The 56,307-nt window shown below is 31.5% G+C and overlaps 1 protein-coding gene and 1 long non-coding RNA gene across 2 annotated transcripts; both read right to left on the reverse strand.

Moving 5' to 3' along the window:
• Positions 1–13,078: 13,078 nt before the first annotated feature.
• LOC127716652 (uncharacterized) lies at positions 13,079–39,645 on the reverse strand. Its single transcript, XM_052222898.1, has 13 exons — positions 39,549–39,645; positions 38,770–38,953; positions 36,912–37,104; positions 36,269–36,426; positions 35,440–35,604; positions 30,049–30,120; positions 28,591–28,773; positions 24,012–24,191; positions 22,311–22,504; positions 20,771–20,996; positions 18,316–18,420; positions 13,948–14,043; positions 13,079–13,469 (listed from the first exon to the last, which is right to left on the reverse strand). Exons 1-13 carry the CDS (start codon positions 39,629–39,631, stop codon positions 13,185–13,187), a joined length of 2,124 nt encoding a protein of 707 aa, XP_052078858.1. The 5' UTR covers positions 39,632–39,645; the 3' UTR covers positions 13,079–13,184.
• Positions 39,646–42,626: 2,981 nt separating this feature from the next.
• On the reverse strand, positions 42,627–43,986 carry LOC127716670 (uncharacterized). The gene is made up of 2 exons (XR_007989063.1): positions 43,437–43,986; positions 42,627–42,763 (listed from the first exon to the last, which is right to left on the reverse strand). It is a non-coding gene; the product is annotated as an uncharacterized LOC127716670 (long non-coding RNA).
• Positions 43,987–56,307: the final 12,321 nt, after the last annotated feature.

A 56,307-nucleotide genomic window follows, 5' to 3' on the forward strand; every position in this document is an offset into this window, starting at 1 on the left:
ACCAAACTGTATTTGTTACAAAATCAGATATATTGTACTCATTCTTCATTTATTTGTACAAAAAAAAAACACAAACAAGAACTAGAGAACGAAGTCGACCAATACACAAATAACACTCATTTTTAAATAAACTTTTTTATTATACATGCTTGTTCAGGTGTTTATTTTATCTTGAATTTAATCAAAATACACAAAAACAAAGTTTTTATGTCCTAATGTTACGTATTTTCTCACGTATTTGACAAATATATTTGGACATTTTACTTGAAAATCGTCGTTTTTAGCGTCGTAAGTATGCAGCAACGGATGCAGACATAATAATGCCTTTTGTGTGTATGAACAATATTCTTTAATTGTTATAAATTTCAATGATTTCTACTGGCGATCTAACGAAATATTAACAAAAACTTTTGCCTGGTATTTTTAAAGACATCGAATAGAATTCCGGTCATTACGGAATATGATCTTCAAAGATACAATTTACCAAAAAGAAGTAACAAATACATTATTTTTACATATATATATCAAAGTGATTTTCGATCATCAATGAAGGTTTTCTATGTGAAACTTGCTATATTTTCCAGGAATGCAGTAGAGTTTATTTGATTTTAAAACACGTACAAATCGATCTATACTATTTAAAATTGCAAAACGCAAGCTGAAATCGTACCAAGTGATTCTTATTTTTGCACACGACATCTAGGCTGTCGTCCCTCCTCTAATAGTAGACGGTTCTCTTGGATAGGGACATTGTGCATTCAACCGTGGATATTATAAAATATCTGTAATAAACAAAATTTTAATGTTTTGATCGTGTAATGTCTTAATTTTTAAGGTTACGCGGGTTCGGTATTAAGCGAACACAATTGGTATGAACACTCTTCCGTATACGTGTAGAATATATTAAAGAAACTTTCAATTACAAAGTTTTTTTCGAGGATTTTTAAAGTTACAAATAAAAATCCTTTTTATGTTTTTGAAATAGGCTTTTAATGTCCATTCTCAATTTTATTTTAATGTAGAAAATATGTCATTTATATATAAAGTGCATGTAATTCTTTATGCTAGTAATCCACAAATGAAATTGCATAAATCACAAAGGTCTCTAAACGAAGATTGCCAAATCAAATCTATACTATATATACTTATAAAATGTTAACAAGTCTAGAAAATGTTTATACTGTACATTAAATAAAGTTGAAGATGAGATACACTTTGTGACTGAATGTCCACTATATGTTGATAACAGAAATGAGTTTTTTACTGAAATTTCTCTAACTTGTAATAATTTTCAATCTTTGGACAATTTTTCAAAGTCTTCATGGCTATTTACACAAGAAAATTTAAATATGTATAAATGTTTGGGAAAGTATTTATCTAAAAATCTTGAGAGAAGGAGAAGTTCAAAGATAATAAATGCAAATTAGCCACAAATACACATATTTTGAGTGGTATATGATTTTGAATGGTATATTTCAAAGATGTGAATTGTATTATCTGGTTCTGTCCTGGCCTTTTATAGCATTTTTAATAGTATTAAACGGTGTTGTTTTCTTATATGTCTCTAATTTATGTCTAATCTTATGTACTTGTATGTAATGTGATGAAAGCTCTTTATAGGGCCCTTTAATTGGAAATGAAATATTCTTATTCTTATTCTTATTCTTATTCTTATACGCAATTCAATTTTTCATCATTTAATTTACAAGTCACTGCACTTGGAATGTTTAGGTTTTATGTGGTGTGCAATGTAAGGGTGGAATACCATAGTACGTGTCAAAAGAGAGAATATTTTTCGATTAAAAGACACCCGGGAACAGCAAGAAAGTTGACCAAAGAAGTTGCGGGAACTTTACTGATTTTATCATATATATTTCTGATAGTTTTCCCGACCTATTCACATATTTTCAAACTTGAAAGGTGACCTATTTCAGCGGCACGCGCCTTGAACATGTACACGTGACAGTTGTAAGTAACAGGTCATCTCAAAGATACCATAATTAGAATAAAAGGTTAAAGTACTTACAAAATATGTCATCTTGTAGAATGTGAATTGAAAAATATATTATTTTCAAATTCGCAGTCCAAGTCAACGGAAAATCTCTGTCACAAACAATTTTCATGCTATAAATCCATTCCAACAATATCATTTTAAACACACACTAGCTGGCCTTTTCATTAATTTAGATAATACAAATTTAGCTAAATTTTGTGTATTCACATCAACAGACAAATCCAACACTTATCCTAGACGTTATTAATACTCACTTCAAATTTTGATTTACAATTTATTGATACGGATGACAACACTTATGTAATAAAATAAATATTTAAATTTTAATTGGATGCCCATGCAGTGGTGTTGCAATGCCATAAAACTGGTAATAGAAAGCTATCTGTTAGTGGCGGATCCAGAGGGGGGCGTAGAGGGCGTTTGGGATAAAAATTGCTTTTTTGTCTTTCTTCGTGTCGTTCGTATTGTCGCATATCTTGTTTACAACAAGAAATCTGTGAGGTTATTCTAACTAACCATACAACAAACGATAATTTTTCCATGTCAGTTTCAGAATTTATCTAAATTCCGTCAAGGCTTGTAATACTGGACCCGTATGCATCAAGCTACTTAAGTTAAGATTTGTTCCAAATGGACGGATGCATGCAATCATTTTGGCTAGTAGTCCATACATGAAATTGCATTAAACATAAAGGTCTCAAAAAGAAGATTTTTAAATCAAATCTAGTCCTCAATTCATCTTTTTATCCTTTGCAAGTGATTCGGACACTTTAAAACAACGTAATGGTACAAATGTAACATGTCATCTGACAGATGCTAATTCCTTACAAAATACGGCATCTTAGAGAACAGGAATTAACAAATACACTATTTTTAAATTTGCAAATCCAATTCACACGGAAGATCACTGTCACAATCCCTGACCACTGATTCATCACCAGATTTAACACAGATCACATTCATACGATTTTCAAAATAGAAATATATTCCAACAATATCATACAACTTAGGCACGCATATGCTTATGAAGCCTTTTCGTTATTTTAGAAATACGTATACAAAATTGTGTGCAATATTAATATTGTATATTTAATACTACTGTTCTGGCATAGATACATCATTCACTTATCCGAGACGTTTCTGAATCTCACTTCCAATTTGCAATTTGGATAAATTCTGTATTGATACGGATGACAACACAAGACTAAAGTAAAGACCATAAATTTCCGTGGGAATTTCAAGTGGAAGCCCAGTGGTGTTATTAAAAACAGAAAACTTTTCGTTTGTTACAAAACAATCTTGATACATTGGTAAGATAATACTGATTGATTGATTGTTGGTGTTTAACGCTACTTTCAGCACTATTGTGCCATATCGTGACGGTCAAAAAAGGGAGTTCCCCCCTCCCCCTTTATTTGTAACCTTACCTTTTTTTTTGATCAATTGTTTTCGTCCAGAAATGTATGAAATATTTGCTACTGGACATTTCGCAAACATCAATCATGAATCTCCTAACACATATCTAAGGGAAGCCTTCTATGCATGCATTAACGTGTTTAAAGATTGAATAATCAATTAATTACAAAATATATTGTGTTGCCAAAAAAAAACAAAAAAACTTTATAACATTTATAAATACATTTAAACCATTCGTTGATTTATCAAAATGTTTGGAAATATATATAAGTAGCAGTAAACATAAAAGAAGAACTTAGAAGAAAAGAAATATATATATATATATAAGCGTGCATTGTGGATGCAACATTGCAGATAATACTTTTTAAAAATTCATATTATAAAACGTAGAGCTTTTTTTGTATTTTTATAGAAAATACTAAAAGACAAAAGAAAACCCTCTTAGATAAACAAAACGTCTTAAATGGCCATTTCATTTTATATTATTTCAGAATTTGAACATCTGTGTCCCTGGATCTGAACAAGAATTTGTTCAATCTAAATTGTATCATGTCATGGCATTGTGAATTATTACTTATTAAATATGATATCATGCTACATAATGTCATTTCCGTACTTGATATAAAAAATCAAATAACTATTTAATTAGTTGGCACGCGCCGATGTTGTCGACACGGTAAGTATGTTTATCAACGAATACGCGTTATCTCTGTGGTCAAGCGTAACCGGGAGTTTAAAACATGCGTTTTTAATTGGAAAGATAAAACCCAACCCGACGGTCCCTAGATAATTGCATATAACTAAATTGGAACTACATGTATTTAAAACAATGACAAATTCAATATAAAGAAATCTCTTCGGACGAATTTTCGAGAATCGAAATTTAAAGTGTAAAATAATTAATCGTTTTATTTCTATTACATGGAGTCTTTTTTTAAATAATAAACATTTAAGTGGTTGTCATTCTCTTTCGCTCTCTCTCTATGATGTTTTTGCAGACAAAAACAATTCGCTGAATTAATCTTAATAGTCAGACATTAAACTCTCTCTCAGAACTTTTTGCATTAAAATTTAATTGGATGAAATTCAATAAGTATGTTATTATTCTCATCACTTCTAAGGATAACCTTAATAATGTTTGATTTTTGACAGAATTTTATATATTGTAGAATTCGTTCTTTTTGTAGACACTTATACTGTATGAAGATGATTCGTTCCAACTTTTATGAAGAAATCACCGACGTTTTTCTTATTTAAACTACATAAATATACAAAAAAAAAATGCCTTTTTTTTTCTAAAATCAATTTCTTTTCATAAAAATGAATTATTAACAAAGAATTGTAACACAAATGTAGAGGCTTATTTTGTAACGAAGATATTTCAAATCTCTTTACCGAAATCTGCATATGTTTATCTTTTGAAACAAAAAAGTTAAGGATGTCTGTTCAAAGGACAGAAATGTCCAAGAAACCGAAATTTTAAGTAAATGTTGAAAATTTCGAACCCATTTATCTTTTAAATCTAGCACACGAAGATATGCTTTTTATTTCATATTCAAATTGATTGGGTAAGAAATCGCTTGAATGCAAACTTTCGTAAAAAAATCACCGTGGGATCAAAACTGTATCGTATGCCCATAATTGCCCTAAAGCTTAATGTCATCGGCAGATTATGAGGGTCTGGAGAGGGGTTCATTATTTCTGTATTCTATTATTTACATGAAAATATACTTTTTATTTCATATTCAAATTGATTTGGTTAGAAATAGCTTGAATGCAAACTTTCGTAAAAAAAAAATATCGTGAGATCAAAACTGTATCGTATGCCCATAATTGCCCTAAAGCTTAATGTCAGACTATGAGGGTCTGGAGAGGGATTCATTATTTCTGTTTTCTATTATTTTTATGCCATTTTTCTCTATTCTGTATACTTTTGCCCATTATTCTTTATTCCTTATATTTTAGTACCTCTTCATTCTCCATTTTTTATTTGTTTGATCATTTTCTCTATTCTTTATATTTTTGTCAACTATTCTCTATTCTGTAAACCCCCATCCACACCCTCGTGTATAAGGGAAGACGATAAACATTTTAGTATACATACCACCCGTTGTCACTTCTCACCTGACACAGGATTTATATATTTATTACGTAATACTAACGAACGTTATATTATCGATATAGAAAATTCAGTAGAATATAATCTGTATCAATGCACTGGCATGTTAAAGGTATTTTGATCTGACAAGAATACATTTGTTTATTTTATTTTTAGTTTATTTAGTTATATTTGTTCATGTTTTAGGTTAGAACAATGCACAAAACCATCGTATTTTCAAAAAATCTCTAAAACGTGCTGATTTTGGAACCTATATCAAAAGATTGGTATTACCTAGCTTTTGGGGTTTTAAAAAATATCCATTTAGTAATCAATTTTTGGCTTTTTTATATTTATATCAAAATTGAAATTCAAGGCCATATTTGCCAAAGAGAACAAGGTTAACAATTATCCAAAGTGCGACATGCGGAAAGATGGTTCGTTTTCCCTAAAAAAATTAAAATATTGAAGTAACGAATCTTTAAAGGTTACGTCACGTTAATATATTTTGAATGAAAAGGTGCAACTGGATGCACCCCTAAACAAAAAATGAAAAACTAAAATGGCGGGTATGCGTCAATCAGACAGCAATCCAACACAAACACAAGTAAGTTATCTGACATCTAGAATTAAGAGGTTTAAGCATAACCTGTGCTGGTATCAACTTTCATAGTTCTGAGTAAAATTCTATATACGCATGTAGGACTTTGAACCGTGAAATAAACGCATTCCCTAAACACATACGGGTCCACAGACTCTTCTTATTATAATATAACGGTAAACGAGGATCTCAATGAGAGGAACAAGTTAAAGAAAAATGTTAACGCAGAATTATTTCCACATCCAGAAAATCAAAGTGGACGATCTCTCATTTACTACGCAACTGTAACTAATAGATACATAGACAATAACACTAGTGAATGCAAATGTATGTACTGAATTTGAAACAAATGTACTGCACATCTGTAGATTTTAATCTAGCTTTCACGCGTCATATCTGAGACTGCTATATGTGTTATAGTAGTCTCAGGTCATACAGACCATCGCACACCATCGGACGGCCCACTGCACTTCGGCGCAGACCATCTAACTTCAGCGTGACAATCAGACTTCAGGGTCCCCATTGCACCTCCGACTGATACATATATATATATACACTTCTTTTTACTTGATTTCAATAATTGCAAACACTTTTCATACCGATTTCCTGATAATGGTTTTTATTGTACTAAAGTATTAATTGTTATTACCGCGGATATTGCCCGAGGAAAATATGAGTTTATCTAAAGGTATAAAAATCTTCATAGCTGATATATTTTGATGCTTATGTTACAAACAAAAATATATAACAAACATTTCGTAAATTGTCAGTATATAAATTCAGAAAAAACTATTAAGAAATGAAGGTTTTAGCTCCCTCAGACTAAGTTGGCCTTTGATGAATTTAGCTCTTATGTAAAAATAAGGAGATGTGGTATAATTGCCAATGAGACAACTATTCAAGTAAGTTCAATCAAGAGGATGTTTAAGCAGTTGCATGTATATAAAGGCAATCGTGCTTAAAGTGTTGTTTTGTAAGGGGATCAAGACGTAGGGATGTGAATGAGTGGTTTATGTGTGCAATAATTTCGGCCTCCTAATTATAGTGTAAATCTGCAGTTGTTTCATGTAGTTGATATACAAATTATCACAAACCTAAATGGATAAGATGAATGAATTAATAGTTGGTTGTTTAACGTCCATTGGCAACTGTTAGATGGATTATTAGGGGAGAACATTAATCATGATATAATTATGAACATTGGCAATCATACCACATCTTCTTTTTTATAAGAACATACATGCATGTGTAGATTTTCGTCTTAACTGTAAACGAGTGTCCCCGGGCGTCAAAACCGAATTTAGACTTGTGTAAATTTCTGAAACATACATTTCATTATTTAACCAATGTAAAGTGTTCCGAATTCACTCCAGATTTCTGAATTTATTCTCATTATGAAATCAAGAAGAAAGAATCTTCAAATGCTCAGGCAAAACAAATAATACCGTTTTGAGCTGTAACTTTTAGCTATCCTAAGGTTAGGATACACACAAGACCTAACGTACTACATTTTATTTTATATGCCACAAAACGTATCTATCTTAGTTTAAATTAAAATAAAGAACAGAGAATAAAAAAAGTTGCTAAAGAGAAAATACATATCCGTGTTAATTTTGCCTCAGTTTGTTTATTCAAGTTTGACATCCAACTTCTTAATCCGCAATCCACATTCACCCGACAACCTTGTATATTGTATATTCTTGATGAAATACCCTCATGTACATGCATGTGACCACCAGGAACTAGGACAAATCTGATATCTTTCATGGTATTTATCAAAACCTAAATGATTGAAAATATCTAAGTAGAATATGAATTTGCCAAATAAGCGTTCAGAATTTTAATCTAGCATAGTTCAACATTGGAGAAATGACTCAAGTTGAACGTTATTAATAAGATGTCCAAAATATATATATACATGCATATTGCGATTGGTGCTGCAGTGTATCAAAGGTGTGAGTTCAAATCCCGTTGAGAGACAAACATTTTTCAGCTTAAAGATCTAATTCTTACACTAATGGGTTTAATTTTCAGACTCAATTATAGACGTCAGTAAAGTTTTAACCCAAAATCGAGAACAAGAGATTTGATATTTGCTGTTTCAAATATTTTGCAATTGAATTAAGATAGAATTACATAATAGTAAACCCATTTCTGTAACATCATGATACACATGTAAAAGTAGATGAAAAAATGAGTATCTCGCAATTAAAAAAAAAGTTTTCCGATCAGTTATGGTTAAACAAGACTGTAAATTCATCTTACAAAATGCACTAAAGACTGAATGAATATCATCCGATTTAGAATTAACACACGTTGAGTGCAAATTACACGATTAAGAATGAATGAACGTTGAGCGCACTAAACACAATTGAGAATAAATAAACGTTGAATGCACTTAACACGATTAAGAATGAATGAACGTTGAGCGCACGTTGAATGGAAAACACACAGAATGATGAACGATGAGCGCACGCACGTTGAATGCACGATGAATGAACGATGCACGCACGCAGAACGGACGATGCACGATGAATGCACGGAAAATAGGTCAGTTTGAATTTTAGAAGGTCTGTATATATACATGTTTTATTCCACGAGTTTTCCGATGCAAGAATATTTTATTAAATTTCATATTGGTTTTTTTTCCGTTTAGCCTGAATGGAGAATTTAGAAATAAAGTAGGAAAATAGATTATAGCCTAGCGTGCTGTCGAAATATACCTTGTGCGCTAAATTGTAGAAAAGGGAAACTGGTGCTATAAAAATTACAAATACGAAAATGAAGAATTTTTATAGTGGCGGGAATTTGTTTTCGATCTCTGTAAAAATACAAGGCACTTATTTTTGCTAATATTTCTTTAGTTTACATGTAAAAATCATTGCAATTTATACTAGTAAAAGAATATATTGTTCATACAACCTTGACCATAACAGGTCTCATTAAATCATTCTCGTTGCTGCATAGTAAGCCGATAAAACGTTTTTTGGTGTTTTTTTTTGTACTGATAAATGAAACAACTCCAAAATTGATAATTTCGTATCAAATAAAATGTTGTCCCGAATAAAAACTGAAACTCAATTTAATGAATAAAAAAAAACGAGTATTTGATTTATGTACATGTCGTACGAAATAAGTCCACCGGATTTAGCAGTTAAATAACTGGAAAAATTAATTGAACAGTAAAAGCTACAATTTAATCCATCACTTGGTGTCTGTCGTCTGTTTGTATTGTAAACATACTGAATTCGTTTTTTTCCAGAAATATATCTCTTAAATGAGTTCAAGTATATATATATATAAATAAATCCATAGGGTATCTTGTGGTAGTTGAAATTATTCAGTGCAATCATTTAGAGTCCGTCGTCGACTGTCATACATTTCAAATTGTTTGCTGTTGGTCGTCTGTTGTTAATGGCAGTCGGCCCTCTGTCTCCAAATTTTAGCCCCCACTTAGGTCAATGACCAATATTTTTTGGAAAGGGGGGGAGGGTATTTTTTTCGAGACAAACATTTTCTTTACTTAAAAAAAAACTAAACAATTTTCTATGTTTTATCATTAAATTAGCAGATGTATACTCAAGTTAGATTGCAACTATAGATGTTGAATAAAAAAAATCATTTAATCTGTATTGTTCGGGTGACCCTACTTCTGTTTTAACACATGACGCCATCAATCTACACGACCGTTTGGAAAATATGCGGACGATATAATCCATGGCTAATTCTCTTGTGGGTTAAAGAAAAGGAAATTTATGCCTTGAAGTAGTAAAATATTGTTACCTTTCAAATTAATATTTTTATTTTTATATTCAGATCTTTAATTGTTTTGGTTTTATGTATTCACAATTTTATAGAAACTCGTGACAATTTAGAACTTGATATATTGTGTAAACACCTGTTTCTTGTTGAAGACTATACATGTATATGTTACCCTCTCGATGTTCTTATGTTGTTTTTGTCGTTCGATTGCTGTCATATTGACGTGTAACCCACATCTCAAACAGTTTGAGTTCCGTTTGATTACTTTTTAACTCAACTTTTCAATCAGTTTATAACAAACTGAAACGGTTATCGAGTTAATTAATTGCTTTCTTTCCCTCAAGCCATGAATATACTCAGTGGAAGATATATATGTATATAGGTATAAGCGTTGTCTATTTTTATATGACAAGACCACAGTAGCAACAATATCCTTTTAATGTAGAATTCTTTATAAAAAAACTATGCCGACAATGTTCAAGCATCATCGCATACAGGTTTGTTTTATAAGACAGCTGATTGGATAAAAGTGATACATTCCCACGCCTACATTAATCTGATGTCCAATCAAATGCCTCCAGAAACCTGTCAATAAAACAATTACTGCAAAAATTGATAAGTTAGAGATTTGATTGTGTATTCGATATTTGAAAAAAGTAAGAAAGCTTCTATTCGTTCAACATTAAATTGCGAAGAACGTGTCGTGTAACAACCCTCCCCCTTTCATGTTTACACCTTCTTATTTTAACACTTTCTTTTTCAATGGAGAAAATATAAAATATAACCGTACTGCAAGTTTCTGAATTTTGCAAGAATTCTATGTAGCAACGTGTGATTCACGGAATTGTCATATTTTCAAGGTTTAACAGACCTCCGAAAGAAGTTAGATCATACAATTTTCATCAACCATGTGCAAAAAAAAAAAAAACCCACCGAATTATATTTGCAAATTGGAAAAGATTAAGAATTGTTTTATATCCGTACTAAAAATCTTCCGTAATTATTTGAAATAAAACAAAAAAAAAATATGTTTCTCTCTGCCTGAGTGCAATCGAAAACAAATTTTCATTTTATTCATTATCTATAATTTGCAAAAGAGGAAAAATTATCAAATTATTAAAAGAAAGACTAACGATAATATTACCATTCAGGTAAATGAGTTTTCCATAAAGTAACTAATCCTTAATTCACAACCGTCAATGTACTTGAAAAACTCTGGATTCATTTTTGATATTTACCTGATAGATAGATAAAAAAAAACATATCTATCAGGAATTTCGATGGCAAAAAAGAAATAATAAATGTGTTTTTTTTTGTAGACGAGTAGCAAATTTTTCTATAGATTGCATTCCGAAGTGCACATGCTTGGCTAAGATAGTTGAATGTTCAGCGAACAATATTACATGATATGCAAATGATATCAATCGAAAGCAACAGAGGAAGATTTAAGTTTTGAAATCAGAGCATTCCTTAAATTAAACATTTGAAACAGATTTTTTTAAGCACCAGCATGCATATTTTGATTATTATAAATTTAAAATTGAGAATGACTGATGTACTTATTATTCTATCTAACAATTAGCATTGGTAGTCTCGGCAGTTTTCTCTCCCTGAGTGCGGGAGGTCCTTTTTAACGGACAGCGGAAAGAAAGTCACAGGACAGAAAGTTACAAATTTGATAGGACAAAAAGTCACATATAATTTGTTGACAATTGATTGATTATATAAGAGACAAATCTTGAAATAATTACTTTTTATTACATATTTTCTTTTTACAGTTTGGGAAATTGTTCATTAGCCTTGATACTTGAAGATTTATTAAATTTTAATCATTAGAAGGATATGTTTTTTGAAGCACCATGAAGCTGTTTAAGCACCAAGCCACTTTGACATTTTGTTTATGAAATGAGAAGTAACACGGGTGCTATATAAAACAAATCTGCTACGAAACAGAAATATAAACCGTAAACTAGATGTATAATTATGTACATTTTCTTTTTAATAATTGTTTCATAACTTATTCTAAGTTATATTTTTCTATAATATAGTTTATTCTTTTTTTTTAGTTCTTGTTAAAAAAGACTTGATGCTTAAAACGGTCAGAGAAGTATCAAAATCGGGTTTTATAGGTACCTATACTAAATATAAACTGTTACCTAGATTTTTGAAATATGCTGCATTCTTGTTGCATTTATTTTGAAATAATGTTGTATAATTTGTAAATGTAATAATTTTATCCGGTGTATCCTTATATATGATAAAACATGGCAACATATTTCACATAACTTCCATGGATAAAACATTCACAGCGTTGCACGGGTATTTATGATTATTAAGATAGTGTTTGACAGTCCGTTTCGGTTGAATGCTCAGATAATCCGTATATTAAAATGTAAATAACTTTCACCAAACATCTGTCATCTGTCAAAAATTAGAAAAATATAAAGTAAATAAGATACTCAGAATATATTTTCCTTGACTAATTTTATATGGGTAAGAACAATTATTTTAAATCACAGACGAAAATGTGTTTAAGAACATTTTTGATATTTATTACTAATCATTATATATTTACAGACGGAACGAATACATACTAAATTACTTAATGCAAGAAAGCACGACTGCAAAGTTTTTATGACTTGCACACTTTTCCGGTTACACCAATTATTCTTTTCTTATATAACCAATTAAATGTTTACGTGAAATAACATCGGAAAAAAATGAATTGCAACTTTGCAAACGTTATTTAATTAATAGACATACAACATAACATTAAAAGACCACAAAAGAATACCCTCCATTCTTTTCCGATTTTATTCACGAAAGGGAAACAACCCCTAATAAACACAGAGAAAGTGTCGCCCGTTTTGCATCCGAATATTTAAAATCTTAACACGACTGAACACGATCTTACAAAGTCTAAACAGCATTTTTACCTTTAGTCTGATTTGATCTGAACATGGTCTGATCAAGTCTTAATCGGATGCAAGAACAATCTGTCTTGTTTATCTTAACATGACTGAACGGACTTAACACGGTATATCGTGACAGCGTCTGAAAGTCTGAAAAAGTCTTGACGTTTTTCTCTAGCAGTAAATCCAGTCGATTAAGACTTGATCAGACCAAAATGACCGTTTCAGACTCAAATATTGCTACTAGTGTCTAACATAGTCTTAAAAATATAATATAAACTATACAAATGTTTTATTATCCCTTGAAATTATAATAATAAAATACATATATAATCACAACAATTGTATCTTAACGACTGAATTCATTTTATTGTTCTTTATTTATTCTGGAACTGCATAACCTGGTGCAGCTAAAGCTCCCTCTTTATGATATAAAACTGCAGGCCAAACTGTAAGCCTAAACTTTGTTCCTTTCTTTCCTGAGAAGCGGAACATTTCCTTATTGAACTTTTCACCCGGTTTTCCCCAGACGATTTCCATTGGTGGTTGTTGCATACACATGTACCAAATTAGATTTACACAGTTATCAACATACTCCGTTAGTTCTTTGCCTATAGATATGTCTGCAGGTAGTACCTTACCTTGCAACTCTTGTGTAAGAACATTCTAAAACAAACAAGATTAAAACATAAAAATAGGTATTTGATTATTAAAAATATTAAATATTCAAGTATATACTAGAAACAACAACAAAAATTAGCTGATTTTCTTAATCGCACATTCTAGCTTTTAAATTTTCTAGAGGGTAAATCTACATGTATGTGGATTCTTTACACTTTGTCCCAACAGAAACACCAATGTCTTTGTTTATATACTCAAAAGTTAATGTAGATATCATGAAATAACTTATAACATATCTAAATATATATTATGTTTTAAATAAAATAAATACACTATAATAACAGTTTCTAAAGAATATAATAAGAATTCTGAATATAAACTTTAAAAAGTACAAGATAAAAATCTAAGGAACCCGCATGATCTCACCTCCTTTCTACAGGTAACAGTTAAGTCTGGTTTGTTGTTTCATACAAAATAAAGAGTCTCAAGTTCTGAACTTTCTCTTTTGAATGTATAGAATTACCTGTTTGAGGATAGGAAGGGTAGCTGGGGCAACAGCTTTTCTGTAGTCTTGAGCCATTTTTTCTGTTTTTGCGATTGTTTCTTTATCTTCTGTTTTCTGCAATGTACAAAATCAGTGGTTCAACATTCAATCGCTTGCAATATAATTCCGAAGTTGTATGATAAATTTACATTTTTGAGTTTCATGACAAAATAAAATGCTCCGCAGGGCGCAGCTTGATACGACCGCAGAGGTCGAACCCTGAACAGTTGGGGCAAGTATGGACACAACATTCAAGCTTGATACAGCTTTGCATTTGGATTGTGATTAAATATTTGACACAGCATAGGTTTCTGACACAGAATGAATGTGGTCTAAGAACTTAAAAATTTTAAATTGGACATTCACCTATTATGGTCCAATATCCAAAATCTAAATACATGGTTAGATTCAGCATATCAAAGAACCCCAAGAATTCAATTTTTGATGAAATCAAACAAAGTTTAATTTTGGACCCTTTTGACCTCAATGTGGACAAAGTTGATAACAGGGCCACAAAAACAAAAATCTAAATACATGGTTAGATTCAGCATATCAAAGAACCCCATATATTCAATTTTTGTTGAAATCAAACAAAGTTTAATTTTGGACCCTGATTTGGACCAACTTGAAAACTGGGCCCATAATCAAAAATCTAAATACATGTTTAGATTCAGCATATCAAAGAACCCTAAGAATTCAATTTTTGTTAAAATCAAACTAAGTTTAATTTTGGACCCTTTGGACCTTAATGTAGACCAATTTGAAAACGGAACCAAAAATTAAGAATCTAAATACACGGTTAGATTCGGCATATCAAAGAACCCCAATAATTTAATTTTTGATGAAATCAAACAAAGTTTAATTTTGGACCCTTTGGACCTCAATGTGGACCAATTTAAAAACGGGGCCCAAAATCCAAAAACTAAATACACGGTTAGATTCAGCATATTAAAGAACCCCAAGAATTCAAGAATAAAACCCCATTGAAATTGGTCAAGAAATAAGCAATTTATACGAAGTATCTTCTTTTGCACAATACTGTGCAATTAAATATTTCTTGCTATTGCGCAATACTGTACAATTGACAATTTCTTGCTATTGTGCAATATTGTGCTATTGGATATTTCTTGCTATTGCACAATACTGTGCAATTGAAGATTTCTTGCTATTGCGCAATACTGTGCAATTGAAGATTTCTTGCTATTGTGCAATACTGTGCAATTGAAAATTTCTTGCTATTGCACAATACTTATTATATAATAATTTACACATCCTGTTTGGTGTGTATCTCCTTCCATATCATTATTATTTGCTTTTAAATATAAATCAGAAATAACCAACTTAAAATGGAAAATTTTAAAAGAAAAAAAAAAGGAAAAAAAGAAAAAAAAGGAAAGAAAAAAAATCCCGCCCCCCAAATTTTTTGAACCCCCTTATGATTCATCACCCCCAAACTCAATCCCAGCCTTCCCTTTGTGGTATGGTACCTTGCAGTACAATTTCAGAGAGATCCATACACTTGAACACAAGTTATTGTCTGGAAACTAGAAAAATGTGTTTTTTGGCCCCTTTTTGGCCCCAAATTCCTAAACATTTAGGGCAATTACCCCCAAACTCAAACCCAGCTTTCCCTTTGTGATATGGAACCTTGTAGTACAATTTCAGAAAGATCCATACACTTACACACAAGTTATTGTCCTGAAACTAGAAAAATGCTTGTTTTTTGCCCCTTTTTGGCCCCTAATTCCTAAAATTTTGAGGCAATTACCCCCATCATCAATCCCAGCCTTCCCTTTGTGGTATGGTACCTTGCAGTACAATTTCAGAGAGATCCATACACTTGAACACAAGTTATTGTCTGGAAACTAGAAAAATGCTTATTTTTGGCCCCTTTTTGGCCCCCAATTCCTAAACGTTTCAGCAATTACCCCCAAACTCAATTCCAGCTTTCTCTTTGTGATATGGAACCTTGTAGTACAATTTCAGAAAGATCCATACACTTACACACAAGTTATTGTCATGAAACTAGAAAAATACTTGCTTTTTGCCCCTTTTTTGGCCCCTAATTCCTAAAATTTTGAGGCAATTACCCCCAAAATCAATCCCAGCATTCCTTTTGTGATATGGAACCTTGTGGTACAATATCAGAGAGATCCATACACTAACACAGAAGTTATGTCTGGAAGTTACAAAAATGCTTATTTTTGGCCCCTTTTTGGCCCCTAATTCCTTTACTGTTGGTACCATAACCCCCAAAATCAATCCCAACCTTCCTTTTGTGGTATTGAACCTTGTGGTAAAATTTCATAGAGATCCATTTACTTAAACTAAAGTTAGAGTGCGAAAACCAATGTGTCTTCGGAAAACGCCAGACAACGACGACGACGACGATGACGACGACGACGCCAACGTCATACCAATATACGACCACAAAAATTTTTTTGCGGTCGTATAAAAACTAGAGGCTCTTATTTATATATAAAGAGCAGCTGTGTAGCTCACCTATATATGTCTATGAGCATATTTAACAATGCACTCTCTCCAACATTGTAGACTAGAATAAAATTCTTGACAAAAAAAAAATGGTTTATCTTGTATTGCTTATAATTATTTCTTTTCTTTAGTTTTTGCCTGAAACACACCAAAAAAAGGATAAAAAAAAAATAAATTAAGGCAATCACTCCTATAAAGAGTAACCAAAACATTTCGGCAGAATTTGACTTATTTGTAGATCAAGTCTTCCTGATCATTGTTTGCTTATTTTAGTTTCTATCTATCTATTATAGTTTATCAGATATTACGGAAAAACGTAAAAAATATGGTAAAAATCATCATCAAAGGGCAATAACTCCAATAACGGGGTTGTCAGATGATTTCTAGATTGGAAACTAATCTGTAGATCGTCTCTTGTTGATCACTTTTGCTTCTTTAATTTTATATATATTTATAATGGTTTTTCAGATATAAGGCAAAAGCACCAAAAATTTGATAAAAATCTTCAATAAAGGGCAATAACTCCAATAAGGAATCATCTGACAATTTCGACCATGAGACTTATTTATAGATATTGTCTTGTTGATCAATTATGGTACATTAAACATGTTAAAGTTTCTCTCTATCTATTATAGTAGGCAAACTTGATAAAAAATAGGTAAAATTTGTCATTTAAGGGCGAGAACTCCCATAAGAAGTCGTCTGATATTTTTGAAGGAAATAGACAATATGTAGATCTCATCATTCTGAACATTTTCCCTCATGATAGATTTTCTCCATTCATATAGTGATTGTCAAGATTATAGACCAACTTGAATTTTACCCCTATGTTCTATTTTTAGCCATGTGGGCCAATGTTGGTTGGCAGGAAAAGGCCATCAAACACACATTTCAAACAAGATACACTAATGATGATTGTGGCCAAGTTTGGTTATATTTGGCCCAGTAGTTTAAGAGAAAAAGATTTTTGTAAACGTTAACGACGAGGGACGACAAATGCCAAGTGATGAGAAATGCTCACTTGAACTTTTAGGTCAGGTGAGCCAATTAATAAATGTGTAGTACATAAATTTCATGACATCAGGAAAATGAATTGCTTAACAGATAGGATTGTTATATCAGTGAATTTTTTTTAGTGATATATTTGGCTAGTTCATTCAGGACTCCTGAAAATGAATATAAAACCAGAGGTCATTGGGTTGCTAGACAAGAGCAATACCGTGTCTGGACCTGGATCACTTCATGCAATTGATTGTGGTAACATGAGGGGCAGAATGACCTTTTTTGGGACATCAGAATTGGGCCTTTATTTCTGCAGAATTGAGGATTTTCACTTTTCAGGGTCTGGGAAAGAATTTTTTCAGGAATTAGGGATGACATGTGTTCCTACCGCCCATCTAACATGTTTATTACAGCATAACTGATCATTCTCAGTGTCACTGAAGCAAAGAAAACTTTGAAGAAAATTTTCCTTGTAATACAGTAAAATTTCCAAATTTGGTGAACAGGAAGTGGCTGCATGTTGGAAGGATAATTTGCTAAATAGCTACAACTGAACATTATCAAGTTGCAGATCAAATATTAAACCATTTTCCTTCATGACATGACATGATAGAAGCCAGGAAAACGTTTTTTTTTCTTTGTACAATGAGTGTTGTAAAATTTCTTACTATCTGCAAACAGTAAGTGGCTAAACAAATGGCTGATGTAAAACTTTTTACTCGCTGCAACCCAGCACTGTCAAGATCAAATATAAAATCATTCCCTTGAATAGGAGCCATGAAAAATTTTATATATATAAGCAACACCAACGTAAACATTAGGATGTTATATTCCATTTTTATAACTACTTACTTGCTCTTTCTTTGTATTCATTGGATCAAATATGGGTGGAGTCATTCCAATCATGAGTTTATTAACCTGATTATCAGCAACCTTCTTGCAGAATTCATAAATGGCCTGCAAAAAAAAACACCTTTGTTTAAATCTAATAAATGTTTCTCTAGATTACAGCTACAATGAATATAAACCAACTACATTTTAACTATCTAAAAGATCACAGAACAATAATTCATAGGAATATGAACAAAGAATGAAAGATTATAACATACTTCGCCAAAATTTAGTTTAATTGTCATTTTAATTTTGTTTTTAAAAATTATATATCAGTGATTTTAATGTTTTCAAGTCCCATATTGTGCAAAATTCTTATAGTTTTGAGTTATTTTTAAGCATTGAAATATCCTTAAGCCAAACACTCAGGATTCATTGCTAGATTTAGTAACATAAAAAATTGATAATTTATTAAGATTTCTATCAGAAAACTAAATTTATCTGAGTCATCTTGAGCTCCCTTTTATAATAAAAAAACTAAATCTATCTGAGTTATCTCCCTTTTATAATAAAAAACTTACTACTGTGGATTCATTCATTTTCATGGGTACCAATTTTCGTGGATTGAGGAGAACTTGCATATTCGTAGATATTTAATCTCGTGGTTTTGGAAAAGTCTGCAGACATTCCATTTAGAAAATTTGTAATTCGTTGAACATTTAAATTCGTGGTTTCCCTGTACCAACGAAATCCACGAAAAATTAGTATCCAACGAATATTAATGAATCCACAGTATATCTGAGTTATCTCCCTTTTATAATCAAAGTTTAAAAATTATAATGTCTGATTAGCATACCTATTTCACTATTCAAGACTAAAACTGACATTTAAACTCAATATCAATTGCATAGTCACATGGTGTGACTAAATTTGGAAGAATGCCATGTAAAACATGTGGAACACTAATGCAATAGTAACCAAAAATTAATGATCTAAAAAAATTAAAACAAAATGTTATAAATTTTCTACATCCTTAACCTTCATCAGGAACACTCAAAGCCAACTATTTGAAAGCCATGGATGCGTAAGAACCGAAACAGTTTAAGATCTATATGACCAAAAAGTAAAAAAATTATACACACAGCTTATCGAAAACTTAACTCTTGTGAATAAAATGAAAATTCAAGTCATTACAAATGACAAAAATACCGAACTCCAAGATAAATTCAAAAAGTAGAATTTGACTAAATCACGTAAAATCAATGTAAGACTACCTATTGGAAGTAGTTAAAAGGTACATGGACAAATAGACAGACTATAATGGTTTACTTTTACAAATTGTGACTTGGATGGAGAGTTGTCTCATTGGCACTCATACCACATCTTCTTATCTATAGACAGATGGACATGATACTTTTTGTATACAACCCCCTAACAGACAGACAGGTGACTAGACGGACAGACAGATGGCCAGAATAATCCCTATATATCTGCCAAAATTTTTTTGCACGAGTATAAAAAAAATAAAAATAATAGAGAGATATGTCTCGCCTATCGGCATAAAACTCAGATAAATACAATCTGATGGACAGCAACATTGCTAATTAATTCAACGTCATGCTGGACCAACTAGTGGGTAGGGCCACAAAAATGGTTGACAAACTGAGATGAACAAACAGCAATGTAACATTATAAAAAATATTGTCTATTGTAAGAATTTCCTATCAAACGAACTAAATCAGAAAACTTAACATTGAAAATTTTTCATTAATTAAAAGTCAATGAACCATGGCCTAGGGGGCAGCGCTTCAAAATAGTCGTCAAACTGATATGTACTGATAGTAATGTAATTTCATACAAAATACCATTGATCTATCACCAGTAGTTCATATCAATCTGACTTAAGCAGAAAACTTAACATTTAAAATTGCTAATTAATTCAAATTCACTGGACCATGGCCTAGGGGGCAGGGCTTCAAAAAAGTTGTCAAACTGATATGAACTGATAGCAATGTAACTTCATACAAAATATCATTGATCTATATCAAGTGGTTTCTTTCAAACGTATTAACTTAAGCAGAAAATATAACATTAAAAATGGCTAATTAATTCAAAGTCACTCTACCGTGGCCTAGGGGGCAGGGCTTCAAAATTGTCGTCAAACTTATATCTACTGATAGTAATGCATCTTCATACAAATTATCAATGATCTAACCCAAGTAATTCCTAGCAAACTAACTTAAGCAGAAAACAACTGTTGACCCTGTCGCTGCAGCCATTGCCAAAGCCACAGCCTTCCCTGGAAAAGCAATCCCTATGTCTTGCTTTCCATGACTTTCGTTGTAGGTGAGACAACCAGATGTTTATCAGAGGAATGAGCTAGCCACTCTTACACATTACACTTTAAAATAAATATATGTGATTTTAAATCAATAGCAATGTACAATATCTAAAGCTATTATTAGCACCTACATACCTTTACAACATTTTGTAAGATATCAACTGTTTTCTCATCCATTTCTTCCTTCTCGTCCTCTTTCTTACTTTCAGGTTTTTTTGGTTTCAGTACTTCATAAGCATTTGACCATGTATCCTCAAACACCTCAGAGAATCTCTGACCAAGCTGTCTTGGTTTATTTTGGTCTCCAATTTCCGTAAATATTTCTCCATCTGCTATTTGCTGGCTTGTGATTCCACTCAACCTTGAAGATACAAAATCACCTATTTTAATATAATGGCTATTGCCTATTAAAGGATGTATATATACCCAATAAAAAGTTATTCATATATTTAGATCAAGCTAAAGATAACTAAACTGACCACAACAACTTGTAAATCACAACGGCAGGTTACCATAGATACTGTATGTGGGATTAGGATCCTGGAAGGGGAATTAACTCATATAAAAGATTATAAAGTGTCAGGGTAAAAAAAAGTGTTCAGGGTTTAAGAAAAAAGCCTGATGTAAATGATTAACCAGGATGGAACTCAGATGACAAAAATATATGTACTACAAAGTCTTTTATTAATATTTAAATCATCCGTACCATCGAATAAAGACCAACTTAGTGTCCTATTTTTCCTATCTCATGTTTATTAATTAAGTGTTGATATTTAGAACATACAATCAAAAAATCTAAAGTGTTGTCTTAAACAAGAGTGTACATGCTGAAATGTCTCGCCTTCTTTACTAACCATTGATATTATGTTGATAGTCCTAAATGTAAAGTTTTACTACAACTATCACATAAACTTAACATGATCCAAGAAAATGAGGTCAAGGTCATATAAACCAAACAAGAAATACATGTACACCTTACAATCATTCAATACACTAAATATAGTTGACCTATTGCTTATAGTTTCTAAGAAACAGATTTAACCAAGAAAACTAAACATTGACCAATGACAATGAGGTCAAGGTCAGATAAACCATGCCAGGCAGACATGTACAGCTTACAATCCTTCCATACAACAAATATAGTTGACCTATTGCTTATATTTTAAGAAAAACAGACCAAAACATAAAAACTTAACACTGGGCAATGAACCGTGAAAATGAGGTCAAGGTCAAATAAAACCTGAGAGACTGACATGTACATCATAAAATATTTCCATACACCAAATATAGTTGACCTATTGCATATAGTATTAGAAAAAAAGACCAAAACTCCAAAACCTGACTTTGACCACTGAACCATGAAAATGAGGTCAAGGTCAGATGACACCTGCCAGTTGGACATGTACACCTTACAATCATTCCATACACCAAATATAGACAAAAAGGTCTCTGTAACTTCAGGACTACCAAAATTTAATAATCATGATGATCATCTTTTAATATATTTTAATTTATATTAAACAAAAGGAAGCATTAATGTCCGATGTTTCAGTATTAAAATGAAATTAAATACCCACATGAGATAGTACAGATATCAAGCAGCTATTGCTGTTAGACAAAACACTTTTAACATTTTAAAACATTGTTGTGAAGCTTGTAAAATACATGTAACTACCTGCTGCTTAATTCTGAATTCTGGTTTCTTTGATGTTCTATTGTTCCTCTCAGTTGTTTGTATTCTTCCAAAGGAACCATTTTAAATTCTGCTGCCTGTCTGAAGGAACGACTGCTAGGCATTCTGTATCTTTCAGCCATCTTTTTAAGTGAAGAATTCTCATCTCTATCATCTAAATCAATATCTTTCGGAGTCTAGAATGAAATGATATTGATTAAATAATTTTTTTGATCGAGCACTTGCACTTGAGTTCCCCTTTAACTGACCTAATCACAAACTAATACATGAAAACTAAGCAAAAGTTTCAAAGTCAATAGGCCATGACTGAGGGGCCGGCCAAATAATCCCCATGGAAATAAGATATGCCAATGCTCATTTAACTGCATACAAAATATCATTGACCTACCACTAGTGGTTCTCCATAAACTGACCTAATCACAAACTAATACATGAAAACTAAGCAAAAGTTTCAAAGTCAATAGACCATGACTGAGGGGGTGGGGCCAAGTAATCTCTATGGTAATGAGATGTGCAAATGCTGATACAACTGCCTACCAAATATCATTGACCTACCACTACAGTGTTCCCGCCTGCCCTAAATAGAAGGGCAGCCCGCCCTTGGTGCCCTTACCCCCGCCCTTCTGCCCTCCAAAGTAAAAGAATGCACCCCTCTGCCTTTTCAAAAAAATAAAATTTCCAAATTTCATGCCTACCGGCGTTTCCGGTAAAATTGTTACCTGATTGTGTAACACTAATTAACTGACAATGGGATTAAGTTAAATACCTAGTGCTTTGGCAGTTTATCACATTTGTTAATGATTGTTTACTGCTAATTAGTGGATTTAAGATAATTGAACAAATACTAGATATTTAATACAGAATGAAATGTCCACATGTTATCCATTTGTAATGTTTGTAGTGACTAGTGGTTCACCATAGACTAGACCTATTCACATGCAAACTATTACATTGTTGGCCAATGACGCCGGAAACAGCATACCTATGTGTCACTTTTTGACTCAGTCAAGGCGAGACAAAAAGTATATATTGGTTAAAACATACAGAAATTACATTATTTTTTTTTTATGCCTTGGTCAGTTTAAATAAAATGGTTATCAAACACTGATGAAACAAGAATTTGCCAACCTTTGAAGCTTCAAACAAACAAAAATGGGACGGATGGAAGGACCAAAAGACTGAAGAACGGAAAGACAGAAAGAGGGAAGGACAGACAGTCAAGTGTACGGTACTTAGTGCCCCTGTTGCCTATGGTGGGGGCATAACAATATTTTAAATGTTAGAAGAAAATGATTTTGAAGGTAAATTAATGGAAGCCACAATTATCTGCAGTCTTTATGCTAAGGAACTTTTTAGGGTTATACTGTGGATTCATTATTATTCGTTGGATACCAATTTTCGTGGGTTTCGTGGGTACAGGTGAACCACGAATTTAAATGTTCAAAGAATAGCAAATGTTCTATAGGCTTTATATGCAGAGATTGGCAAAACCACGAAATCAAATATCCACGTAAATACAAGTTTTCCACAATCCATGAAAATTGATACCCACGAAAATAAATGAATCCACAGTAATGATTAAAAGGAATGAAGGATTGTACCTCAACTCAACAAAACAGCATCACAACAAAACAGCATCACAACAAAACAGCATCACAACAAAACAAAAACCAAAACGTCTACCTGCTTTTGTGCCATTTTATGTTCTATGTTCCTAAGTTTAACATATTCCCCTGCTGCAGCCTTTGCATGTTCAGTTTTCCTTGCCTGATCCAGTATTGTAGTAATAACTGCATAAATAGGTCTGGTTTTCGGCAATTCTTTAAACTGGGCTACGGTTCCATCCGGTACTTCTCCTTTTTTCTTAAAATAAAAAGCATCATTTTAACATTTGAATTAGACTGATACTGCAGCTGGATCACTTCCTCTTATTATAAAATACTACAATAATAGCTATATAGCCATTAGAGTGTTTACACATAAATACAACTTATTTTCCATTCCTTAATAGTTCCTTATATTATTGTGAAGGAAAGTGATTAGCGTGAAATTGATATTGCACAAATATAGCATTCCAATGACCATTTCTTTATTTTTTTTGTAACACCATAAAATATTAAATAAACAAAGTTTTAACTAAATAATAAAACAATCCCTTCATGAACAATTGTCTCCAGGATTGACTGTTTTAAATAGACCCCAGGTGATTCTGTCAAAGAATAGCCTCTGTGGTGAATATAGTGAATAAAAGTGAAATAGGGTGATTGTTGTTGATTTTGCATGAGAAACACTTATTTAGAAACATATACCAGTACATAGATTTATCCTGCAATCAGACAACTATTGTACAAATAACAGACACACAAATAAATTTTTGCTGTATTTGTACTTGTATAAATAAAGTCTCCTGTTACCCCGCTTCCATGTTGAGCAGGCTGTAATGTAGATATTTCTTTTATGTGTAACAATTCATTTTGGGGTCCTCTTCGCGGTCCACGTTTAAACTCGATTTCTTTGAAAAATAAAAGACAATGATTTAGATTTTAACAACTGAAGTTTCAAGTTTTGGGTGTAAATTTCAGGATAAGAATAATAAATGTACATTGTCTGAAAATATAAAATTCATTTGTACTCGCTACGAAACATGAGAAAAGCTCGGTGAGCCTTGCTTTTCATCCTGTTTCTAAAGCGCATACAAATAAATATTATATTTTCCGCTAATGTACATATATTGTATATATATGTATTAATGTTAATCACCAGAATATAATTATATACAGAGAGGTATTTGTGTTATCTGCTAGAATATATACAGAGAGGTATTTGTGTTAACCACCAGAATATATACAGAGAGGTATTTGTGTTAACCGCCAGAATATATACAAAGAGGTATTTGTGTTAACCACCAGATTATTAACAGAGAGGTATTTGTTTCAGCCACCAGAATATATACAGAGAGGTATTTGTGTTAACTGCTAGAATATATAGAGAGAAGTTTTTGAGTTAATCACCAGAATATATAGAGAGAGGTTTGTGTGTAAATCACGAGAATATATACTGAGAGGTATTTGTGTTAACCGCCAGAATATTAACAGAGAGGTATTTGTTTCAGCCACCAGAATATATACAGAGAGGTATTTGTGTTAACTGCCAGAATATACACAGAGAGGTTTTTGAGTTAATCACCAGAATATATAGAGAAAGGTTTGTGTGTAAATCACGAGAATATATACAGAGAGGTATTTGTGTTAACCGCCAGAATATTAACAGAGAGGTATTTGTTTCAGCCACCAGAATATATACAGAGAGGTATTTGTGTTAAATGCCAGAATATATAGAGAGAAGTTTTTGAGTTAATCACCAGAATATATAGAGAGAGGTTTGTGTGTAAATCACGAGAATATATACAGAGAGGTATTTGTGTTAACCGCCAGAATATTAACAGAGAGGTATTTTTTTCAGCCACCAGAATATATACAGAGAGGTATTTGTGTTAACCGCCAGAATATATACAGAGAGGTATTTGTGTTAACCGCCAGAATATTAACAGAGAGGTATTTGTGTTAACTGCCAGAATATATAGAGAGAAGGTTTTGAGTTAATCACCAGAATATATAGAGAGTGGTTTGTGTGTAAATCTAAAGAATATATACAGAGAGGTTTTTGTGTTAACCACCAGAATATTTAATAACAGAGAGGTATTTGTTTCAGCCATCAGAATATATACAGAGAGGTATTTGTGTTAAATGCCAGAATATATAGAGAGAAATTTTTGAGTTAATCACCAGAATATATAGAGAGGTTTGTGTGTAAATCACGAGAATATATACAGAGAGGTATTTGTGTTAACCGCCAGAATATTAACAGAGACGTATTTGTTTCGGCCACCAGAATATTAACAGAGAGGTATTTGTGTTAATTGCCAGAATATATACAGAGAGGTATTTGTGTTAACCACCAGATTATTAACAGAGAGGTATTTGTTTCAGCCACCAGAATATATACAGAGAGGTATTTGTGTTAACCACCAGAATATATAGAGAAAAGTTTTTGAGTTAATCACCAGAATATATAGAGAGAGGTTTGTGTGTAAATCACGAGAATATATACAGAGAGGTATTTGTGTTATCTGCTAGAATATATACAGAGAGGTATTTGTGTTAACCGCCAGAATATATACAGAGAGATATTTGTGATAACCGCCAGAATATATACAGAGAGGTATTTGTGTTAACCGCCAGAATATTATAATACATAGAGGTATTTGTGTTAACCGCCAGAATATTATAATACAGAGAGGTATTTGTGTTAACCGCCAGAATATATACAGAGAGGATTTGTGTTAACCGCCAGAATATTATAATACAGAGAGGTTTGTGTTAACTGCCAGAATATATACAGAGAGGTATTTGTGTTAACCGCCAGAATATATACAGAGAGGTTTGTGTTAACCGCCAGAATATATACAGAGAGGTTTGTGTTAACTGCCAGAATATATACAGAGAGGTATTTGTTTCAGCCACCAGAATATATACAGAGAGGTTGGTGTTAACCACCAGAATATATACAGAGAGGTTTGTGTTAACCGCCAGAATATATAGAGAGAGGTTTGTGTGTAAATCACCAGAATATAAACAGAGGTATTTGAGTAAAGCACCAACAGAAACCAGCATTCAGTGTGAAAATCATCATCAAGAGTAAATTTTCAACTGAATCACCTTTATCAATGGAAAATCTTTGAAATGAAGTAAAGGTATAATCTTTTAAATACCACCATGAGAACAAAAATCACAAAACATGTTTTTGTGTAAATATTAAATGCATTCAATTTTAAACTTTCTTGACAGGCATTTCAAATTGCTGACATTCCTATCTGAAACCAGTGCTTTGAAAAAAGATTGACAGAGCTAGTCCAAAGAAATTATCATTTGAGCTGCATTGGATAGAAATCAACCTTATGCAAGTGCACGTGTAGATGTACATGTATAAGACTTTGATTGATTTTGGAACATTCAACTACAAAATAAAAGATGGATGTTGGTCTGTGTTGTGGGGTTCGTATAACAACTCAATTTTCAAACAGTTACAGACTTTCTGTTTAGATTTTATTAACCGAAATAGGTTATCAGATGTATTGATATTCATTTGCATAAGATCTATTTCTAATACCGATGCAGCTCAATTTATTAATTCTTTGACAACACGCATGACATAATTATAAGAAATAATACTGTTAGTTATCTTGGTATAATCAGGTGTGTATGAAATTTTACACAGGTGTTAAAATTTATTACACCCCTGATTACACCAAAAAATGATGATAACAAATCTATTATTTATGAAACCATCATTTGGCTTTATTCAATTTTATGTAGGGGTGTGTAAACATGAAAAATTCTGATGAAAAACTTCTGACACACATTTTTACACTGATGTTGCTGTTCATAGCTAAATATTACTAAAGGGAGCAACCTTTTAACTTCAAGGGGGGTTATGGTTTTTTGTCAGAGTCAGAATTTTTTTTCGTGCAAAGCGCAAACATTTTTATTAAGTTTTTTTACACTATCAATCAAATTATTTTTTTTCGTAATTTAACACTTTACGGTATGGGGAAAATCTGGATTCAGAATATATGTTTTTGGTCATCTGTTTGACTACAATATTTTTTTTCATCACATTGGGGATCCGAATATTTTTTAAGGGAAAAAACATAACACTCCCCTCCCCCTTTGAAGTTTAATGGTCGTTCCCTAATTATTATTTTTTTTATTTTGCCAGTTTTAGGGCAAAATTTCATACCCAAGATAGTGTACTATTTACACTTGGGTAATTAACCATTCAGATTGCAAGATTCTTTCTTCAAGAGGAATAATGTTTTTTCATTCAATGAATGTTGATACAATGATGGAATTTGAAAGGGTAAGGTTGGTTAAAAAAAAAAGTAAAATCCTGTAACTTATGCATATGCTTGTCTCAAGAGGGGTTGTCATATCATCATGTTTTTTGCTATTTGGAGAATTTGGATTTGATGGCATATCTGATAGATAATCTTTTCATTTATTCACAACTTTTATAGACTCAAGATGATTTGGAGCTTGAAATATTATATATAAAGACACATTGAAGACTGCATATGTTGCCCTCCAAGTATTGTTTAGTTATTTTTGTGGTTGAGTTGCTGTCTCATTTGCCTTTGCCCCACATCTCCTTGTATTAATAAATGTATGATGCAAAACATACACTAGCTACATTATAATTTTACCTGTTGCTTCCATTGCCTTTCCAAAGTCTTGTAATATTTGTATTCGCCTTGTGCCTTTGACAAAATCTTTGAGTCAAAATAATCATGATTCATCCAAATTAAACTTAAGGTGACTGACTTCCTAAAATCTTCCATCTCTTCTTCAAACCCATGCTCATACATCTCATCAAAATGATCAGTATCCTAAATATTAAGATAAGTGTTTGTTGTATCTTAAGGCCACACAAAAATAACTTGAAACCAGTTTTTTTCTGTAACATTTTACAAATAATTTACCTGTTTTTTTTTGTAACATTTTACAAATAATTTACCAGCAGCCCAAAATTTACAGAGTTCTTTTTTTAGTGAATCGATTTTAAGTGTATTTTTAGGAAAAAAATACATGTTTTATAAAAACAGAGCGAAAAATTGATAAAGAGATAATAACAAAAGTTTTATTTCTTGTTCTATATTGTAATCTAAAAAATTTAAGACTGAATGAGTCCAAAGAATAAACTTATAAATGTATGTGTTGCCTAATATTGCCATAAAAAAGTAATAATATAACATTTGTTTTTGATGTTAGAGGTCAGGCCCATAACTGAAAATTTGTTTGACATTTACATGGCGAGTCTTTTTCACTACATCAAAATTTTTTTTAAAGTTTTTCCTTTTATGTCTAATTCTATGAAAAGTAAGAACAATTTTAAAACTTTTTAAATACCGGTATACTTAACAATAGAAGAAATGCACCAATTCCATTAATTTCTTTGGATTAAAATTCTGGCAAGAATTGTACACATGAGAGCGCTAACAACGCAATTTTCCATATAATTAATGTTTCCAAGGGGCATAAATCTTTAAAAATAATTGATCGGCACTGATTTTCCAACTGGTCTAAGACATTGATGATATAAACCTATGATATAAGTTTCATAAAATTCTGGCAAGAACTGTACACTGAGAGCCCTAACAAGACCGGACAGATGGACGCACAGACAGACAGACGGATGGACTCCCAGTATTTCTATATCCCCCGTGGGCTTAATGTCTAATTGGCAGGAAAGCATGTTTTTATTTCATTTATTACAGCTGTCATTGTTTATGCAATAGAGGGCCATAACTCCTGCATGGCACAAGTGAAAATTAACAATATTAAACTTGATTTCAATTTTGTAATAACAAATTAACATTTAAAAGCATTGGTTGAACAGTTCATAATGCATTGCATAGGAATGATATAAAGTGCCTGTCCTTAAAAAAAAAAACTGCTCGCACACCTTGTACAACCACAAAACATTAAACTAGGTTCATTATATGGTAGAACTAATTTTTCTACATTCTTCTTGAGTCACATCAGATTTTTTCCCTCTGTTTAATTGCCATAACAGCATGAACATTGGCAAGCTGAACAGACAGATTTATAACATTTTTTGTGGAATAACTTATGAAATACATGCACAAATAAATTATTACTACCATGCTCAAGTCTTCCTCTTGTGGTTCTCCACTAGTTGCTCCTTGTCCAGTCAGAGGTTTACCATTGGGACCCTTTGTAAAAATAATCAAATTAGTTTTTAAGTTTAAAGTTAACCATGGCACCACTTATAGGATACTTATAATGGTCAATATAGCTGGAAAGTTATAGCTTAATTAAAGTGTCTGGGGTTCTGGTTTAAAAATAATAATGAAGCTAAGAATGGTAAAGTATTTTTCATTTAAAATGTAAAAAAAACAAACTTTTGAGCATATAGTAAAGCTAGAGTTATATGGTTATGCAGCTTACAAATTATGTGCATAAGAAATGCAGTTACTAATCATGCTAATAGATACTTATTGCTATTTCCTTAAATTTTACTTTAATAATTTCTATGTGCCAAAAGCAAAATTAGACTTATTTATGTCTTAATTAGCTCTGACTATTAATCTTTCCATATGATAATTTTCCTTTTAAAATCTTGTTTTCAGAACCCTTTATATATATAATATGTAAATATTTATCTGAATTAAAGTTACAGAAAACAACCTGAAAGCACTTAACCTATTAATAAGCATCATCGGTGGTGTAATCCAGCCAATCTGACTTGAACATCTGCAATACAAACTAAACATTAAATAAATTCCTTACAAATGTCTTATTCAAAGTAGCAGTTGTTTTAAGGTGGTACCTAACACTACAGGGAGATAACTCTGTAAAAATCAGCTAAACGTTTTAATCACGTTCTATTGTTAAGGGAATATTAAGCTTCTCAATGATCAAAATTAGTGTTTGTCAAACTGCTATATAACCAATGAAATTTTTCTGATAAAGTGGTTGGTTCAAATTTTTTGAAATTTTTATTTTTTTATCAAAGGGTCAAAGTAAACATTTTGTCAAAATTTTATGAAAATTAAACGAGCCAAATTAATATTAGTCAAGGTGTTAGGTACCACCTTAAAACCTCTTTGAAGTACTGAAAGGGCAAATACATTGTACATGGACGTGGTTAAAATGTCTCTTATACTAATAGATTGTTTTTCTAGCAGAATTTTGTTATTTAAGTGAGCATTATCAACAGTTAGGCCAATTAAAATTAATTAGAAGATTTTCATCCAAATTTTTGAAAAAAATGGGGCGGGTGGGAGGATTTTATTTTTTAATTTTTATTTCCTCCGAAACCCTTTTGTGACGTGTTCTTCATACATGTCATATGCCATTCTGATTAAAACCAGCCCCCACTATCCATTTGCCTTTGTAGATAGTGGGGGCTGGTTTCAATCAGACTGTTCATATGCAAGGGTAATATTAAGCTTATATCATGTATATATAAGGAATTCTACATAATTTTTCAAATTCTTAATAAAGATTTTGGATTGACAACCACTGTTCTACATGTGATTGCGGCTTTAGAAACCAATTTTTATGTGGACCCTTTGGATAAAATGGTTACATTTTCACCTCAAAATTTACTCGGAGTACAGATAACCCTGTGTATCTGGAAAAGTTTTGAGACATAGCATTACGTTGGCCGACTTTTTTGTACTCAATTTATGGTCTTAGATCGCACAAGTTCGTGCTTGTGTCAATTTCCTTATCCCAGTCATTTTTGTTTTATTGCAGCAATGTGTTCCACGATTTTTGTGCTTTGGATATCATTCACAGTACAAATTTCCTGACACAAAGTCATTGTATAAAAAAAAATCCACAGGTTTCTAATCACTGACCGCGATTTGCGTTCTTGGACACCGCCTGTTACTCGTATATTTTATGCCCTTCTCGTAAGCAATCCCTTTTCTCGGAAGATAATGCTGTCATCATAGAGCAGCAGAATATTTCGGCTTAATCATTTTGGTTAAATTACTCGAAGAAATACGAAAACTGAAATTTGCTACAGGAAGTTATGAATGAAACGAAATTATCGATGGTTTTCGGTAACGGAAATGAACAAAATCCGAAAATCGTAAATTTTTTTAAATAAAAAAAATCGGGGCGGGACGATTTCAGAGGGGCGGGCGGGGATGAAAATCAATCAATTAATTTTAATTGGCCTTAGGTAAACTTTTGTAGACATTTGTCTCACTTACAATCAAGCCACACCACCTACATTTATTTCTAACTAAGAAATGTCAACTCAACTGTTTTTCCTTGTTTGATAACTGAGATTAAATTGTCACTTTTAAAGGGGCATCAGCTGTCAAATTGTGATCTACGAAGACTGCCGACAGTCAAATAACCTGATATAAACATAAATATAGATATAAATAGATAGCTAGCACGTGCAATTGGATTGTTCTAGGTCTGTTTGATTTCATATTATAGGTTCAACAATTATGTTAATCATCGTTTTTACCTGTACAAGAATGAGTTTTTGTGGATCGAGGCAGTCAATCAAATGGTTTACCCTTGTTTTACTTTCAATGTTGACATTCTTTTCCTTTTAATAACTGAACACGCCAAATTCATGCGTAACCCATCTCTAGCTAGCTAAGGGGTAAAATAGAAGGTTACATGAATACAGTTTCAATGAGGTCAAATTATTCACTTGCAAATGAATAATTCATCAGCCATGTTTCTTAGCTTATTTGACAAAATTGAACCAAACTGGCAGCTAAAAGCAAATTATTATTCCACTATATCACTTTCATCTATAATTGAACAAAAAAAATAATTTTTGTTTTTTCTTTATCTCGTAGCTGATGCACCATTAAGGGGATCCCCAATATTTGTTTTTACCTCATCTTTTTTCTGATCTCATTTTGAAACTATTTCAATCATTTTTTATCATTATACAAACTATCTTGGGGTAAGTGATTTTGGCCCTAAATTTAAACTTGTGTTCAGACAAAATTTTTATCAAAATAAAAAAGAAAGAGAGAAATTTATATACCAAGGGGGCAATCTAAAATCCTAAGTCCAATAAAAAAGGCAACACAAGGATTAAAATGTAGAATGTCAATAGTATTAACTATTCCTTGATCTCCTATATATCTGAAAGCATGACGGTAAAAAAACTTTTCTTAGGATAAAAAAAATATAATAGGAACATTCAGAACAGATTTTGTATAACATTATATCAATTTGGTGTGGCCTAACTTATTATGATTAATTATCAAAATTGGTGTTTATTCTCATTGGAAAAAATACCACTACCCCAAAAAATCCTTGTGGCAAATGTTTGCAACGTACAACCGAGCAGCAAACATTGCCGCAAGTTTGCAAGTAACACTTGGTGCAATCTTGCTGCAACCATTTTACCATGCAAATGAAGATTGTAGTAAGCTTGTGGCAAATCTTTTTATGCAAATTGTCAAATGCGCATCTGGTGCAGAAGATTGGTACCGTTTAGGTTATTAGTCTGTTTACTTTCTCTCTATCTTCTTTAATTTTTGCTCAAAACACAAAAGAGGGTTAAAAAAAATCCTCATTTAAGGGCAATCACTCCTATAAAGAGTGACAGTCTACTAACTATATCAGCAAAATTTAATTGTTAGTAGGTCTTGACTGACTTGCTTATCATTTTCGTGATTTAAAGTGTATATTTATCTATTATAATTTTTATAATATAAGGCAAAATGCAAAAATAAAATGCTTCGCCAAGCACAGCCTGATATGACCGTAGAGGTTGAACACTTAACAGTTGGGGCAAGTTTGGACACAATATTCAAGCTTGATACTGTCTGAATTTGGATTGTGATCAAATTTTTGACATAATATAGGTTTCTGACACAAAATAAATGTGGTCAAAGATCTTAAAATTTGAAATGGGACATTTAATTTACCTAGTATGGTCTGATATCCAAATCTAACAACATGATTAGATTCAGCATATAAAAAAACACCAAAAATTTAATTTTAGTTGAAATCAAACAAAGTTTAATTTTGGACCCTTCAAACCTTAATATGGACTAAATTGAAAACAGGGTCCAAAATAAAAAAAATCTAAATGCACAATAAGATTCAGCATATCATAGAGCTGCAATAATTCAGTTTAAATTTGAACCCTTTGGATCTCAATGTAGACAATTTAAAAATGGGGCCCAATATCCAAAATATTAATACAAGGTTAGAACCCCCAAAAATTGTCTGGAAACTAGAAAAAAGCATGTTTCTGGCCCCTTTTTTGCCCCTAACTCCTGAACATTTGGGGCAATTACCCCCAAACTCAATCCCAGCCTTCCCTTTGTGATATGAAACCTTTGTGGTACAATTTCAGAGAGATTCATAAACTTACACACAAGTTATTGTCCGGAAACTACAAAAATGCTTGTTTTTGGCCCCTAATTCCTAAACTGTCGGTACCAAAACCCCCAAAATCAATCCCAACCTTTCTTTTGTGGTATTGAACCTTCTGGTAGAATTTCATAGAGATCCATTCACTTAAACTCAAGTTATTGCCCGGAAACCAAATGTTTCTTCGGACGATGCCGACGCCTCCCACGACGACGACATGATAGCATTATACAAATGCAAATTTTTTGCGGTCGTATAAAAAGGGTGAAAATTGTCATTAATGGGCAATAACTCCAATGAGGAGTTTCGAATGATTTCCTCTATATTGTCTTAATTGTAGTTCATGAGTTGCTGATCATTTTTGCTTATTTAAGTTTTTATCTATCTATTATAATTTTTAAGATATAAGGTAAAAACGCAAAAAATTGGTAAAAATCGTCATCAAAGAGCAATAACTCTAATAAGGCATCGACTGATGATTTCTACAATGCAGACATATTTGTTGAAATTGTCTTGCTGATCATTTTTGTAATTTAAAGTTTTTCTCTATCTTGTATAGTTTTCAAGATAATAGGCAAAAATATAATAAAAAAAAATAAAAATTTGTCATTTAAGGCCAATAACTCCTATAAGAAATCGTCTGACAGTTTTGAAGTATATGGACAATTGGTAGAGCTCAACAATCTGAACATTTCTGCCCTGTAAGATTTTCTCCATTCACAATGGTTTTCAAAATAGTAGACAAAACTTGCATTTTACCCTGATGTTCTATTTTTAGCCATGGCGGCCATGTTGGTTGGCAGGCGGGGTCATCAGACACATTTTTTAAACTAGATACCCTAGTAATGATTGTGGCCAAGCTTGGTTAACTTTGGCCCAGTAGTATCAGAGAAGAAAATTTTTGTTAAAGTTAACGGACAACGACGACGACGACGGACGACAGATGCCAAGTGATGAGAAAAGCTCACTTGGCCCATTGGGCCAGTAGAGCTAAAAAATGAGCACCTATGTAAAGAATGTTAGTATACTATATTAACTCAATTTCCACATTATTTATTTTGCCGATTATCAAAGAATATTCAAGAAAGAAATGAAATAGCATGAAATATACAGTAGAAGTGCTTTCACATATTTTCTATACAGTCAAAAGAAAGACTTACTTCTTTCCAAGTTCTTGTACTATTAGCTTTCCTGGCTCCATCAACTGCAGCTTGGTTTTCTTTAAGGTGGACTAGGGTAATAGCCAGTTTGTCATAGTTAGATACATTATTGTATAGAAGCTTAGCAGACTCAAACATCTTGTCATCAAAACATCTGTCTGCTACCTGTCTTTACAGAAAGTCTAAATGTTATAAAAACTACAATTCATAAATACGTCAATCAATCAGCAAGACATTAGAACTTTTTTCAGTGCGAATTCTATTTAAACTAGAATACCCTATAAACATGGACAAGTAACAAGTTAAATTTCGTTCATTCTTGCTGTAATATGAGTGACTCCAAATATACTTTAAAGTTGACACTGAGTGTATAGCAATTAAAGGAAGGACAACTAAGGAAACTACTTAGCAGAGAACGTAAAAAGAATCACAGAAATAAAACCTGCTTAAAGGTGCACAAGTATAATGTTCAATGGTTTATTCTATTAAAATGATCTTAATATGGCTATGGATTCAGTTTTATCTTTAATCACATCTTTTTAAATTTTAAAACAGCTAGTGATTATTCAATCTGTAAAGAGTTCATGCATATTTCTAATGATTTTTAATTTTTCATTGTTAAGTTTCATCAAATAGAATAATTCTACAAAAAAAAGTAAAATCACAAAAATACTGAACTCCAAGGAAAATTCAAAAGGGAGAGTCCCTTATCAAATGGCAAAATCAAAAGCTCAAACACATCAAACGAATAGATAACAACTGTCATATTCCTGACTTGGTACAGGCATTTTCTTAGGTAGAAATTTGAAAATGATATGTTCTACTTCACCTGTGTGATATTGGCTTGGTTAGGACCAGATATGAATTCCTCTAACTCTGCCAATCGGTTTGTCTTTGCATAGGCATATATCAATTCTGTTTCTATGAATTTTTCTCTCGCTTTTTTACGAGCCATCTGTAAGAACTTGACTAAATCTTCCCAGCTATCTGTAAACAAATAAAAAGATCTATCATTTTTAAGTATTTGACTAAAAAAACAACATTTCTGCATTTATAAGCAATCATTTCAATTGTATTCAAATGTATACCTTTTAAATTATCTTCAAAACATTTCTTACGTGAAAATTATTTTTTTGCATGTGTTAAAAGAAATTCATCAATAAGTGATACAGAATTCAAAACATTAGTCAGTTAAAACAATGTGAAGTACATGAAAAGCTGTTTTCTCAATACATGCATTATTTCAGAAAATTGCTTTTATTGAAACTTTATGCCTTACATTTGATAATAGTATTTCTTTATGTATATTTCAAACTGTCATGTCTTTAGGTTCTATTTCAAGTTTAAATATTTTCAATTGTATATTATGTACATAAAATCCCACTGTTTTGTGTCAACAAAATTTCTGAAGTTTCTCATCAAAACTCTTTACATAATGTCAACTCTATGAAGCAAGTGACACTAAAACATACTATTTTTACTGGCTACTTTAACTACGTTCATGTAATTAGTTGGGTCATCAGCTTTGATAAAGGAATCTATAGCATCCTTCACCATGTTAGCATCTAACTGTGCATGTCCCAGAAGACTCCATACTGCTGGATCGTTACATCTCTCTGCAAACTCATAGGCTCTGTCCAAGTTCTTTACATGGTCAATCAACACCTAAATACAAATACATCATTTGGAACATGCTGTTTATCATCGGATAACAGTATTAGAATTCTTTTTGGTTGATAACATATTACAATCAATGTTTTTATCAAGAAATGAAGAAAATAAAACAAGAATGTGTCCATAGTAAATTAAACGGATGCCAAACTCGCACTATCAATTTCTATGTTCAGTGGACTGTGAAATTGGGGTCAAAACTCTAATTTGGCATTAAAATTAGAAACATCTTATCATAGGGAACATGTGTACTAAGTTTCAAGTTGGTTGGACTTCAACTTCATCAAAAACTACATTGACCAAAGACATTAACCTGAAGCGGGACAGACAGATGAACAGACGGAAGAACGGATGGACGAATAAACAGAAGCCAGACCAGAAAACATAATGCCCCTATGTGGGGCATAAAAACTGAATTACAGATATAGAATAAAACATATTTTTTCCCATGTTAGAATGGAAACTTATCTGATCAATCAGGCCAAAATACTACAAATTTCATATAAATAGTTGTGCTAGTAGTATAAATACAAAAAAATAACTTCATTTCAGTGCTTTACAAGGGCAAATTTTGCAAAAATTGAACTTCTTCCTTTTAGAAAGCTCTGATATGTAGTTACTGACAAAATGGGAACAAAATTTTATACTATTTTATGGTCACTACATGTAAGAATGTATTCAGTTAACAGTAAGACTGGATGAGTGATGCATCTGCAAAATGCATCACACAGTATAGCATGCTTCAGTGTATGTTCCCTTGTTTGTGTTGATATGTCTTTTGATTGAGTTAAGCCATTTCAATTGATATTTTATAGTGTGTCTTTCTATGTTGTGATGTTACATTATTGTTTCAGGTAAGGGTGAAGGTTGGTACCTATTAAAACTTTTAAACCTGCTGCATTTGTTTGCACCTGTACTAAGTCAGGAACCTGATGTTCAGTGGTTGTCGTTTGTTGATGTGGTTCATAAGTGTTTCTTGTTTTTTTATATAGATTAGACCGTTGGTTTTTCTATTTGAATGGTTTTACACTAGTCATTTTTGGGGCCCTTTATAGCTTTCTGTTCGGTGTGAGCCAAGGCTCCCTGTTGAAGACCGTACTTTGACCTATAATGGTTTACTTTTACAAATTGTGACTTGGATGGAGAGTTGTCTCATTGGCACTCATACCACATCTTCTTATATCTATTATATGCAATTTAATACTAAATTTCAGGAGGCTTTGACTTGTATTACCAGAAATAAGTGCAATCAAAATATAATGGGATGGTTCAAATGACACACAGAGGGGCAGAAAGGAAGGACTGACTAACGTAAACCAGTATACCCCTCCTTTCAAAGGGAGTATAAACAAATTTAAAAATGGACAAATTATTCATTAAAGGGCAATAACTCCCTTAAGAAGTTAATTGACATTTCAGTCATATTTACCAATTTATAGATCTTGTTTTGCTTAGGGAGCTACCATTTGATTTTTAGGGGGGGGGGGGGAGTTTTTAGTAACAAAAACGACATGATGAGCAACTTGGCCAACTTTTACCCCTAAGTTCTATTTTAAGTCATGTTAGCCATGATTTTGCATATCCCAAGGAAGATTGCAATAGCTAGGTCACAGGACCATAAATTGTCAAGTGAGCTAAAAACAACTTTATAGAACAAACCTGCACAGCATATGTATTGACATCAAATTTTTTAAAGATGGCGAAAGCTTCCTCAAACAGTTCATTATTTATAGCTATATTAGCTATATCAGGAGCATCATACTTATCTAGTCTGTTGATGTATTCCATAACACGGGTACGGTCAGCTTTAATGGCCGTCAGGATCAACAAGTTTTGTAGATTTCTGAAAAACAATAACACTTTATAATCATTAACATGCAGTTAAAACCGCTATTTGTGGAAAAACTGTTTCTTACAATTCTTAATAACCCACAAGGTTAAAAGCATTTCAAAAAGGGAACACTGTAAACCATCTAATTTTCGCGAGAGATTAATTGTCACGTTTTTTGCAAGTAGAAAAATAACGGGAATATATAAATCGTTGCAAATACGTAAAACTTGGATCTTGCCTTATTCAACTATACATCAAACCAATTTAAAATCATGAAATTTAATCGCCGCGAAAATGAGCTAGTAAGGGATAAACGCAAAATAAAGTATTCGCGAAAAATATGTTGGTTTACAGTATACTAATTACATACTTCAGCAATTATTCAGTATTGTTAAGAGCTCATGATCAACAAGAATGGTAAAGCAAGATAATAGATAAATAAAAATAAATAAATATAAGTATATAATACCTACAATAACTGTAACTTCTTTAAGGAGATATCCAGGACAATTACTTTGTACAAAAATATGCTACAAAAATATATACCTATGATAAGTGAAAACAGACATACTGATACAGGACATAAATATGCAATAAAAGTATATACCTATGATCACTGAAGACTGAGTTATCATCCAGGATTATTTTCTCTAACAATTTTATCAATTCATTTGGTAAGTCTGCTATCATGAAGGCTTTGACAGCCACTGGGGTGGGGGAGGGCAATAGGGGGTCTGTTAACATGTTAACAACACCTCGATTTTGGCCAATTTAAAATGCTGATAACAGTTAACACCAACTTTAATTGTGACTTAGGGAATTTTTTTATGACCACCACAGGTTTCATTAGTGAAGCAAACACTGCTTACTCTTCCAGAGCACCTGAGTCCACCTTGGTTTGGGTCGGTTGTCAATATTTAAGTTTTTTTTTTCTTTTTTTGCAGATTAGCAATTTTTTTGGATTAGCACTTTTAGTCCCAGATGGCGGGAAGCCTACCCTGGCAATGTGTCTGGTTTCACTCCTTCTGAAGATCCTGCTATTCCTTCATTTTATTCCCTTCGGCATTGGTACCTTTTAAATGGATTTTATATTTTTTTATTTGAACATAGGAAAACTAGTGTTGCTTCCATTTTGGCCATGGTGTTGTCTATATTTCATTTGAACAACAGTTTTTGATTGCTCCCTCGGTAGGTTTCTTCTTTACAATTGTATTTGCATTGGTGATAGTTAAAGGTCTTGGTGGGAGGTCTCCATTTCTGTTTTTTTTTTTAAATTTATTTATAAAGACATTTTTCTCAATTCTTTATATTTTTTATTACTATTTGTTAGGATCTTTATTTTATTTGCCCCTTAATCGGTAAACACCATCGAGACCATAGATTGCTTCTAGATATGACATTAGTATCTTATGACGAGTAAATAAGACAACAGATACCGATCCTCTCTATACTCATCTTATAATCTCACTTTGTGCAGATATTACGCGAATTCGTCTGTTTTCCTCTAATGTATGTCGGTTAATACCTTAAACTTCATGTTATCAGCCAACTTACGAAGTGGTGAAAATATTGTGATTAAGCAAATTTAAAATGATAACGATATTGTTTTTTTTTATGAGCCTTTATTCAGTATAGTCCAATTGTCTGTATACATCTTTGGCACTCTGATCTGTCCAAAGACAGTTACATATATGCTGTCTATTATCTGTTCTGATCAAATTAACCCCACCCCCCTTGTAAATTTATCATCATATTCTTTATGCATTTAGAATTAGTTCTGATGGAAAACAATTAAATTTGGTCATCTATTGAATTTAGTGACAACTTGTCTATACTAGGGGAGATTTTATTCTTGAAATATAGTGTTGGCCTGTTCTTAAGTTACGGTGACAATAAGATTAAATTTAGATTGACTAATGTCATTGGATAACTGTCTGTGGCATATCTCTTTGTTTATTCTATACTCTACATGTTCTTCTCATTCCTACTTAAGGATGTTCGCTACTCTGTTCAAAATAACAAGCTTTTTAAAAGACTGTTATAAATTGATAGTATATATATAAATAAAGGAACTAAAAAAGCAGAAAAAAAATGAAGGGTCCGTGTGCTTGTTTTTGAGATATAAGCCATTGAAAATTTGGCGGGAAATGATTCTCTCTAGATTTTTCATACAGTTAACATTGGCACCTTTTTTCTTTCAAAAACTATGAAAAAATAATAAGGATTTTATAAGATTTTCAAAGATGGCATTTTAAACTATATGTAATCAAATTATGGGAAACTAAGTAGGGGTTAGTGGGCAAAAAAATTCAATGGCACTACATGGATAAAACTAGATTAGAGGATTCCAAATATTAGGCAAAATTTCAAAAACAAGAGGAGCGAACATCCTAAATGTAGCTTATTTTCAAAACTAGGAGCAAATCATCTTTTCAACAATTTACTTTGAAATTATGAATTTCTATTTAGAGTCAGCTTATATTACATTTTACCTGATCTATCAACTGTCTTCTGAACTCATTATCCTCTACTAAAGCTTGTGCCCACAACTTCATATCTCTGCTCTTTACCAAGTATCGTGCTTGGCTCTTGAACAGTGAATTCTCATCACATACCTTCAAAATGCAATGTTAAAAAATCCCAGGTGATAATGTTACGGTTTAATTGTAAACACAAAAATTCTTTCAAAAAATTCATGCAACAAAATTTAGATAACAGAAAATCAGAAATTACTGTGTATATTATTGCCAATTTTGATCAATTAAAAAACTAGATGCGCTAAAGAGCCTGAGCCGCTCACCTTGTGCATATTCAACAAAGGACAGCTCTCCAACATTGTAGACAAAATAGAATTCATAACAAATATCTCTGTTTTGCTGATCATTTATTCTGTTTAGTTTCTCTCTAACTTCTTTAGATTTTGCTCAAAACACAAAAGAGGGTAAAAAATCACTATTTCAGGGGCTGGGCAATCACTCCTATATATAAAGAGTGACAGCCTACCTATATCAGCGAAATGTTACTTGTTAGTAGATCTTGCGTTGCTGATCATTTGTGTGATTTAAAGTGTCTATTCATATATTATAATTTTTATCATGTAAGGCAAAACCCCCAAAAAAAGATTAAAATCGTCATTAAAGGGCAATAATTCCAAGGAGACATCGGACGATTTCCTCTACATTGTCTTAATTGTAGATCTTGTCTTGTTGATCATTTTTGCTTATTTAAGTTTCTATCTATCTATTTTAAATTTTGAGAAAAAATTCGTAAAAAATCATCATCAAAGGGCAATAAGTCTTATTAGGAGACGGCTGACAATTTTAACAATGCAGACTTATTTGTAGAACAAATATTTATGGAAAAATAAGGCTTCTTGCAAATATTTGCGGCAATGTTGCTGCAAATATTTGCGGCAATATTGCTGCAAATATTCATTTTTCGTATGCAAATTAGTTTTCTTGCAAACAGTTGCTGCAATATTGCTGCAACAATTTGCGGCAATATTGCAGCAAATGTTTGCGGGAAAATCAGTAGCTATGATTGTTGCAGCAATATTGCGGCAAATTCATTAGCTGCAATGTTGCAGCAATATTGCAGGAAAATTAATTTCTTGCAATATTGCAGCAATATTGCAGCAAATCTTTCAACAATTTCAGTTGAAAAATTAGGAATTAAAAACTAAGCATTTAAAAAAGTATGATTTAATAATAAAACAAAATTTTCTCTGTCCTCTATAGGTTGTTGTGTTACATATCTGTGTATCCTTTAGTTCTGTTTCTCTGTACTCACTGTCCTTAAAGTTGAATTTTCTGATTTCAAATACTGCAAAATAAAAGTTGAAGAATTTAGCATACATTAAAAGAATAACTAAACATTATAAAGATATAAAGATATAAGTTACTACTATATATTGTAAATTCTGGACTTGTAAAATGAAAATAACTCTTTATAAAGAGATGATTACAGACCAATTTTTCCAGCATTTGTTTCACTTAAAGGGTCAATGTCTAAAAGTTATCAAGTCCTTCTAGAAATTGCATATTACTAAACATTTAACCTTATGCCAGTACTAGGTTGTTATTGCTTTTTTGAATATTTGTTTTTCATTGAACTATAACATAATTGGTCTTGTCTATTCTTTAAAATTTTTGTGATTAGTTGTGTATATATAAAAGCTAAATATTGTTGCCATTTGTTGAAAGACCTCTTATTGGCAGTCAAATCACAGATCTCTAATTTAATACCAAACTGCTTTTACTAGAAGATTTCTTGTTTCAATTTAAGTAATGTACTTTCTAAAACATATAGTCTTAAATAGATTTAAAAAAATATCTCCTGTCTTACACAATTTTAATAATATTCATGTGCATAAATCTATTGTCTTATACTTTTGTCAACTCTATTAAGTTAAGAAAACTCTTTGAATATCACTATTTTGAACTGTAAGAGCAAGCACTTATTCAAAATGGTGGACATTCAACTCCATTGTACTTACCAAAAGATGTTATCCAAATTATGTGTAAACACCAATCTTCCTAAATCCAAGAGTCATGTCAACTGAAGGCTATCATATGCACTATCCAGTGTCAATAGAATTAATTGGAACTTTTGGATCTAAATCCTTTGTAAAATTCATATTACTTTGTTCATGATAGAAGACATCTTTGTTTGTTGTATGCATGTTCATGTCCAGTTCAAATTTTGAATATGTTGATCAAGGTTGCTTAGGGTATTGTGACAGTGTGATCCCTTTGAAATTTGCCCCTAATTATAAATATCAATTGCCTAAATCTTGAATATTTGTTATATATTATAATAAAAAAATAATTATATATATATATTTTTTTTTATCTTTGATGTTATAAGTTATAATGGAAATATATACAAAGAAGAAATGCTCTACCCTTAATTTGGCCTCAAACTCTGTGTACATTAATTTATGGTACTTCCTGTCTTTACCACTACACAGAGATAAATTGAAACCAGATGGCACATTACATTTCTATCACCAGCTCATATTACTAATTGAGATGAGAAAGATAATTTGTGTACCCAAGTCAAAGTGAACTGCCTATTTAAGCAGTTCATTGGCAGTTTTATAGCAGTATCTTGAATTTTTAGCTGTTTTGGGGCAGTACAAAGCAGTTTTGATTTAGGCAGTTTAAAATAACTGCCTACAAGTAAAAGAAAGCAGTTAATTTAAGCAGTTTAAATATTTCAAAGCAGTTTGATAAAGGTTATAATTGTCTTCCAGCTAAGGTTGGCAGTTATTTTTATAAAATTAGCAGTTTGATTTGTAAATTATTTCTTGGCAGTTGCATCAAACAGAGTTAATGTGATTTAGATAAATAGGTCTTGTAGAAATATGCCATCTGTTTACAATTGACCTCTCTGTGGTGGACACAGGAAGTCACTATCTTCACTGAAATTTAGGGCACATAAAGGAGAACACTTATCTTAATATATTGTTTGGCAATTACTACCACTTTTAATAAAAATAACTTATTTAAACAAAAATGGATATTTTTTTCTTAATATTATTTATCACATTTTAATGATTTAGGCACTTAATTGCTAGTAATCTTTAAGGGAACACTTACACAGAATCAAACAACTCCTTAAACATCCCCATGCATTGCAATATCATAAAATTTGAATTTGGAATACAGGAAGACAACAAGAAAGATGTGTCTTCTTACATGAACAAAATGAAATTTTACTTGGGATATAATATATACTTGGAAATAGTTCTTTTCACATTGAATATTAAAGATGGGCCTTGTCTCAATGGCAATTTTTGAAGATTATAATCATATTAATTGTGTGAATTTTGGATTACATCTTAATTAATTCTGGTAAGTGCAAAAAATTGGATTCTGTAATTATTTTGATTTTTTGAAATTGTACTTTCAATGTTTTATTCAAAATACATTTTTATCATAACAAAACAATAATGACATTGGTATGATATATTTATCTATAATAGCTTAATTCTTATTTTCGCTCCTGACATAATTGTGACAGTCCAGCTGGTTTACGTGTCATGTATTTATAAAGATTATATCAGAATAAAATTGATTTGGTTTACAAATATACTTTATCATATTAATATTTAAGAGTCTTCTTACTAATCAGGTAATATAATAAGTAATTAATTTCAAGTATATCATATTGTATATAAGATTGCATGAATCTTGATTTCCATTTTATCAGATGACTTAATTGAAACTTTAATTACATGTTGCACCTCTGACATCAATATTTAATTGTAATACATAAAAGCTAAACATATTAATCATGAATTTGGATAACATAGAGAAGATATATTTTTGTTTTTGATAATTATTACATGTTATTGTTACTTTTTTAACAGCTACTAGTACAAATAATGCATAAGATCATGACCATATTTGCATTTTCCTTAGCAGTTATTTCCCAGTTTTATATGAATATTAATTAACTAGAAGCAGTTTAATATGAATATTCATGAACTGAAAGCAGTTTTTAGTACCTAATTTAAATATTTCGTGAAAATAACTGCTAAGAAACTGCCTAAAGCAGCTAAGGAACTGCTTTGAACTGCCAGAATAACTGTGAAGGTTTAGGAAAACTGCTTATTTTTGTATATGAAGTAACTGGTTAATTTTTGAAGGTTAAGAACTGCCAAGCATCAGAAACTGCTAAATATGTGAACTTGGAAGGCTAAGAAACTGCCAAGAAACTGCCTTCCACTTTGACTTGGGTATACATAGTTTTAAAATAATGATACTAGAAATTAAACAAAATGCAACCTGCAGGTGAGGCTAAATTCATTTGATGGAAAATATTAGAATTAAAAATATTGTTCATAGAAAAATGTCACAAAAAAGTGACAAAAGGCATAATAATACATGTAGAACAAAAATTATTATGACTCAATTATTTAGATTAAACTTGTTGAAATAAATACCAAGGTATTCTTGAAATTCTTTCCTTACATAATATCATATTAATGTGATGTACAGTTTAGGAATTCTAAAAATATAAGCATTGTTATTTGAAGATTTATTTAAAATAAATTATTCAAATATCCAGATATTTCTGAGTAAAATAAAGTATGACGACAACAAATTTAGATAGTTAGAAGTATCCATAACCAAATGTTCAAAGAAACAATATGTTGTGTATTATTTGAACCTTAAATCTTAAAACAAATAATCATATGTAATATTTTAAAATGCTTGAAATATTGGTGCAAACTATCTGATTGTCTGACATTATTAAAGAAACTTTTCTTGCAAAGTTGTTGCAAAAAGTCATTCCTTAAATAATAAAAGAAAAGGTTCTTGCAACTTTCTAGCAAACAAATTCTTTCTTGCAACATTGCAGCAAACTTGCTGCAATTTTCTTGCAAACAAATTTTGTTGCAGTAACATTGCGAGAATGTTGCAGATAGCTGCGACAACCTGCAACTTTCTTGCAAACACTTCTTGCAAACAAATTTGTTTGCTGCAATATTGCCGCTATATTGTTGCAATATTGCAGCAAACTTTTCATTTCTGTAAGGGATGTCTTGCTGATCATTTTTGCAATTTAAAGTTTCGCTGTATCTATTATAGTGTTTTAGATAATAAGCAAAAATTAAAAAATAATGGTAAAATTTGTCATTTCAGGGCAATAACTCCTATGAGAAGTCATCTGACAATTTTGACAAATATGGACAATAGGTAGAGCTCAACATTTTGAACATTTTGGCCCTTGTCAGATTTTCTCTATTCATTACGGTTTTCAAAATAATAGACAAAACTTGCATTTTAACCCTATGTTCTATTTTTAGCAATGGTAGCCACGTTGGTTGGCAAGTGAAGTCATCGGACAAATTTTTTAAACTAGATACCCCAATATGGATTGTAGCCAATTTTGGTTAAATTTGGCCCAGTAGTTTCAGGCGAGAGTATTTGTAAAAGTTAACAGACGATGACGGCGGATGCCAAGTGATGAGAAAAGCTCACTTGGCGCATTGGGCCAGGTGAGCTTAAAAAGGATATATCTCAAATGTGTCATGTGTGTATTGAGCATTAAGCTAGGTAATGATTTCCTTACAGAATTTAAATGAACTGTATCAAAACAGTATATATTTAATCAGTTACGAAATCCAAACTTATACATATCCCTTACCAAATGGTGCTTAAATTAACATGTTGCACATGAGATGCTCACGTTAGAAACTAACATGATTGCACATGAGGTTTTTAACATGCAAATTAGGTGAGCATTTTGTGAGCAAAAAAATAGCACATATGAAACTAACCTAATTTGCATGTTAAAAAACTCACTTGCAAATGCTCATATGAGCTTTTGTTTCACATGTGCATTTTATCAGATTGCTCATACGAGCAGCTGTCAGTCAGGGGTAATACTTGTACAAGTAATCTTTATTTACTTGAAGAAGTAAATAAAATAAACTTATATATATATAAGTTAATTATAATGTTTGAATAATCTCCCCTTAATTTTCTCAAAAATTTACTTGTATAAGTAATTTTTTTTTACAATCCCACAAAAATTCTCAAGTATTGAGATGTAAAAACATGCCTTTAACAATTTTTCTCAGGTTAGCTCATAATTTTTTGATAAGAGTTCAATGTTTCATCTCATTAATTCAACAAAGAAACTGATTGCGCAAAGATCTTAAGTATTTGCGCAAGGCCTTCAAAAATTGCCCCTTGGGGGCTTGTAAATGAGCAGTGTTCTGAAGATAACAGACAAATGAGATTTTCATTATCCATGAAATTACACTTAAATGATTTGTAAAGACATCTGCAAAGGACAGACAATCAAAAATTCTATTAGAGCAAAGAAGTCATAAGAATTCAAGAAAAGAAGATAGGATGACTTTTTTACTTGTATAAGCTGGGAACAGTATATCTAACGGGAAATGAATCTGATACGCTTTTCAGTATAAAATTGATAAAATCTCGGACTCCCCGAGACTTCCCGAGATTTACGGATTTTGGTAGCGTCTGACTGAAAAACTATCAGAACTGCTCAACAAATAAACCACATAACTCTAATTGTAAATAAATACAAGTTTTATCATTTAGAAGATATATTTTGTCATATAAAATTACCAAAATAAGTTTGATTTATTTGATGTGAAGTGTTTTGTAATAGTTTGGGAATTTGTAAATCATCGCCGCAATGGCCGCCATTTTTTTATTACCTTGTTTGCATTCTGCACAATGCTGTGATGAAATGCTTGCGATTTTAACAAATTTGAAGTGACAGAATACAAATTTGATACACTAGCATCACTATAAAACTAGTTTGAATGACATTTTATTGATAATATCAGAAATTATTAGGATAATAGCGAGTCCGTTTTTAACACATGTCCGTTTCTGTATCGTATCTTTATTAAGTATGGCACGACGATAAAATCGACTACAATCAAGTAGTGTCAAGTCCCGTCAATATATATGTTCCTGGTATAAGTAAAAAAATCTGAATGTCTAAGGGACATAACTCAGCCCAATTTTTTTATACCTATACAAGTTAATAAAATACACTTGTATAAGTATCCTACAAATTTACTTATATAAGTATATTAATATTTACTTCTTCAAGTAAATAAAAATTACTTGTACAAGTAGTACCCCTGACTGGCTGTTCACATGTTGCACACGTGAATATATATATATATTAGTTGACCCATTTGATTTTGTTATCTAATTATTTCCAGATGATGGTGATTAAATTGTATCTAATGATAAAAAAAAAATGGCTGCTTCAAAATAGTATAATTTTTCAATAATTTAAATGAAAATCTTAAATAATTGAAAATAAAATAAATGACACATCATGTTAAGTGTTATTCTTTATTACTGTCAGTTATGATTTTCATATTATTTTGTCTTTTTTGTTATTTAAACAATATAATGACTAAAAACATTACATTACATTATAAAACTAGTGAAGGGACTTTTATAGCTTGCAAGTTTAGTTCATAATGAATGTCTTTGATTAAGTACTGTATTTCAGAAAGTTTAAAACAGGAATTATTTATGTACATGTTACGTACTTATTTGAAGCAACATGCATACTCCCATAAAGGACTTAAAATTGTAATATATTTCAGAATCTGAAACAAAAATGAACATGAGCTGCAAATGTTTGCACCTGTCCTAAGTCAGGAATCTGATTACAGTAGTTGTCGTCTGTTTATGTAGTTCATACGTGTTTTTCGTTTCTCGTTTTTATATAGATTAGACCGTTGGTTTTTTCATTTGAATGGTTCTACACTAGTAATTTTTTGGGGCCCTTTATAGCTTGCTGTTCGGTGTGAGCCATTGCTCCGTGTTGAAGGACGTACCTTGACCTATAATGGTTTACTTTTATAAATTGTAACTTGGATGGAGAGTTGTCTCATTGGCACTCATACCACATCTTCCTATATCTATGATGAAAAAGAAATGATAACTTACAAATAATTAACCAAAGCCACACTGGTTTTATCAGATTCCAACAATGCCATTAAGTTCAAATAGCACAAAATATGGCTTAAAATTTTTCATCTCCATCTCCCTCCAAATTGATGCTTTTAATTTTAATTTACAGGAAGTACATGACTGGGCATGTCATTTTGAAAAAGCTCATATGAGCAATGATCTATGTTAGTTTTAAATGGTAAGAAGAATGGACAAACTTTTCAAAGTACAAAACTAACATAAAACTAACATGGATGATAAAAGCTCACCTGAGATTTGAATTGCACATATGAGCATTATGTTACGATTTTTTTGGGCACATTATGAACTACCAAACTGCACATGTGAGCAATCTGATTTGCATACAATTCTTACTTGCATCTCATGTGCTTCACATGTGAAACTTGTGTGCTTTTGTTAGCAATTTTGTAATAGAGTATTTCAAACGTAGTTGTTAACTTAATTATGTATGATGGTGACATTAACTATTTTATCAAATCTACAGTTCTCATAATGAACAATTTGAACTTACAAAATTACATACTGAATATATACTATATTATTATACCAAAATGCCTTCTAGATCTCTTGCAATTTACATGTAACATTTCTAAAACACAATCAACATGTCACCTTAAGGGAGCTACCATTTGATTTTTATGGGGGGGGCTAGGATGAAAAATTTTGTCCTGCATTTTTTTTTAGTTGTAATCTCTGTCCTGTCTTTTTATTTTCCACTCTATTCGGTCCTACCTTTTTTTTATTAGTTTATCCTGACTTAAATTTTTTTATATAAATTGTCATCCTGCCTTTTTTTTTTGCCAAGTTGCTCATCCTGCCTTTTTTTAACTCAAAACTCCTGTCCTGCCTTTTTTTCAAATTTCATCCTAGCCCCCCATAAAAATCAAATGGTAGCTCCCTAAGAAAGAATTTGAAATTGGAATTATGGAATCAAATTGAAGAATGAAAATTGTGAAATGAAAAGAAAGTAGTATAAATGGTAAATAATATTATGTGAGTTTAACTAAGTTATTAAGTTTTTATTTTTAACATTAATTTCAATTTCTGGAAACCCTCATCCTTGGATTAACAGTTAAATCTTTCACAAGTTAAATAACAGTATTATCATTGATTTTTTAGTTCAAATGACAATAATTTTCAAAACAACTAAGTCAAAATGCTTAGTTTTATTTCAAGAAAAATTAATTGTCATAATTCTTATTTAATTACTTAATCTTATTTAAGCCAATGTCTGTCTAATATGTATTTATTTATATAGCTTCTTCAAAGGTTAATACTTCAAGTTTTATGTCAAACAATGAGAAATTTAAGCACCTGCAACAGTACAAGTTTATATCAAATACACAAAGTACACAGCTAGGGTAATACACTGATTTAAATTTAGTGTAGTATTATGTAAGGATATTACGCATGGTTTATTTATTGACCAGACGTACACATTTGCATATTATGCCTGTTTTTATTTTTTGTCTACCTGGCATACTCATTTAAATATTATGCCTAATTTTACGCCTGGTTTCCGCCTCAGTTACGCTTGGTTTTCGCCTGGTTTACACCTGGTTGATGCCTGGACATGCATTCCGTAAACACTGCAATGACGCCAGGATAAAGTATGATTTCTACGCCTGGTTTCCGTGTCATTTACAGGCGTCACATTTCGTACAGGTGTCTATTTATTCTCTTATCATATGCCCTTATCTTATCTTATCTTATCTTATCTTATGATATACAGCAACAAACTGTCATATTTTTTCTGAGGATGAAAAAATGGAATTGGAACTTTTCTAAGGATGGACACAATTTTTTGTACAAGTGTGGATAGTAAACCCCCAAATTGACAGAAACAAGTGACTGTGATCCAGACCCTGAGACATTATCAACAGCAGAAAATTGTTGATTAATTAGAGCAGAGACATGTCTCTGATTACTCAGCCTAGAGGGGTATTCTGTGTCCAGTCAGGGGACTTACTTAAATGAATGATTTCTAAATCACTGATTCAAGTAACATTTTGTCCACAAATGTTGGAAGTAAGAGTTGTCTTTCTTTACTAATCACCTATTTAAGTAGAACAAATAGACTAAGTGATTAAAATTTTATTGTAGCTTTTAATATACAATACTAATGATCCAGGGACTAATTATGTTGCTAAAATTATCAGAACCAACATCTGTGTTTATAGGATAACAAGTCATGTCAGGTGATGACCTTGTACTGAATCTGGGATATATAATGACATGAAAATCACTTGTTAAAGTATCATATCTCTATTTTCTTCCAAAAAAATCACTTTTTTAAGTATAGTTATTTTAATTACCCGCACTTATTTCAACATCACTGAACAGTGAAATTTTGATCACGAACAGTAATCATAAATAATCTGTAAGAAAAAAACCTTGATCGAATTATATATACAGGAAAAATATTCCAACTGCTGGGAAAAATCTGTAAAGAAAGTATCAGTTCATTATGTATAAAATGATGTATCTAAGTAGCAAATTAGAAATTTTGTCACAAATTGTGATTTGGTAGTTTTACCAAAATTTTAAACACAATAGGTTAATGAGGTTTAGATAAGATCTTATTAGTAAAATTGAAAAAAAATGAACCTTTTGTTTCTTTTAAGTACTAGTAGCAAGGTTTATGCCTTTGATGCAATCATTTAGCTGTAAATACTAAATTCTATATTTGTTGAAAAAAATGCTATTATGAAGGCTATAAGTCAATTTTCAGTATAAATTCCCCTGACTGGCAAAGCTTTTTTTTTATTTGGTCGCATCGTTTCAAAAGACTCGCTAGAATTGCACTTGTAAAAAATCAAATCGAATTATGCAAAAAAAAATTTGCCAGTATATTCAGAAAGTTGAATGTGGGCAGTATATGGAAGAAGAAAAAACACGCTTCGAACATAAAATCCAATAAATATTTCTACTTTCGTTTTCTGTTTGATTTCCTTATAGCAAGTTTATTTTTCTGCAATTTGTAAAAGAACCACTTCACTAATGCATGCCTACCGTTTTCGACATAGCTCAAAATAATGCTGTCCACTGAAATATATTGATGTCAATGACTTAATATATAAAATAATATGTTAAACACAGTTATTTTATGACTGATATTTCCATCGTATCAACTTGACTCAAGTTATCTTTTCCTGTTTGTAAACAAACATTTGATGTGGGTGTGTTATCTGTTCTGTTCTGTTCTGGTATATTCCTCCGTTTTATCGGAGCACTCCAGTTATCGAATGAGGATTAAAATTTTAAATACTTAACCGAAAAAGCGGATATTTTTATATTTACGATATGAAAAATATAATTTAAAAATAAAATTAGTTAGTTGAAGTGAATAAAATAAAAGTTTAAAATGTCTTTGATGATATATTAAAAGATATTAATAAAAAAAAATATTATGCACACATCACCGGCACTTCAGTTGATTCACCAATATGAATAAAAACAAAAATTTACAACCTAATGATTTCTAGTCGATAGGTGCCCTGCCAAGGCAAATGATAAAATTATATAGCATTATCTTGTATGCTGATATTTATAGACTGAACCAGTTAGCTTGGCATCCCATGCAGACTGTTCAGACTATATTTAATATTACTGTTATATTTTCATGTCACTTGATATCTCATAAAAGTTGTGTACGCTTCATGTGTAAATGGTAGCATAGATCTTGTGTCTTCCTTTCTATATCTAGCAACTTGTCTATTGGCTGATTACTCATTATGTCTAGTGCTGAGCAGTCTAATATATTTTTGAGTAATAGTTCATTATTAATAACATTTGTTGTACCACCCCTTTCTATTTCTCGTAGCATTTTGAATAATGTATCCATATATCGCTGCCTAACATCAGTATGACTTAAGCAATGTAGTAGGAAATGTTCCAAAATTTCTTCAGATTCATTGCATAGCTTGCAGTTTGGATGGATAGTATTTTTACTAAATTTTGCCCTAGTACTTTGGAGCATGTAGGTACCAGTAATGAGTTACTAGCTTACAATATTTGAATTCTGCCTTTTTTATGTCATATTGGTTATTTTCTAACACATTTCCAAATGTTATGTGGATTATTGACCGGATCTTTTTGAAGAGATTAATGTTTAAGTGTTGATTTTGTATTACATTCTATTGTCCAATTTGAAGACCAGTATTCATTTATTGATGTTTTCAATTGTTTTTTCCACATATATTTTGATGGAGGATGTTCCATAATTTCTTCTGATTTTGGCAATTGATATTTTTGCAAAATTTTGTTTATACGACAAATAAAAGAGTTGTCAAAATTTGAACTAATTTCCAATTCCCATTCTAGTATTTTACGTTCTATCGAGCCATCCAGTCGAGAGATTGAGAGAAATAGTGCTAGCATGTTTTTGTCTAAAATCGACTCAATGGGCTCAGCTCCAATTAGTATAGATACTGCTGCGGATGCTGTTATGTCCCTTGTAGCCAGATTTCCTTTGGTGCTCCAGATATAGTGGAGGGATTTCACGGGTGTCATTCGGTATATCGAGAAAAATGATCATGAAAGAATTAACGGTGGTCAAGTATTGCGAATGGATCGTGAAAGCTCTGGTATAGGATCCAATCTAATTAAAAACCGATCTCTCATCGCCCCCGTTTTCTGATATGTCGCGTGTCTCCCAAAAAAATTACATTTTCCATGGGAAATTTAAAAATTCCCATGGGAATATTAGAAGTTCCCATGGGAAAATTTAAAGTTCCCATCGGAAAAAGTACTTTTCCCATGGGAATTTTCTTGTTCCCATCGGAACTTTACAGTTCCCATGGGAAAAGAAGAAAACAAAAAGTTCCCAAGGGAACAGTTTATCTTCCCATGGGAACAATTTTTCTTCCCATGGGAACGATTTTTCTTCCCAGGGGAACGATTTTTCTTCCCATGGGAACATTTATTTTTCAGATGGAAAATTTACACTCTATGGGAACAGATATTTAATTTATGGAAAATGTTTCCTTTTGATTGTTTTTCTCCTAGAAATTTGAAATTTGTTGAAAATGCAGGGTTTATGTAAAATTATTGCAGTATGCAGGTTTTCTACAAAATGTCAATTTGGTTTTGTATATTAAGTTGCACTCAACATGCAACTTCACTAAAACTCTGATTATCCAATAAAATATGAAGCAATGACAAGTAAGTTTTTAAATTAAGTTGTGCGTGTGTGATGTGATAACAAAATATTCTTCTTTTTTTTTTATTATTGAACGTATTGGAAAAAATTTTTTTTTTTTAATTTCCGGTGCGTAGAAATACCACAAATTTGGATTTTTTTTACAAAATACAAGACCCATAAAACAAAAAGACTATAAAATACTGAAATAATATATTCGTGTACAATCTGTATACACGTGCGTAATTAACGGGTTCTGGTTGAATGAACATGAATTTCAATCGATTACACACAGATGACAATCTGAATCAATAGAGCGTGGCAAGTGTCGATAAAACATTTAATAACACTGTAATCATGGTAATTACTAAAGATATGATTATAGAATTTTTTGAAATTATTTATTTATTTATATTAACATAGTCTACTTTTATATTGTATGTCCTTTGTGCCAACTATATCATCCCATTAAGTCCCTATAGTGCGTAATATCAGAGACATATAATACAATTATTGTATTATATGTCTCTGGTAATATTGAAGTGTTCATTTGCGGTATTTCTACGGACGTCTTTATTTCAACATTTTGATTCCTAATTCCGTGTTATATTCTGTATAGACAGTTTATGAAGACGTATTAAAAGAACAGAAAATGGTAAATTGAAGTCCTATTACTAGTCTCTGTTGTATTGTTTTAAAAACTTAACATTGACATGGATTAGTGATTTCTGTGACTGTTTTTCTTACATATACACGTAAATGTACCAAATGTATACGTACAAGTTTGTTACTTTTCACTGGATTTTTTTTTTGTGTATGATTATTTCCGTTTACCGTAAATATATTTTTTTGTTTAAACACATTTTATTTCCAAAAGTAGCAAATGGGATTGAATACAAGTTATAACACCTCTCCTTATAAATACAAATACAAACACAAAATACATAAGATAATGACAAAAAACAAAATAGGAATGCATGTAATTCAAACTATAAACAAAAACCAAAATGCAATATCATATTGTTGTAATATGAACTGGCTTGAAGTGTGAGTAAGTAGGAATTCAGAATTTTAATGGTATGTGAAGTTCTGAATCTTTGCAGAGGAGGAGCGACAGCGTTAGGTGCTGTGTGCAAATTTTGTAGGTCACGTGGTACGATTTTAGAGTCTCTCGACAATTATGAATCTGGAAAAGATCGATTTGTTCATGTTTTTAATATCAAATATACTCTCTTGCACTTGCAGCAAATATAGAAAGTTTTGAAATAAGAAGATTAATCAATGATAGAAGATCACTTTATATGAAATATTTTCTTTATGTTTTTTATTTTTAGTAAATTCTATCAATAAATAAATGCACTGTAATGGCGGGAAATTTATTCGATCATTGCGAAATCACTAGGCACCGATTTTTGTAAATTTTACAAATGTCAGCACGTGAAAATTATTCAAATTTATGTCAATCAAAGAACACTATTCGAACATTCTAAATCTTCTTAAGTCTCCAGCCGTTGCTTCGTAATAAGTCGCTAACATATGATTTGAGGGTAAGTAAAATATCCAAAATATTTGTCAAATCCGCGAGTTATTATGTTTTTAGACATATAAACTCTTATGTATTTTAATTATTTTGAAAACAAAATGAAAATTTAGTCTTATGAATAACCATCATGAAAAAATATAGTTTTATTTCATAATTGAATCGTGCATTATTTGTGTATTGGATTGCTTAATTGCCT

This window comes from Mytilus californianus, unplaced genomic scaffold (assembly GCF_021869535.1).
Source record: "Mytilus californianus isolate M0D057914Y unplaced genomic scaffold, xbMytCali1.0.p SCAF_9, whole genome shotgun sequence".
Taxonomy (NCBI): domain Eukaryota; kingdom Metazoa; phylum Mollusca; class Bivalvia; order Mytilida; family Mytilidae; genus Mytilus; species Mytilus californianus.

Bases quoted from the DNA above. Each gene is read 5' to 3' on its own strand.
- LOC127716652 (XM_052222898.1), bottom strand. From the start codon at position 39,631: ATGATAGCAGACTTACCAAATGAATTGATAAAATTGTTAGAGAAAATA. The intron at 37,105-38,769 runs GTTTGTTCTATA...ATTTGTATTTAG, and splicing joins TCAATACATATGCTGTGCAG to GTGTTGATTGACCATGTAAA. The intron at 36,427-36,911 runs GTATGTTTTAGT...ATTTGTTTACAG, and splicing joins TAAAGTAGCCAGTAAAAATA to ATAGCTGGGAAGATTTAGTC.